At 38.9% G+C, this 72,089-nt stretch overlaps 2 protein-coding genes and 1 long non-coding RNA gene across 10 annotated transcripts in view; 2 read left to right on the top strand and 1 right to left on the bottom strand.

Moving 5' to 3' along the window:
- Positions 1–8,257, top strand: part of LOC725204 (tyrosine aminotransferase) — a 9,288-nt gene extending 1,031 nt beyond the window's left edge. Inside the window, exons 2-11 of the mRNA XM_001121079.5 lie at positions 1–105; positions 246–313; positions 3,705–3,863; positions 5,996–6,187; positions 6,287–6,369; positions 6,701–6,770; positions 7,150–7,278; positions 7,415–7,498; positions 7,821–7,919; positions 7,993–8,257. Of these exons, the coding sequence (XP_001121079.2) occupies positions 1–105; positions 246–313; positions 3,705–3,863; positions 5,996–6,187; positions 6,287–6,369; positions 6,701–6,770; positions 7,150–7,278; positions 7,415–7,498; positions 7,821–7,919; positions 7,993–8,145 (1,142 nt within the window). The 3' untranslated portion in view covers positions 8,146–8,257. The remainder of the gene's footprint in view (positions 106–245; positions 314–3,704; positions 3,864–5,995; positions 6,188–6,286; positions 6,370–6,700; positions 6,771–7,149; positions 7,279–7,414; positions 7,499–7,820; positions 7,920–7,992) is intronic.
- Positions 7,505–10,582, bottom strand: LOC100578001. The gene is made up of 3 exons (XR_001705906.2): positions 10,219–10,582; positions 9,871–10,003; positions 7,505–8,093 (listed from the first exon to the last, which is right to left on the bottom strand). It is a non-coding gene; the product is annotated as an uncharacterized LOC100578001 (long non-coding RNA).
- Positions 10,583–19,307: 8,725 nt separating this feature from the next.
- On the top strand, positions 19,308–68,952 carry LOC102655737 (neural-cadherin). Of its 8 annotated transcripts, none has more exons than XR_003306338.1 (16): positions 19,308–19,757; positions 20,036–20,135; positions 47,128–48,581; positions 48,752–48,799; positions 50,505–50,696; positions 51,017–51,263; positions 51,333–51,552; positions 51,906–52,182; positions 52,597–53,192; positions 53,296–53,442; positions 54,357–54,548; positions 56,293–56,358; positions 57,826–57,837; positions 59,406–59,596; positions 61,231–61,421; positions 68,763–68,952. XR_003306338.1 is itself a non-coding variant. In XM_026445893.1 (15 exons), exons 3-15 carry the CDS (start codon positions 47,240–47,242, stop codon positions 60,660–60,662), a joined length of 3,534 nt encoding a protein of 1,177 aa, XP_026301678.1. In that variant the 5' UTR covers positions 19,308–19,757; positions 20,036–20,135; positions 47,128–47,239; the 3' UTR covers positions 60,663–61,129. The 8 variants fall into 8 exon arrangements, 6 of the variants coding, with proteins under 6 accessions (XP_026301678.1, XP_016772474.2, XP_006563196.2 ...); XR_001705905.2 differs by lacking the exons at positions 61,231–61,421; positions 68,763–68,952 and adding exons at positions 60,328–60,562; positions 60,659–60,759; XM_026445893.1 differs by lacking the exons at positions 61,231–61,421; positions 68,763–68,952 and adding an exon at positions 60,659–61,129.
- The last annotated feature ends 3,137 nt before the right edge of the window (positions 68,953–72,089 follow it).

Raw genomic sequence — 72,089 nt, 5'->3', positions numbered from 1 at the left:
GCGATCCAACTACGTTTGGCAATCTAAAACCGCCGAAAGAGGTAATCGAAGCAGTTCAACAAAGCCTCGTCTCTCAGTTGTACAATGGATATGCACCAAGTACAGGTATTGATTCAATCTTTTTTTTTCCATAAAATTAAATTACTTATTTTTTATTCTAAATCACTAAATTTAACTTTGAATCCTTCCATAAATTACTATCTAAATGATCTTTTTTAAACAAAAAGGTTGTTTTCTAATTTTAGGTTATCAGATTGCAAAGGAAGCTGTAGCAGAGTATAGTTCCAACGAATTTGTAAAGGTCGATGCCAAGGTAAAATTTTAAATAACGTTGTAAAAGATTTTACGGAAATATTATTAAAATAACCTTCCTCTAGATAATTATTATACGTTCAAAATTTGTGAAGAATATAGGAAAGCACTTTTATTTATTTATTTAATCGATTGCGTTATTTACAGCATTTCGATTATCGAATCATTTGAATCATTTACCACTGTTCGAATTATTATATTAACGCGCGATACTAAATATGTGCGAAACAATATACGTATTATCGTTATTAATAATATTTCAAATTTTAATATAGATCCCATAAAACGCGTATTTTTGATTCGTTTTTTTCCACCTGACTGGACGAATCGTCGATATTAAAATTTTGTCCGTCATTGTCTTTCGAACCAATAAACAGCAATTATCCTTATTCACGGCTCGATTAAAACATATCTCTCGTCAGTTTTATTATTAAAATGCAATGAAATATTATTAAAAGTTTAATAATACAGGATCCAAGTTCATTTCTTCTATCGAATTGAAAACAAACTTTTTTTCTTACCAACTTTTGAACGTTTCTTTCTCTCTCCTCCCCCTTTTTTTTAAATAAAACAGTATATTTCTAAGATATTAAAATTAATAAAAATTTGAGGGAAAAAAAGATATTTGGAAAAGTCTGTATACAACATATATAGCCGAAATCGAAAGGAAAAACGAAGGTGAAAGAGTAAAAGGTTAAAGAAGAAAATACGGCAACATCCGGTTATACTATATCGTTATCGATCTGTATAGGAAACTATGCTACTGAAAGCTGCGTTGCAAATACAGATTGTTTCCGGCTACGCCTTGTTTTGCATTCGCAAATAAATCATGTATATTAATTACATTCGAAGTCTGATTAATTGTCCTATTTAATGAATTATTTGGATAACACGTTTGGGAATATGCGCGTAGGTATAAATGCGCCCTTTGATTAACGAATTTAATATTAACTGGTGAATCGGTTGAGCGCATTGAAAAAATATTTCGGAAAAATTTTATTTCGCTTCATCTTCTTCATCTTGTTTAAAGAGGAAAGACGACTAATATTTTTTAAAAAACCATGTATAATTTCAGATACGATTTACACGATATTATTTATATTCAATAAATAATATATTCCATTCCATCGCGCAAAGCTTTATTTCCAAAAAATTCCCGAGGGAATTTCTACTAAATTTCCAATGATTTTCCATCATTTCGCATATAATTTAACAACCGCTCGTGACATATTTATCCATTTAGAATATTCCACAAGATACTATTCGATGATGTAAAAAATATTACTTTAAACGTCGATCATGGAAAGATCGTATAGAAATAATATAATTATCAAATACAATACGATTATCGATACGATTATCAATTTCTGTGTGTCCATCTCTCCATGATAGGGAAATAATCTTTACAAATATCTTGGTGCAAAATGATAATTGAAAAAATGACAGGCAACGAGGTGTGATAATCGAATCATCGATTCAGATTCCCGACTATATTCAATTTTTCACACGGACGATACGTATTTTCAATCTTGGAGAAGATGTTCCGATTCGAATTAGCCCCCTATCTGTATAACCAGAGGCATATAGAAACTTCGTTCATTCGAAGGCGTTATACATCGTATCCATTCCCTTTCGTTGTTCGCATGCACGTGCATATATATATATATATACGATATCTAGTTAAACCGTTGATCGAACTGGCGATCAAGTTTGCAGGGAAAACCGAATTTCTCTGGACGATCGGCCGCAAACTAGAAGCCACGTTTCCTCGAAAAGAGAAAAATATCGTCGATTAACCGAGGACCATTTGGAATCTATAGTTGTATATAGAAAATACAATCACGATAAAATTGAAGAATTCTCTTTTTTTTTTCTATTTTCTGTTTTTCGCTCGAAACATTTGTTTTTTCGATCGATGAATTTTTCTCCTCGTTTGTTTCACGGTTGCGGTGGTTTTTTTCTTATTCGAAATCATTCCGTCCAAGGAATTTTCCCTTCTAATTTTCTAACCGAGCTTTATTATCGAATTGATCCAGCATCCTTGCCCGACACTCGTTGCACATATTTTTCAATATTCGCTATACAACAACGTTTTAGAAAATCTCTTTATACGGCCAGTAGAAAAACATGGCCACGAAAACATCGTAAAATATCCATATAAGATCGAGCGTTAAAATCTTCATAATATTTAAAATGGAAAGATCGGATATAAACGGATATAAAAAATATATCCCCCCCCCCCTTTTCATCTCGTATAATATCTGAAGCGATAAATATTTTTCAATGTGTACAGATTACGCGCAAAAAATAAAAAAAAAAAAAAAATAAAATAAAAACAAAACGTTCTGAGGATTCGTCGGAAAATTAAAAAATTCATCGCGATGATAAAAAATGAAATTCTTGTCCGAAATAATTCACACACATACCACGTTGAAAGGTATCACATAACGAATTCGATACTGGTAATTCGATATTTCGTTTCCATTGAAAATAATAATACGAGAGAAACAAATTAATGATATTTATACTTTGTACAAATATAAATAAATTTACGTACGAGAAGATTAAAAAAAAATACCCCTTTTATAATTCCTTTATAGAAGAAAGACAAAGGGATTACAACGCGTTATTAAATTTAACACCGGATATATATATATGTATGTATTCTATCCTCGTCGTTTGAAAAACACCCACTTAAAAATAATACGTCATCGGCGAATACGATTTTACGATCGTGAAAATATAAAATAAAGTCCTTTAGTTTCCAAGTTCTTTGTACGGAATCGATATCGTTAAAAAAAAAAAGAAAAAATGTTCACAAAGCAAGGAACATTTCTCTTGTCCTGCAAAAATTGTAATGTATGGCTTGCAATGAATCCGCTATTAGCTTTATTCGGCGCACCCGCAGGAAATGAAAGCTGGCAACTATCGGAATCGAGATTTTTCACAGTTCTAAAAATTTCACGTGCATCCAACGTTTAATTAATGCACGCCCCCTTGTTAACCAATATTTCTCCTCTTTTTATCCCTCATACGTAATTCACTCGAACAATATTTACGAATATTTATTTCTAAATTTTATTTTATTAAAAATTGAATTATGAAATTTTTTTTTAAAACATCTTTCAGAAATTCAAATGCTATGATGATCCTTTTTATCAATCGTTACGTTTTTTAACACATTTTTCAAGTTTCATTCAAGTCCATATTTTTTCCAATCTAAATATATTAAAATCGCGTATGTATCGTAAATAAGATTTAAACGTTTCGTAATATTTATTCTTATAAAAAGTTAGTTAATGTTTAATTTTAATAAGAAATTCATGGAAAAGATGATTTCGAAATAACGGAACGATCTTAATTCTCGACTCTTCGAATTCCTTTCTTTTTAGGATGTAATTTTATGCAGCGGATGTTCCTGCGCCCTCGACCTGTGTATAACAGCGTTGGCAAGAAGGGAGCAAAATATCCTGATACCACGACCCGGTTTCTCTATCTATCGAACGCTTGCGGAAGGTCTTGGTATCAACGTAAAATCTTACGACTTACGCGTAAGTATAAGCTCATTCCGAAAATTTTTTACCAATATTTTTCAACCTCAAATCGTCGATATCGGTGATAATATATAAAATTGAATTTTTTTATTTCCATGTTGTTTCTACTTTTCTTTTTAATACATCGCAATATGTATGCCAAAAAAAGAAATTTACATTTACTTTCACAATATTTTTCATCAATTCCGTCAATGAGCGTTTGAAAAAACGTAAATAAGATAAACAATTTGCAAATCGATTTTCTACACCGTAAAAAGAAAAAGAATCGTAAACATGTTTACCATTTAACATATCTGGCTCACGAGTTCCAATATTGCCATATTTTTCCAATCTGGCAAACACGCATTTTCGATTCGAAAAAGGAGGGAAAATATTAAACCTCGTAGTAATAACGAGGCCTCTTCCTTTGTCTCCTTTGCCGCGAGTTTCAATGCCTCCTCCCCTCTCGTCCAGATACCGCCAACTATTTTACCACAGAGAAGTAATTAAAACCGCGCTACCGTAATTCTCGTTGCCCTATCGCGAACAGAGAAAGAGTGCAACAATTGACACGGATTATATCGTGATATAAGATGGGCCTATTGCTCGATGAACGTGAAAAATTTACTCGCCATACGCCATCTCGCTCTCTCGACGAGAATCATTATCGAATGTCAAGGTTCACTTGGTATTAATTTTCGTACCTTTCGTGTTTCGCTTTTTCGTGCGGTCAACTATTAAATATTTTAATTAGAGAAACCTATGTCTCGATTTTCTAACGATCTTTCGATATTTTAATTTTCCTCTATGGTTTTTTTTTTAACGTTATTATTAACGTATTTGTGGTTGAGGGGAATGAGCATGGAAGTGGTCGAATATCGGTGGTCAAATTTTTTAAGTTTTCCAATTTGTTTCTTCTTAAACGAAAACTCGTACTTGCACTCTTTCCTTAAATGTCACGGATAAAACACTTTTTATCGAAATACGATGCAAATTTTTCGAATTCACACGCGACACGCTGAATTAATATCGCAAACGAGATTAAAGTCAACAGATTTATAACGATATATCATGGAACGTGTGCTAATAATTTTTTAATGCAACATGGTCGAAAATCGAGTCGTGAATATCAAATCTTGCTACTTATCGCGTTGCACGATTTCCTACCATTTTTTTTTTTGTGTCTTTATGTGCTCACACGTTATTGATCCAGCCACTGTATACCGGGCGTCTCGAAAGTACTCGCTACTCGCTACTCGGGAGAAAGTAAATAATATTCCGAATTACGTACGAACGATAAAACGACTAAATAACATTTTGTCGCTTTATTGCTGTGCTACGTTGAACCACGTCCTGTTTCCTTGCAATTTTAACGCGTCCAAGATAGCGTAAACGCGCGTAAATATCGTCAAAAATGTATAACCGCGATAAGTTAGGAGCATTTAATAATCGTATACCAGCCATGCTTGTTCAATAAACGATCAACTCGTGAAAAGCGATAAAAATGTGTCGTTGCACGGAGATATCGTAAATCGCGTTTCTCGCTTCAACGTTTAAAACAGATATCAGAAAACTATTTAAGATAATTAAAAGTTTTGCGAGAAGGGGTTAGAAATTGGTCCGAATTAAGAGGAATTACATTTTGGAGGCGGTAGTATCCTCGATATAATGATCAATTTAATATTGTCCGACCTAAATAGAGGGAATTGACTTTTATATTTTTTTCAACGCCAGTTTTCTCTCAGTTTCGATCTGTCTTCTATATTTACAGTAGCTTTTAAACGAACCTTTAAACGTAATTTAAATTTTCATTCAATTTCACGTTCCATGCATTCCGAATAATATCGAGAGTAATTAAATTGTCGATAGATTTCTGACGATGATATTTTTCACTACTACTATATTCCAAGTTTTTTTTTCCATAACTACGTGGATATTGGATGAACGAATTGTAAAATAAAAGAAAGAAAAAGTCAAATATTACTCGCAATATAGTATGGAAAAATATAAAATTATTCCCTCGATCAATTTCTCTAATTTTTCTCCTTCGAATTTATTTAAAAAAAAAATGTTTCCAATTACATTACTTCGAAACCATTCTGACCGGCTATCTATACCTCGTGTTAATGTCAATCAATTTACATTTTCAGCCGGAACTCGGTTGGGAAATCGATCTGGATGATTTGGAATCGCAGATCGACGAATCGACGGCAGCGATCGTTATAAATAATCCTTCGAATCCGTGCGGTTCCGTGTTCAGCAAGGATCACGCACTTGATATTCTCGATGTAGCCGCCCGTTACTACGTACCGATAATAGCCGATGAGATTTACGAGCATATGGTACGCGCTTAATATTTTCTTCTTCTTCGTCGTCCACGCGTATTTCCACAAATTTCTCCCAACAAATTATTATACATTTCTTTCGCCTTTTTTCATCAGGTATTTCCCGGGCAAACTTTTCACTCGTTGGCGTCCTTGTCGAGAGAAGTTCCGATTTTGTCGTGCAGCGGTTTGACGAAAAGGTAATCGGAGAGATCAACTTTGAAATTTTTCACCATCTCGCCTCCATCACGTATACGGAAATTTGTATACGCGATTGCGTGGTGGAATCGATATTAATCCTTGATAGCTCGATGAGATATCGTAAACTGTGCAGATTATAATTTAGCTTGAAAATTTGGCGTAAATTTAATAGAAATCGTGATATTGAAAAAACCATAATAACACGTCACTTGCCATTGTTCAATTTGACTAATGCAATTTAATGTAGGATAATGCACTAACGTAATAACATCGAATAATACGATAATGGACGCATTAACAGGTAAACGGTAATCTTGAACGATATTTCAGATTTTTAGTGCCCGGTTGGCGTATGGGCTGGATAATCATTCACGATCGTCAAAACGTTCTGGAGAAAGAGGTGGGTAATTGCACGATATATACGGTACAGCTTGAAAATAATTGCTTCTCCGTTCCGTATTGTTTCCGTAACAAGAACGAGACCAGATCCGTTTCTGCGTTCTACCTCCGCCCGTGATTGGATTAAATTTCGTTGATTAAATTTTATTCTATCGTTAAACTTCTTCCCTTGGCATCGTTCATTATATTCTTAACTTTAGTCGAGCTTTTTTGTTGAAAAAAAAAGGAAGGAAGAAAGAAAAAAAGAGGGAATCGAAAAAAGTGAACGTGTCGATTAAAATATGAGATTCGAGGATGGGTCCAAGTTAAATTTTTCTTCGAAAAACTTTTTCGAGAACTTACGATTATACTCGATATGTAATATATACTTCCTTTTTTAGATTAGGAAAGCGCTTCATTGCTTAAGTCAAAGAATTATCGGTAGCAATACGCTTGTCCAGGGTGCTTTGCCCGCTATTTTGAAGAACACGCCACAGCAATTTTACGATGACGTTATGAGAACGTTATACGTAAGTTATTTTTACCATTTTTTTAAAAATTTAGAAAATCAACGTATAACGTATAATGAATTAAAATTAAACGATCGAATCAAATTAATAATAAAAGAAATTAATAATTAAAATTTCCATTTTAATCCAATTTCAGAATCATTCGAAATTGGCGTACGATTACACGATTAAGATTCCTGGACTGAAACCAATAATGCCCAACGGTGCAATGTACATGATGGTAAATCTTAAATTTTATTTATTTCGCGATTTTTCGATATACGATTCGTGAAAAATTGTGAAAAACATCCTAATATATATAAAATGCGAAAGTTATACAGAGGTAAAATACTTTTGTAAACGATACGTTTAATCGTAAATTGCTTGCGATTTACCGTTACTAAACTGGATTGCAAGATGGGTTCGATCGAACTTGCATTCGTGTAAATATTTCGCGTAATTAGTCGAAAATCAGGCGTGATTTAAACGTAAAGATAAACAGGAAATGTTAAAGGTGGCCGATCGCAATTTATCGACTATAAATTATTCTATCGATTCCCCAGGTTTACATAGATTTACCTTGTTTTCCGGAATTTAATTCCGACCTCGAATTCGTGCAGCGATTGCTAATGGAGGAGTCCGTGTTTTGTCTTCCTGGCCAGGTACGCCGAATAATTCCACTATTTCCCGTTCGCCAAAAAACACGCACGCTTCTTCTCTTCCTTCTTTTCACAGTGCTTCGATTATCCGTCCTACATGAGGCTGGTCATCACAGTTCCCATGGAAATGTTGGAGGAAGCTTGCCAGAGAATTCAGGAATTTTGCGAGAGGCATCACTACAAAACAGCCAAAGATACGCAAATAAATAATTTAATTGCTACGTATTGAAGTGCAAATATTATTTTTTTTTGTCCTTTTCTTTTTTTTTATTATTTATATTATAAGAAAAAGCGAGTTTGTTAGATAATCTATTTTATAATAAAATTGTTTTTGTAAAACACAAAAGAAATAATTTCTTATCCTGTATAAAATAAAAGCACGTGTGTGATTAACAACAATCAAATCATCGTAGTTAAAAAATCTGAAATTACGTGAATTACATGAAATAATTTTAATTCATAAAATTTTAACGAGTAGCTATCAGTCATAAATTACGTATACCGCAATACAAAGAGTACAATTTAAATAACCGATTTACACAGAGTGTTTATCGTAAAAATTAAAAATTGAAAAAATATCGGATTATGTCTCTTTCGAAAGTAAGCAAATTTAATCCGATATCTCACTCTGTATAAATATCTCTCTATCCTACATGTTCCACTACCTATATTTACGCACAATTTTATGACAGCATCTGTGATTTTTTTAACGTATATTTCATTAACTTGCACGTTATAATTACTAATTCTACACGCGTAATAATAAGGATAAGCTTGTACCAACGTTTATCTATACAAGCCGATGATCTAATTAATTTCCATTTCGCGCTTGTGCACGTTAAACTTTGCCTCGATAGTGTGTTGTTGAACACACGAATTCTGGTTAATTCCACGACAAAATGTTTCCGTTGCAAATACAATTGCCATGTTAAACAATCGTGTCAAGCGTCCTGTCTTATCCATAATAATGAGCAAGTTACATGAATTTGATTATTTCTTCTATCTTTCTCCTGTTTTTTATACGATGATACGTAATTGTAAATTTACTTACCTAAAAAAAAAAGAAAAAAATTGAGATTTTATTTTTATTAATTTTAATTTTTATCGGACAAGCTTTCCACAATTTTTACATAACGAGAAAATAATTGTAAATTTCAATTTCCTGATCGTTTTAACTTGTTGGATTATATAGCATATTGGATTTTTATTAAACTTCTCGTTATATAAATTTATGGAATAAACGTTGAAATTGTTGAATCCCGATTAGAAATTATTCTGCATATCATTCGTGAAAGTAACTTAGAAAATATAGGAATCTTTCGAGAATCATGGTAGTACTAGAAATTATTTTCATTGAAAATTCTATTGCAACATGGAATATCAACGAGCATAGCACAATTGATGTATTAAAAAATTTATCTCAATTTTTAATTAATTAATCCCTGTTCCCGATTTATGAATATAAATGAAACGAGAATAAAAAATGAGGTATAATTTTATTTTCGAAATACAATTTGCTTTGTATACGCTATATGTTCTCTATTCACGATATAGATACTTGAAATTTAAATTTTTTCCTATAAAACACAAACTGTCATCATAGCGTCCATATTGAAAATTTTTTCCCGTTTAAATTAATCTCAAACATTGATTATATTATTTGTGCAAAAAAAAAAAAAAAAAAAATCAAATCTTTAAAATAAATTTACAGAATGTAAAAAATTAAATTGTAATCTTATCAAAATAAAATAATAATCTAAATTAAATTCTATTTTAGAAGTTCGTAATAGGAACTAGCACTAATTTCTATAATATACAAATAAAAAAAAATTATAAATTTTTCTTAAAGAATTATTAATAAATAATCAAACAAATGCATATCAATGAAATAGCATAAAGAGAAAGAATATCTTTTGTCAAATAAATAATAATTAACAATAGATTATTCACATACCTGAAGTGAAGCGTCCGTTACGACAGAATATGTAGCGATTTCGATGTATCGAATTACAAATTGGAGAGGGGATATGGTCAACAATTCGACAAGTCGGAATATGTCGAACGTGACACGAACACGAACACTTTTCCTGGAAAGATTGTATTATAAGAAATGTTTTCGGCTTTGTGTCTTCGAGCGTAAAATCAAAACAAATGTGAGAAATAACAACGCACGAGTTGAATTACGCATTTAGGATATTGTATATATATTAATCGTAATATCTATTTTTATCTTTTCTATCTATCTTTTTTATTTTTATAATAATTACTATTAAAGTTTCTGTTGAAATAAATAAAATCTTACCATATTTGCGTGAAAGTCGTTGGATTATCTTTTAATTATTACGATGTATGTAGAAACGATTACATTTTCAAAGCCACTTCATCTTCAAAGCTCGAATCAAACGATAATTTCGCACAAAAATGTTCAATTCGAATATGATAATGATTAAACTAACACGCATTAATTAAACAAGATTTAATAATAGTATAATAATCATATTAATATGATATTCTATCAAAAATTTTACATAATTACACACTTTTACCGGTGAAATACAACCTGTCACTATGATTCTCAACTGTAGACTGACGCCATGCGCAATACGCTGCGCACTGATTCGTTTTATTGCTGGGCCTTAGCATCTTTCTGATTGGCTGGAATAGTTTTCTATTCATTTCATTCGCGCGAAAATTGAAATATATATTTCAATTGCAGATTTCTATATATCAAAGTTTTAAACATACCGATTAAAAATATAATAAGAATAGATTATTATAATTAATTTAATATAGAAATTGTCTACATTATTAAAGACTAAAACATGAGATTGAATATTTAAAATAATAAAAATTGATCAAACCTAAAAAGAATATAACATAAAACAGAAATTAATGTATATAATAAATTAATTATATATATTTGAATTAAAAATACTGAAAGATAATGAAAGAATTTAAAAGAAATATTAAAAAAAAGAAATTGAAAAATAAATAAAAGAATTTATATAAAAAATTATGTAAAATAGAACGTTTATATGCGACTAAAAATCGTTTTTAAATCATCATATTAAATATTAATTTTGTTATATAATTTAAAGAAGAAAAAAAATGAAATTAAGAGAAAAGAATATATAGTTTAAAGAATTAAAGAAAAGAAATTATAATTAAAATTAAAAAATAATTTAGATTATGAAAATTAATTTATCTATGTAGAGAACGATATATATTTCCGCGTTTATATATTTCTGTGCATTGTTTCCATCATAGATTATTTAGAATTAATTGATTAGGTTATTTAGAAATGATATGTACGTTGGTCTGGAAAATCAATTTGTATGTAATTGCCTATCCAATCTTCTTAATTGAAGAGTCCTCTGTGAGGCAGGAAACATAGATATTTAGAATAGGCTGACATAGTCTTGATGAAGAGATGCACACTATAGAATGTGTCTTTCGGTTTGCTGCACATCAATTCATATTGCGAGCATAAATATGCATTGACTTAAAATTAAAATGGTTCAAGGTTATGATTCCTTTGCGATTCATTCTAGAATTTGTTGAATGATCATTTTGAATTTTGATAGTCAAAGATGAAATTTAGACGAAACGTAGTTCCATTCGAATCACTAGTGAAATAATAGAAAATATCGAACTATTGCGAGATATTTTTGTGAAAAGAATTGAGAGAACAAGAGATCACGCATAGGAATGACGTCGTAAAAATATGCAGGACGTGAATGCATTATCATGCTCCCTCCATGATAACATCGGATGCTTATAGCTATCATTCGGAACATCTGTTGCAGTCAAGTTCATAGCAGGGAGAATGGCTCACTCTTGCATTTTAACGTATAATGATTTTTTTATAGATTGCCTAAGTCTGTCGTAACGTGAAAATTTAAAAAAAAAAAGTATTACAACAAAATAAGAGTCTTTCGTACTCTTTTAAATAAAGATTTTAATATCGCGTTGAAAATTGAATAGATATGAAATTTCCATAAAATTATATATAGGATATAGGAAGATGAATGGAATATCGTTATAATTATTATTTCTTTGATTTATTATTATTTAATAATTGCGTTCGCGTATTCGAATATTTGTTGGATTTTTCATTGCAGCTCGACCTAAAAATACCTATATATCTTCCTTGCGATAATTTATCGAAAATTATTTCAAATATTCTTCCGAATGAAATCAATTTATAAAATATAACGATATATACATGTTACAGAGAATAAATATATAATACACATCCATACTCTTATTTCTGTAGCGCAATTGTTCATCGTTAAAAATCTTCTTATCAATAGGAAATTAATATTAATCGGAAATAATTCAAGAACGCAAAAATGTGCCGAGAAAAAAAGCTAATTCATCGAGCAAATATATCATCTAAAATGTAACTCGGCATACTTTCACCGTGTCGTACAATTTCTCGCAAAAGTAAGTGTCCTTTTAAATTTACGATACGCGATGAAAGCATGGTTGGTAGGAAAATTTGTTGTAAAATCGATTCCTTCGTTTTTTTTCCCCGTGTATCATCCAACCGACTTCAGTGCGTTCTTCACCCGATGATTTCTCTCTTGGATTGTCGCGATTGACAAAGAAGAATTTTTTCCACTTGGAAAAGTGGAAGGCATCGGTGCTCATACGAGCGTTAGTTATTAATTGATGGACGAGCACGAGTGAGATTTAACAGATTCGAAGTAACAGAGTCGGTAGTGCGATACGAGTCGGATGTGAATCGAAATGGAATTCGACAGTGTTCCGTAAGGAAATTCTGAGCGTCGTTTAGAGCGCTACATGGAATCTCACATAATTGCGGCGCGAGGATAATCCGTTTGAGATGAAAACCGATAATTCGATATGTAATGTGAAACTACTTGGACACGAATGCAATTCGTGATTAATAATTTCGAAGGTGGCAGGACCGATGCGATCGTAATTGCATTCCGCGGCACCGCATTCTGACTTTCCCACGATTCATGAAGTTTCTTCGATCAAATCGATCCAGAATATCGAAATGCACATCGGGATAATTTCAGATAAATCGTTCGACTTGAAACGTATTTACTTTTTTTTTAAAGAATTTCGTCTTACTGGTAGGATTCTATCGAATTTTCCAATTTATAAACAATTTTTCCGATGATCAACAGAATCGTTACTGAATATTTTTCGTAATTAGAATTTTAGATTTAAGTACCAATTAAAGAAAAAAAAAATATTATAATCGTTGAGGCGCACTATTTCCGCCTCGAAAAGCTAAGATTCGATAGCTAAAGATTCGAAGATTCTCTGCGAGAATTTCCTCAAGTATGGCAAACGTTACACATGAATATATACCAAGTGGCAACCAACATTCAGTTTGCGATTCGAATCAGAATTGCGGAACTTTGGCACGACACTTACACGTGTGCAACTTATTTGTGAATACGCTTTGTAAATTCGATTCGTAAGAGCGTCGACGATTCTATCGAATTGATTTTCATTGTTTCCATAAATATACGTGATTTTTACGTGAATCCTGGAAGAATAGTATCATTCCTGAGATTCTTAATTTTCACATGTTTCGTAATTAATCAAAGTAAGAAATTGAATTTACTCATTGTTCCATAACATTCTATATCAATGAATTATATTTTGAGTGAAATCGGATAAACGTTGAAAAAAATAAGATTTTATTGAAATTGTTTGATAAACGGTTTTTTAAAAAAGATTTATATTTTGATTTTGATTTTCAATATTTATCGATCGATCGCCCGTGGTATATTTCTCTGGATATATACGTGGATTCGTATGCTTTCAAATTTTGCAATTTCGTCAATTTCTGTAGGAATATTGGATGTTTCACCCTTCGATCGGTATTGCAAAAGCCATTGCGGTCGTCGCCTATTATTCCACGGCTAGTTCATTTGTTGAACCGAAACAACTCCGTTCTCACCGGACAAATATTCACCAAACTTGATATCGACGTGGTACTGATAAAGCATCGCTATCGCAAAAATTCGTCGACCGAATCCAATTTAGATCACGGCCGAATCGTTTTGCAAGGAATCTTCCATGTTCCACTCGTGTAAAATATTGCTCGTTCAACTTTTATCGGAATTCCGAAAACGATTACGCCAATCTTGTATATCATGTTTGTGATTCTATCCAATGTTTAAAGATCCCTTTTTTTTCACAAAATGAAATGAAAAAATATAATATTTATCGAAATTAAATGGACGAATAATTTTTTACGTTAATTTTATTTGCTTTCGTTGTTTGTATGAAAATGATTTTTAAATTACGATTAAAATCAATTCATTCACGGTTAAAATTATCGTATATTCTTAGATCTAAGTTCAAACTTTCGTATCAAAGTTCATTTCCTCAGAAAGGAAGAGGTAGAGACATCTCGAATAATATTTTTTTCTTCCAAGCTGGATTCAACGGACTTCCTCTTTTTTACTCTCGTAATAACCAGTGTTTCCCATGTGCACACGTTAAAACGCTCTTGATCTTCAAAGCCAGGGACAACCCTTTTACACGCAGACGGAGACCGTCAAGTGGATGAGGTTGCAATATTCAGATGCTGTTGGAGTGGATTTTCTCATCCAAGGCGAATGCCTCGACTTAAAGTAGTCAAGATCATCGTAGAATATTTGGTCTATACCGGCGTAGCACTATCAAGGTATAACTGGCTTTGCAATTGTCATTCTTAAGCACCAGGAGATATAATTAGGAGAACAGCACAACTTCTTGGGCTGTTATGATCTCGGGCAAAATTGGGACTTTAATAAAAAACACTGTAGGTTTATTTTTATTCGTTTCTTTCTTGTTCAAATATATTATTTCTTTAAAAAATTGTCAACTATAATGTGAAAATACAGAATAATAATTAATTTTAACGTTTTATATTTAATAATTATTGTATATAAATAATATAAACAATAATTATTTATTATATTATTTATTTTATATTTTATATTTTATAATTGTTTAATTATAAACTTTTATATTTGAAAAAATTAAATTTAAAATAAATAATATTTATAATCAAATTATTTCCACGATTCATATATTTTCAATGTGTATTTATATATGTTAGGTATATTTGTATATATTTTATTTTTCGTCGTGCTCGACATGTTCCAACCTGTCGAATATATCCCCACTTTAATTTCTAATTCGTTTAATTCCAAATCGTGGCGCGGGGTGTCATTGTAACATCAACAGTTGGATCGTTTAGACGTGCCGTTTTTCCTTGAAGTGTGTGACGCAGTTACTTTGTTTGCTAGTGTTTACTTCTTATTTGTTCTCTGTAAATTATTTTTCAATCGATGTACGTGTTGTTCTTTGTAGTTAAAAATTCTTTGGTGATTAAATTATTCTTCTTTCTTCGCGTATTTATTCTTTGGACTGCAGGTTAGAATTACAGGTAATACACATTATACCTTTCTAAGATACAATTTATACATTATTATTTATGTATTATTGTTTAATTTTAATATAGTTTATATATTTATTTGAAAATGTATGTTTTATTTCGTAGATTATTAGTGTATTACTGATGTAATTTCGAAGACAAGAAAAATTCCAATATGGACGCCAAGAAGCGGTAAAATTTGATGTTTTATGATTGTGCGCAATACAGTCGTTAGAGTCAGTGTTTCGTGAAGTAGTTTCTACGTATTAGAAATAATTTTAATTAAGTTTAATTAAAAATGTGAAACGCAAAAATAAAGTCGATATTTATTTGCTGATTAACAATTTAAACGGACATGTTAATAATATTTTACTTTTCTTTTTTTAAATTATTCGTTAGAGTGTGTCTCAAGTTGTGCAAGAACATGGCGATTATCCATCATGCGAAGAGGTAATTAATTCAATTTAAATTTTTATTCTTCTATTAATATAAAATTATTAAAAATTTTTATATTTAAATTTCAATTTCTTATATTAGAGTTTCAATTTTTATTATTATTAATGATAATTATTAATAATAATTTCATATGTATTATTTCAATTTTTTTAAATAATTAAAAATTTAATGTAATTTAATTTGTGATTTTTTTTTTACAGATTTCTTTCCACTTCTCTTATTTGATAGTAGTCTTCTTCTTAATAAAGATCTGCTTGAATAAAGAGATTTTTTGCATCATTAGGTGAGTCGCATGCATTTTGATTCCTCTGGTCATTCAATCATGTTGTAGGATGAAAGATCCGAATCGACACGAGTGACTAGTTGTATACGTAATATTTTGCACGAGCACAGTGACCACGGGTAATTATACCCGTGAGTAGTAACATTTTCTTTTGTGTTTCATTTATTAGATCAGGATAGGATTTTCTTGCACATCGTGTTTTGATGATTTTGATAATTAATTTTATATAAATTTAAATATTTTTTAATATAATTAAATTAAATTTTGATAGAGTATCTATAGTAAAGAAATTGGAATATCCTCTGATTTCGTTGCAAATTTTAACTATTATAGATTAATGATGATAATGTATATTATCATTATTCAACAATTTTTAATTTCACTTTTTATTTCATTGGAATGTAATTGAATACAGTTATTTAATTATTATAATAAATATATAAATTTAATTCTATTTCCTTCGTATAGAAATGTACAAAATTTTATGTGCAAGAAGATATTTCGCGGCAGGTAGATTTCAAAATCAAAGTTAAAAGTTTTAAACGCTGCTTTTGTATTTTCGAAAATATGCTTTGATGAAGAGATCACCTGAGGATTGCTTCCAAAATTTAATATTTCATTTATAATCAAACATTCCTTATTATTAATTGTCACAAAATAAATTTGTTTTTCCTATAATATATATTTTTCTTTAATTAATAATAAATTAATAAATTATTAGTACATAATTCATTGAATTCATAATACATCTATTAAAGTTTGAAGTAAAATGAATATTAAGAAAATTAATCCGTTAGATAAAAACAAATATATTATTTTTTAGCTCAGGATTTTCAGATTTAATCCTTTTCATGTCCAATGTCAGGATCTCGCTCACGTGCCCAGGTGCTACTTGGGTGGGAGAGAGACAATGGGCATGATGAACCTAGTTCATAAGCTAACAATAATTTTTAAGCGATTGACGATGAGTTAGTGTATCGTGCACGACGTATTTTCCACATTATATGTATGTGTGTATGGCATTAGGTTGTGGAATTGCGTCGTTTTAACTATTAATCTATTATTTACAATTTAAAAGATACTTACTTACTTTTTCGATTGATCTGAATATTTACAATTAAAATTAGCACATATATATATGTAAGAAATTTGATTGGCTTTCTCGCAATGATCGCTAGCCTTCGTCAGTCGATTTCAGGAAAATGGTACGTAAAATTAGAGTATGAAAGTAGAGTGTCAAGCTCGGGTGTCGGAGGCGTCCCGGGACGCTTTCCCTAGTGTAGGCATTTTGCGCCCGAGTATTATGCGTGAGAATCGTGGAATGAGTGTGTTGGTGTGCCTATTTTGATATTTTTCAAATATAGGGCTAGGTAGGATAGGTAGTGTACTTCTGATGTGTCTGTTTAATTATAAGTAGGTAGGGCCGGGCAGGTTGTCACAGTCTCCGATCGGGTAGGCGCGTTTTCGCGTGGCAACCTGTTTCAGGAAATCAAATTTGAAAAATCGAAGATTGAGACGAATGAACAGTGCCATTCGTTTCTGGTTTTCCTCGTCGATTTTTCGAATTTCGCGGTCGTGGTCGTGAATTAAATTTCGAAACGAACGTTGCGCTCGAGATTTTGCACATGTACGGACAATGAACGTTGTGCATATGCTTCCGCTTTTAGATTCCACGATTTTTTTTTTTTTTTATTCGGATAGGAAATCTCGAGCCTAGATTTAAGTTTCAGCGGGCATTGCGCTCGAAGAAGGAAGAAGAGGCCCGACAAATTGTCACGAAGAGGGCTGCAACGAATGGCTTCTCATCTTTTGGATCTTCTTTAGATCCAAAGGATGGGAAACCATTGTTACTACTTTGTCACTGTGCTCGTTTTAGTAATATCGTAGTAAATGTTGCATGTCTGGCCGATTTGCATGCTGGCCTATTTAGTTATTATCCAGTCATCATCCAGTCGTCATCCAGTAGTGGGCAAATCGCGATTTTTTATTAGTGTTGCGATGAATAAATTACGGTTTGAGTTACGAGAGAAAGAATTTCAGTTTAAATTAATGTAATTATTTTTAATTTCTACGATTATAAATTAATATGATTTTTTTATAATTTTTTTTTATTCGAACTTGAATTTATTCCATGACGTTTCTATTATTACTTTCAATATCGCGATTCTTTTAATTTCTTTTTCAATTAGTGAATTATAACGCGTTTTTTGAAGTAGCATTACGTTTACCATATTTTGCCCAAAATCACTGTACGAAGATTCTAGTAATCAAGGTAAAGATTATTAATAATTTTGATTATTAACATTGTTTCAATAATTTGATTTTTGTCATATATTAAATTGTATTCTTTCGGATATAAATTATTTTTAAATTATCAATTTAATTTGTTACATATATATGTATATAAATTTCTAGAAAAACTAATTACCTTTTATTACGAATTTTACTAAATATTTTCCATAACCAGCGGAAGAATATTTAAATATATATTATCCTATAATTTTCCTTTCCACGATTATCGAATAAAGTATACGTTCCAACAACATTGGATATTTTTCAACTATTAATCTTAATACTTACAAAGATCGCAACGATCCTAAAGAGCGTAAGACGAAATTTATCCGCCTATAAACCGGAATAGGAATTCTTTAAACGATAGCAGCGGGGTTGGAAGCGTCGCACCATCATCAATCTCCATCCCCTCGGCAATCTTATCACATGGAAGCAATATTTCACGCGATTTATAAGCGCGAATTTTCTTTGCGAATCGGAGGCGAATTGGTCGATCGAGATTCGGATGGATGGATGGCGGACGCGCGTAAATATTTCGATAATTGCGGTGGGTCGACGGGCCAGGGTCAAGCGAGGCGACGCTTCCTTCCTCCTAAACGGACGTTTGCTGTGGTGACGCAGCATCGTCTAATCTCCATCCCCGATCGCACACGTTGGCACGAGTGACGCGGTCGGTCAACGGCGGTGGTAACGGCGGCACACAGGCCAAGTGCATGGGTGGTGGTGATGGTGGTGCGCGGGCGCACCCTGCAGGGTCGAGGGGTGACGGCGTCGCGACGAGGAGATGGTCGGGAAAGCGCAGGTGGGGGCGTTGGTTGGAAGGAAAGAGAGGAAAGAGAAGCGAGAGAGAAGTGGAAGGGACGGACGGTGGCGCGCGTGGTAGGGGCAAAGAGAGAGAGAGTGGGGAGTTCGCACGCCGACCGGAACGGCCCCACCGAGTTTTATCCAACGATCCGGGAGGCTCGTCGAGGTAGTGGTCCGCGCCCCACAGCCGCGACAGCTCGAAACGCGCGTCCCGCGTCCGTGTTTCCTCCGTCTCTTGGTAAACTCGTCTCTCTGTCGAAAGGGAGGGATTAACAGTGGTCGGATCCGAGAGGAAAAGTCGTCCGTGTTTTAAGCCGCGTCCACCACGTAGGTGGACGCGATCCATCCCGATTTCGTCGCGTTCCGCGTCGTCGGGCTGCTGGTGAATTCTCCGTTTTTCCCTAGGTGTGGAGAAGAGCGCGCGATTCGGATCGCGAGACGTTCCTTCTCTATCCGCGAGGTGGTGGGCAATGATAACAGGAGGCGCAAGGGTTTGGAAGGGGGAGACCTCTGCTGACAGTGCGAACGTAGTAGCAGGATTCTGAGTTACCGGAGACAAGATTTCCAAGGATTCCAACCTCGATATCGTAGACCGGTGCGTGTGGGGGTGAGCTGCCTGGTGTCAACGGCTAAACGTTACAGAATTATCGAACCTGCGAAATATATTTTTTCGCGAGGTAGACATTTGTGAACGCCGGTCGTGTCAGTATATATATACTATATATATATATATATATATACTTATATATATATGTATATGTATATATACTTATATACATATACATATATATACGTGTTTCGTTTTCCGTTGGAGTCGTACCGATCGGGGAAGTCGGAGGAGTTTGGCCAGTGATATTCAACAAACGTTTCCAGGTGCCAGGACATTCGGGGGTGGTGCCGGTTACGTACGCGACACGATCACGAGCGTTTCCGGGGCAAGTGACGCCTTCGACATTCGCACCTGGACATTCGCGTACGTATTTCACGATACACCTGGCTCTCTCATAGTGCTACCTAGTGCGGCGGTGCCGTGCTATGGCCTCTCTCCTTAGGTTCTCTCCTACACCCCCAAACAGGTTATTGATTTTGCCGAAGTAAGGAGGTACGGATGTAGCCCGTACGCCCTGCGGCCTGCGACCTGCTCGTTTTTCCACCCCTTCTATCTACTATCTCTCTTCCCCTCCCTTTCTCTTTTTCTCATACACACACACACGCACACACGCACCTACACGTTTACTCTTTCTCGCTTGCTTGTCCTTGGTGTTTGTCACCCTCTGACGGCAGGTGAACTCTTACGCGATCTTGTGACACACTTTGACCCAATGTCTTCTCCTATCCTCTCACGCACGTATATATATATTTTTTTTAAATTTCGAACGAAATAGAATAGTTCCAGAAATTTTTGCTTCGAGAGAAAAAGAAAGAGAGAGAGATGTTAACCTCTGTTGAAACATCGTTCGTGATTTTATCCATTCTCTTTTTTCGTGAATGAACGAATAAATCTTACGATCGAAGAATGATAATAATATATATATAATAAATTGAACGGTGAAACGCGACGACGAGGTAGACGGACGATTCGTTGCGGAAACAGCCGGTGTCGATTCCCTGAAGCCAGTCTAAAGCAGCGTAGTCGGTATAGCGCATCGTGTCACTGAACCGTTGGAGCAGACTGTTGCGGTGCTAGCATGATTATACGCGAGACAACGGGGGATATACGAGGAGACGATTCCGAGTGACAGCGCGGATCGATCGCCGGCGAACTTTTCACTCTACGAGACTTTGCGGTTCTTTGGCAAAAGCAGCGCCTCGTAGTAGTAAATCAATAGAAGCCACGTGAAGTCGGAACGGGAGATCGCGCTCTCCTTCTCTCTCCCTCTCCCTCTCTCCCACTCTCGCTTTCTCTCTTTCCATATTTTTTCCCACTTCTCTTTCCACCGTTCCTTCCCTTTTCCACGCCGCTTTCCACGCCGTTCCGTCCAACGATTCGCGCGTTTACGCGAATTTGGTCGAAGCGGAAGAACCGGATCGATACGAAGAGAACGCGGTTCGCTTGTACCACGAGCTGCTGCTCGTTCGTCTTCCTCGTCTCCAAACGGAATTAAATGATTAGCGGTGATCGTTTCGATGAGTTTGCTCGTTGAATCACGCTGCGTACCGAATCACTCGCAACGTTCCCTTCTTCTCTATCCGTTCCTCTCGCGCTACGATCTCCCCCCTTCAATTATGTAACAAGAAATCCCCGAAATTCGACTTATCGATCCATCGTAACCGGGACGTACTTAATTTTTCACCCATTCTCGTCGCTTCAAATTCGTATTTCAATCCGGTTCGTTGAACGCTCCGGGTATCGAATTCTCGTTTCTATTTCGGTGACATCCACTTGGATCGAAATTTTCCTCCTTCCCGATGATCCCCTCTCGTTTTCATCTCGCCTTCTCTCCACGTTTCTCTCCATTTTCTTATTCGTCGATTTTTTTCCACTCGACTCGTCTCGTTTTCCAAAACGAGAGATCATCGGCGTGTAAAGTGAGTCAATTAGCGAATTAATTAATCGTGGGGGGAAGGGGGACGATTTGAGGAAGGCGAATTTCTCGAACGATCGAAGTATCTTTGATCGAAACAGGGCCAGGTCGTAGGCGTGTCCAACCGAGAAATATAACGTACCGCCGTTCCTTTTTATTACGGACGTGCTATTAGGGAAAATTGTATCGCGCTCGTCTTAACTAATGAAAAGGAGGGATGAAAAACGCGAGATGATATCGAAAGTTCGAGTCGCGAGTGGTCATGAATTATCGAGTTGTCACGTGTCTGTGATTCTATCGGTGTCGAGCTGCGAATTACTTCCTCTTACGTAATCTCGTGTTTATTCCTTCGGAATGAATTCGAACGTTAATTTACGTCAAAAGGGAGGAAATAGGATTTTTCTCGCGTCCTTTCGAGGATAGGAAAGCTTTTCGTCGAATTATCATTGTCCAACGATATTCTTTCATCGATTATTTCCATGAACATGGAATATTGATTTTTAAATCAATTTTCTAATCAATTTTTCCAATCGTCAAATGCAATTTCCATGGAAATTTAAGTTCGCTCTTTAAAAATGCAAAAAGTATCCGCAAGTTTCTCTAGTATCGCTCGAATAAAACGAAACACGCGGCCACGGTTCACGGTAGCAGATGGCAAAATACGGCCAATGACCAAGGCGTGCAACGTGCGGCGATCCATGGAAGCCCGCCAGTCCCGAAATACGACGGAAGTAGTATAACGTCCACGGAAGGTTTTCTAAACGGTTAGTAAGTCGTGGTCGTTTCGGCTTCCATTCCATCCGTTCAAATTTTGACAAACGGATGGAAAACCGTTATATTTTTCCTTTCTCGATCTTTCCAAGAAATAAATTTAAAACGAATTACGTTTTCCAACGAACTCTAAAACTACGAAGATATTTTTATTAACGTCAAAACTGGCATTACTGGCAAATTCTAAATCGAACGGAATCTCGAGGAAATTGAATAAATTTAAAAATTATTAAAATTGCGCGTGACATCTCTCTCTTTCTCAGCCTCGAGACTGTGCCTCGTGGAAATGGATTATTCTCTATTTGACACTGGCGTAGCGCACACTTTTCGACGATGTGTGCGTGTGAATGCGCGCGCACGCGCCAACAGCCGCGTGGAATACTCGCCTACCCCGAATAGCCCCCCTATCTTCTCTCTCTCTCTCTCCTTTTTTTCCTCTCTTCCCTTTCGCTGTTCACCCGCCCTCCGGTTAAACAGTCTTTAACATTTGCGTGCGGTTAGCTTTCTAAGACGCGTCCAAGTTGATCCGTTCGCTCCGTATCGACGGTAAAAAATTGTATCGTGGTCGATTCGAAACAGTTTGAACGATGATGCCCTTCGAGGGGCATCGTTCGATCGACGCTCTCGTTGCCTGCGAACGATAATAGTCGGAGTGGAAGGAAAATCAGTTGATCGTGTCGTGCTTTTTGCCTCGCGTGTGCATCGTTCGAAGAATTCGATCGATTTGTGCAAAATAAAATAAAAGCAAGTTACGTTTGTGATGTGTGAAGCAAATTTGTTCTCTGTATATATCTTCGAACGTTTCTTTCTTTTCTTTTCTTCGCGAAGAAAGTGAGTTTTTAAACGGTACGTGTATTTTTTTTATCACATACGAAAGGAGAAAGGTGAAGATATATCGTACGTTTTTGAAAATGTTTTGTTAAGTCTAATTCAATCCAATCTAATTCCGAGTTTCGAAAGATACGAACGGAAAGGTAACATCATCGATTACTAATTTCCTCCGAGCGAGTGCATCGAACCTGAGAATCCCACTATTGGATTAGCTGGATCCACTTTGCAAAATGCTACGCTATAAAATCCAATTCGATTCTTTTCCTCCATCGAAGTAAAAATATTCGACGTATAAGATCGAAAGGATTCCGGTTACACGGAGAAAGAACAGAATGAAAGGTGGCGGTTTCATTTCGCAGCGATTCCTACGAGAATCCTTCGAAATACGGGGATAAAATTTACTTTCTTACCCCTCTCTCTCTCTCTCTCTTTCTCTCTCTCTCGAAGAAAGTTCAAATTCTTAGGGTAAGGGTGATCCCAAGCATGGCGCAGCTTGTCTGCGCAACCATGGAGTGCCGAACCACGATGGTCGCAGCGCGATGGTTTCATAAAAGATTTATCCTCTCTCTGGCATTCGTCCGCGTGGTCTTCGCCGACTCTTCTTATCTCCCTCGTCCACGTATGCATCGCGCCACGGAATCAGGGACGAAATTTACATTCGACCAGCGTCTCTCCCCTTAACGTATACCGCCCTATCTGTCTTGTCGCCCCGTAAACGAGCCATGGAGGAATCCTTTCAGAGACGTCGCTTCCTCCTGCATCGGGGAATCCGATATCATTGCGACGCGTTGAGAGAATCATCGTCCCACCAACTTCGTCCCACCGTTACCGGGAATGGGCGTTCCTCCATCTTCCCGATCTCGCATCTCCACTTCTCTAATTACGTTCATTGTCGTTATATATATGTATATGGAGAACTTTATATACGAATCGTCGTTCATTCGCTTCCTACTTCGGGCATCGCGTTTCTTCCATTCCTCTCTTCCAGTTTGATGGTTTGTTAGGTAGAAGCAAATGGCTCGTGTCATTTTCGAAAAACGGTGTATGCAACACGGTAGATGGAAAAGGATATCTTACATACAATCACGGGTAGTTTTAAATTGCAGATCTCGCGCATAAGATACTCTATTTCGCCACTTTACGAATAAAAATGATAACGAAGCTGGATGATACATCTACGATAATATAAATCTGTAGTTGAACATTTACAATTCATGCGGGTTATTATATTTGATGCGTAATGTTCCAGTCTGTCGCGTACGGATAAACGCAAAATATTTTTCTTGCTTGATAACATCGATGAATTTTCTCGAGCTACTTTTTACCGAAATAATTTCTCTAAAACACGATCGAAAATATAAATCTCAAGAAAACAAAACTGTGGACGCGTTCTTCGATTATATTTCCAGGAAACGTTATTCCACTTAACGATAAATTCCAAGAACAATTTTTAACTTATCGGACGAGAATCAAGAAAATCGCGAAACACGTACTTTCGTTGGTGAAATTGGCCAGGTTATCACTTGCTTATCACCTAAAACGGTTCCCATTAATGCTATAGATATTTCGTTTATAATTACGATTAAACCGTGCCTTCTCCTCGGGTCTCGTCCGCGCGTGCACGAAGAGATCCACGAAACCTTCTCGTATTCGCACGAGAATTGGCATTATTCGCGGAAAAAAGCATAGATAGTCTGGCGAGTCACGGCACGCGATACAAACGAAATGAAATTTCGCATTGAAAAACTTTTGCCGAGCGCGTTAAACAGGGATTTCCACGCGGTTGAAACCGTGCTTACTCGCGTGAGATACTCTTTCCATTAATGAAACGTTATTTCTCTTCCTCTCTCTCTCGATTCTTCCTCGAACGAAATAAATTTATTAACGCGTTACTTGGAAATTGATAGATTCGACCGATTTCGCTTCCATCTCGCGTTTATCCTTTTTACGCGAAAAAAATACGACGATTGTTCCGTTTAAACGATCGTATAATCGCGAATGGATTGGGATTTTTTTTTATCAAGATTTACAGCGCTACGACTTGTTTAAACGACTCGTTTATATTTATCGAATTTTGAATTTTGATGAAAACAGAGTGACATAATTCTTTTACAATTGTTCTTTCAATTATGAATTATTATTATCTAAATCCTTTATAATATTATATTTCTCGTCCAAATTAATAGATTTATTCCATTAATTCGAAACACTGGAATTCCTCGTCGAATCGTAATCATTTCAAACATAATCATTCTCGATTAATTTAGCAATTAATTCGCATTTTATGATCCCATCGCTAGCAAAATTATGCTCCCCTAGAAATTCCACGATTCGTATCATTCGTTACGGAACATTTCCAAGCGATCTTGATTTGTTTGCGCAATTCTTTACCTTTTGCGACGTAGCGGAAACGTAGCGGAGGAAGAAGAAAAAAAGAAAAAAAAGATTTTCGAGCCACGAAAGCTCGAAAGCTCGGCGAATTATGGCGAGCGTTAGTTGCGTGCAGCCGTGGCTATTGTTCAACCGGCGAAATATTATGAAATACCCTCCTCCCGTTTTGCCCCTCTCGTTGAAATATTTCGTTGTTTATTCCGAAACAACTAGAGCCGAACGGAAACTCGTCCCATTCTAGAAAATAATTAATAATTTAACAGAAGACATTCGATGGAAACGAAGAAATAATCGTTTCGAGCTTCTTCGTTCGTAGCTGGCTTCAAACGAACGAAACACTTTCCTCGATTCGATCTCGCTCTTTCTCTGTGTTACTCGCGCGAAAATATTCGTAGAAAAGACATCTCTTTCGGATCGGAGCCGAGATAATCTAACCTAACTTTTTCAGATCATTCGTTTTGCCGTCCAAATTCTAACAACGATTCCGTTCGATGGGATAAAATTATTTTGAAAATTGAAAAGAATTGTGGAAAAGAAAGTTGGACGATATCTCGAGAGGGAAAGAGTTTTTCCATTCGCCCTTCTTAACCTAATTTTTTCCCCCTTGATCGATACGCGTCACACTAAAGATTTATGAAGAATCGCTTTTTCTTCCGATCTATTATCATTGATATATCGTAGGTGGGAAGGAAAGGTTGTCAACTTATGATCGATGCGTTTTACTGCGTTTTTTTTTTTTTTTTGCGTGCAAACGGATTGCGTCAATCTGAAAGTTTGCGTTTCGAAAGAAAATCATCATTTTCTTTCGTTATCGTAATTTCATCCAATCGAAACTATTCTAATCTATCTTTGCTCAATTTTTTTCCTCGAGCTTGAACGATGACTAAGCCGATCTAATCTAAACGAGCCTGATCGAATAATATCATTTGCCGCGGAATAAAAGGCTGTAAATTGACTTTGTTTACATGCATTAACCCGTTCTTCCTTAATTGCACCGTGTTACGCCTCCGTAAATACAACTCGAATCGTGGAGTTGCAAAACACGGCCTTTGAATGGGAAAAAAAAAAAAAAGGAAAAAGGACAATCTGCTCGTCCATATCGACCTAAATTTTTCATCGACCTCTTTAAACGGATGGATCGATTCGCGCTCTTAAAAAAAAGATAAATAAACAATTGGATTCGAGTTTCGATTCGCATCATCTCACGATTCATTCGTTAAATATATTCTCTCGCGAATCCAATTCTACCGAATTGAACGGGTTATCCGAAAATTGGAAACAAAGCTGGAACAAACTTGGAACTGAGACAAACACGTTCCTGAAAAGAAGCGAGAGAGTTGAGGAGCAGCTTTAACCGCGTTGATTACCGTTAAATTAAGCACACGAGGTTTACTTGCCTCGTACACAATAATCGAATACGTAAAATAGACGTTGCTTGTAAATCGTGGAAGATCGCGAGATTTATCATCGTCCACAAGGAGAGAGAAAGAGAGAGACTATTCGAATCGCTTCACGATTGCAGCTCACGTAACGGCCATTGTTGGTACATCATTACTGGTGGTTCACCGAAAACGAGCGAGGGGGAATAATTCAACGAACAACATCGATCGCGTTCGATTTTTTTTCACCGCCGATTTCACGACAATCCTCTCCCGCGTTCGATTTAAATGGATCGATTCTCGAGGCCAAAGGAATTCCTCTTGGTCAATTTGCGAGAGCGAGATGGAGCGTGTTTGTTCATCGAACGTTTCGTCAAACGAGAGTACCTACGTTTCCAGTTGTTTAACGATGCGTAATCAAGTTGGCAACGTTTTCTTCTTAATAAAGGAAAAAGGAAGCTCGAGTTTAGGACACGGATGTAAAGATGGATCGCGTTTCGTTGATTAAAAATCCGAGTTAGAGCTCGACGATAACAATCCGAACGATTATCGCTGTAAAGTACTCTCGTTTAGCCGAAAACCAATCCCTTTTTCCACAATCGTTGGATAGCTTCCTTCGATGGGTTTTCGCCGAGGAGTATAAAATCTTGCGGCGTATAAAGAAGAAGCCTTTCGGATCGTTAGGTTTTTACTCGATCGGAAATGGACGACCTCCTCGATCGCTCTCCTCGTTCCATTTTCGACAAGTGAATAGCAATATACCCTCGAAATCCTCTAAATAATATCTAAATAAAATAATCGTATCGTGGCCGATGAGAAGAGAGTAGAATTAACGAGTTGCGTAATAATACTGGAAACACAGATCATAAGGAAAAAACGAAACGCTTCCTCTCCTTCAACTTTCGCCACGACCCAAGTTTTTTCCTTCCAAGACTCTTTCCCCTCTCGAATACTCGGAAGCTCGATAAAAAGACTCCGGTGGTTTCCCAACCAGGCCCTCGACCCATAATCTCGTTTCGACTCTCCCGTTTATCCGCCGCTCGGCCAAACGTCATCTCGACGCGTCATCTTCGATGACCTTGAATCGATGGAACGTGGGGAGGAGAGAGGGGCTCGCTCGAGGGAGGAAAGGCATTCCAACTAATTAGGGTACGCGTCCGCACGCGAGCCAATAACTCGTCGAAGGGTGGACGTATCCTCGTGGGGAATATCGTGGGGGAGGGAAGGGGGATTGGCGAAGCGGGTGCGTGCGATTCGCAACAATGGGCAGGGGTGTCGTCACGGAGGGGTGGAGGCAAGTGGACAAAGACGCTGCAATTTTGTAAATAGGGAATAGTTCGGGATTATTGCGCGCGATGATTCAATCCAGTTCCGGCAGCTGTGCGCACCGTCGCGTATCTGCCAATAGTGGAATCCCTTTTCCGGGGGAGGGGGATCGAATCGATGCGGGTTATTATTTTTCTTTTCTGTTGCGATAGAGAGAGATGGTAAACTATCGATTTTACTCGTGTATTTTTCTTTTTCTTCGAAGTAGGAGCGTGTAATTTTATCGGGTGTCAACGCGTCTCCTCCTTGATATTAATCAACACCGTAACGTGGCTTGGATCGCGTCTTCGTACGAATAAGCTGCATCTATTTTACGAGCGTGGAGGTGACCCCCTCCCGTCGTATAAATAAATTTCTCGGCTAAAGTAGACGATGGTGAATAGTCTGAATAAGTCCAAACAGCTCATTCAGCCTCGCTTTTCCCGTTCGGCTGGAATGACCGGTGTGCATTCACGCGGAGTTCACGATGAAAGGAGAAGGACGCTTTCATAATGACGCGTGAACGTTTTATATATTCAACGTTTGGTCTCGATAGGAAACACGAGTGAAGGTGGACTGTCGGGGCGCGATTGTCAATTGCGCGAGCCGGAATCGAACGAGTAGATTTTCTCGTTACGAATGTTGAAATGGTTTCGCAGTGTACGAGAGAGTATTCTTGAACGAACTTGAACGAACGTTATCTCTGCAATGGGATACGCGCGGGCAAACTTCCTTTTCACGATGGCGATGATTTCGGACAAAAGGTGGCGCTAATTCGAGAGCGACTTTGAAGCTCGAATGAAATGCCTACGCAAGGGTTAGTAAGAGCGCGACTACTTTTTAATTTCTCTCGAATTTCGAAAGAGAATCGGCGGTAGGTCGTGGTCGAAATGTTGGGGGAAAAGGCGAGCGAGCCACCCTTCACGCTGCGAACAATTTTACGCGTCTATTATAAAAGTTGGTCACGCCATATGGCGCGGATGGAGCGCGAAGGGTCGAGTCCCGTTGAAAGCTGCCTCGCTTACCCGAGTCCTTCGCCCAAGGTGAAGAGGGCTCGCCGTCACAAGGAGGAGATCCTGCCCTTTTGTCTCGCCCCGTCGTGCGCGCCTACGTGCTCCCGCCACGCGTCCAAACATCGTCCTCTCGTCTCGTGCGGCAATTAACCCTTTTTTTTTTTTTATTTTAACCCTTCCGCCAAGGGTTCGCGGAACTATAAACGGCGGCCTCCTCCTCCTCTCTTTTTCCTGCTCGAAGGATCGATGTTTCCTCTCCTTTATATCCTTTCATCTTAATCCGGTTATTCGTTTCCGTGTTTGCGCGTGATTTTTGGGAAGGGAGATTCTTAGGAAATGTATAAGCGATGAATGGGACGGAGGCGAAAGTTTCGAGGCAACGTTGAAAATAATAAATTCTTGCCAATTGAACGAATTGGGCGAGCGCTCGGTCATTTAATTCATTAGCACGTTAAACAGCGAGCCACGTTCAGGCGTAATAGAGCGTTTAATTAACTCAATAATCAGAGTTTTTTTGCGCGCGAAACTCAATTTCAACGTTAATTTGCATTTTGAACGCGAATACGCGAGGAGCAGCAGCTCGCGCATCGTTAAATACGATCGGGCTCAACTAATATGGGCTCAACTAACGATGACGCGACTGTGCGTTAACCTTTTCCATCCCGAGTGTCGCGAGGGAAAATAAATGGAAAAAAGAAAAAAAAGGAAAAAAAGAGAGTCGAACCAACTCTCTCGTTCTCTCGTTTCCTCGATCAACTATCTATCCACCGTGGAAAATAGTTGGTCAGCCCTCGAAGAGGCTGACCCTTCATCAAAGGGTCGAGAGAAATAACAGGATGTGAACGCGATCAACGACGAATGCGTCAAAAGCAACGAAACCCGCGGACGACTTCACCGATATAGCTTCGTCGTCCCCTTTGATCCCTGCCTTCCAAGCGGAGGCCGAGAACGGAGGACTAATTTCCTTTATAATGGAATGGCGAAAATTGCGATACGCGAGTTCTCGAGGGGGGGAGGAAACACTTTGGGATCGTTCGATTACGAAACGTTAATGCGGCGGAATTTCATTTATGGGGTAAACCGGGCCGGGCGCAAATTTTCCTCCCGCGGATACGCGCGAGGCGAGTTGAGCGCGTTAGCCAGGAATTGGCCCGATCCACTTAGGCGCAAGATTCTTATTCCCGGCCGATGTTCGCGGAGGAGGATGAGGATCGCAAAGTGGATCAGAACAGTTTTATAGCCCCGATGGTGGAGAAATTTCCGCGGGAGTACCGCTCTCCTCCAAATCCCCGGAGTGCATAAATTGCTGCCACGTTCTAAACAAACGACTTGCCGTTTATATACGTATATATATATGTATGTATGTATATATATATGGGATAGCGAGAGGAGAGATTCGGGTCAATTATGGATGCTAATTAATCGATTAGATCCCCAATGGTCGTCGTGGTTTCGATAAGATTCGGCTGGCGCGAGTTCCATCGATGCATCGTTGGAATTAAGACGACGTTGGAACGCTGGTAATGCCCGAATAGTTGCTCGCAACTATTTCCTACGATCGCGCGTAACCAAACTCCGATCGATCTTTAAAGAAACGAAATTTCTCAGAACGACAGAATCTTTCCCCCTCCGCTTCTTTCTCCCTTTTATCCGATCTTATCTCGATTTAAGAATCTTTTTCATACGCGTTGGATCGGGCGGTGAATAAAAAGGGGCGTGAAAAAATCGGGGATCACGGTGACGGCGGGAGTCTTTGATTAATTGCCGATTAAGTTTAATAAAATTGATGGCACTAGGGACGATCAATTGGAAGGAAGGAGAAGCGTAGCTCCGACTCTCGAATCTGGGAGTCGAGGGAAACTGGCGAAAGAGTGGATGAAACGATTCACGTGGAAATCGTTCTCCCCGGGAGCGTGTAAAATCCCATAAATCTATTGCTCGTGACTCAGCGTTCCCCGGCCGGGTTACGCCCAGCCATCTTTTTCGCGTTTTCGGTCGGGAAGGGGGGATGTCATCTTTCTCTCGAGCGCCGTGACGAAACAGCAACGAGCGGAACGCGTTTCAAGTTTTCAACGAAGAAATTTCGAATATTTCGATCCGGTGCGAGTCGAAAAATTTGCGACGATATGAAACGGTACACGGGATGGAAAAAAAAGTCGTATCTCGAATGCGACGAGGATATGTTTCGTAAGCGAAAAAACCGCTTATTTCTCGTGACAAAAAAACGAAGGAAACGTTAATAACGTTGTTTGGAACGTTCCCCGATGAAAATCGTAAAATTTGATCGCTCTTTTTCATCGCACGCGATAACGGACGAGGTTTTTTTCTTCTTATTTTTTTCTTTTTTCTCTCTCTCTTTCTCTCTCGCTCGACACAAAGAAACACCCCGATCCCTATTGCGTTTCGTCGAGGGTCACGTTTCATTCCTCCGGCCGTTCCATCGCGGCCGACGGAAGTTCCATTTATTTTATTACAAGAATCCTGGTTGCACCAGCCATCGGCGAGACGTCGGGTTATTCGTTATAGAGGGACCACTGTGCTCGTTAGAAGGAGCTTTGCTACAAGTGCTAGTTTACCGATTAGGGAGGAGGGGAGGGTGGGGACTCGTATATACAACTACTCGTCTGTTTTCTCTCTTTCTATTTTTTCCGATAAGTGGTATTCTTACGTACTTAGGAAACCGAGGTTGAGGGTCGTTAAGAGTCCCTGAATTTGATTTTATGCCTCGTGGATCGGATGGAAAAACAAACGATACGCGTATTATTGCTCGCACTTACGGGACTAAGAAGGAAGATGATTTCTCTTTAAAGATATTTATATCTCGTTTAGATTCGTTTATACCATATTCGATATTTTTACAAATTTGCGCGAAATTTTGAAAATTAAATCGTTAAGGTTATAAATCGGTAAATTATTAGACGAATCCGATAAATCGAACGTTATTTTCGTAATAATCGGAGCTTAAAATTGGATACCTAATTGGATGTTTACGATTCATCGTCGCAATAACAATTCATCGACGCGAAAATGTTTTAAACAAAAATAACGTAGAATTAATCGTATTTATATTCGCGAACCAATTCACCCACGTTTTCCATTCACTGGTTGTTCCCCTATTGTCCTCGAAATCGATCTGTACAATCTACTCGAGGAGTAGAGCAGAGTCGATTGATTCGATGGATGAGGATAATATTCCCTCGTTAAACTTTAAATATATCGGCGAGAAAATAAACGATCGAAATTTCTGCTCGAGACAGAAATTCGAACGGAATCGTGTCGTTCCAAGAAATCGTTCTACGATGCAGCAATGGTAGATTCTCGATATAGCGCATAGTCTATATATATATATATAGGAAAGTTGGATCGATAATTGTTACGTTGCTCCGTAGAACCGAGTTACGCGTGGACTTTGCTAACGTTGAAATTCCGTGAAATATTCTTTTAATCTCGGACGCGACCGGTTATCCGAGAATACTACAGACGCTGCAATACTATTTTTAATTTGCGACAGTAGAGCGGACGTTGTCGTTTCGCCACGACGCGTATATTCTTGGCTCGCGAGTAGAATTTATCGAATAGTTTGTCGGATTAAAGAAACCGATAAACCGAGGTATCGTTTTACTTCGAATTTTTCTTCGAAAATAAAGAACAAAAAAAACGAATCGGTTTTTCTAACAATCTTTTTTATACGTATTCTTTTCGTATTAACGAAAGAAAACGAAGAACGTTGCAAAGAGAGGAAGAATCTCGAATTAAAATCACGAAGCGAAGGAGAATGTACCTTTTGAGACAAAGAGAGCGTTTTCTTGTAAATCCCTGAATTTAAAGACTTTTAATTTCAATGGGCGAAAAGCGTTACGGTTATCTCGACGCGAGTCCCGAAAATCTCTCGACTCGAGGATTGAAAATAATCGTCGCAGCGTATTCGATAGGATCCGTTCGCTCGAGATCGAAACAGGAAGTTGCCAGCCTTTCTTTTTTTCTCCCACGGGACAAGTTGGCCCCGCGTCTAATTATAGCCGGCGCAATCACGTTACGATCGTTCGCATTCGAGAGCGCCACTTGGCTTGACCCTGTCCATCGTGTGCTCTCGCCCCCCGATCTAAATTCGCAAAGTTTTAAACTACGTGGCATAGAGAGAGATAGAGATAGAGAGAGGAGCAACATCCAGCAACTTTGCGGATTAACCGTTTCTAACAATAACGGCGAGCAGCGACCCCTCTCCTCCCCCGTAGCAGCAGGAACAGCGACGAAGGGTGACTGCTTTAGACGCGTGCAACCGCTATCGATTGACATCCCCGCTTCGTCCTCGCCGCCGACACCGCCATACCAGACGCACCACCGCCGCGCCATTCTCTTCCCTTTTCTCTCGATCAATTCGAGCGTCCCTCTCTTTCGCTCTTTCTCTCCCCCTTTCTTTTCATATTCTCCTAATGCCTTCCTTTGCTTCGCGCTCAAATTTTCCCAAGATTTCCTCTCCTCCCCCCATTCGCCTTCCACCCTCCTCGCATTCGTCCCAGCCGCCGCGCTTTCCGATCCCGTCTCCCTCCTCCCTTGCCCTCCTCTTCCTCCTCGAGAGGCCGCGAGAGAGCCTCTCTTCGTTTCGAACCCTCCTTCCAACCGTCCCCCTTCCCCACTCTCACCGGCCCCGCCGATACCGGTTCCTCTCTTCTTCCTCTGCCCTCTTGCTCTCGCACCCCTCGCAAGCCTCGAGAGTTTGTCGTCCTCGGCGGCGCGCCCGTTGCACTTCTTCTTCCTCCTCCGTTGAACCCTCGTTTCGCGTGTGCCAACTCGTGTTCCCCCTTGCGCGACGTGGGCCACGGGGGGGGGGAGGAGGGAGGAAGGAGAGGAGACGGCCGGGAGACGTTATGGAGCGCGTTACGCGAGAGACACGGGAGGAGAATGGAGGAAAAGGGAGGCGGACAAAGGGAGCGTCCTCCTCCAATCGGAAGCTTCCGAAATATTTTACGAGCTAAACTGCGCCGGCGGCCTTTCCGCTGCCTGCAGGAATCAATGTCCGAAGATCAGCCGGCCAACCGTAGTGACCGACTATCTCGATATCTGCCCTTCGATCTTTCGTTATTTCCCCCATAACTTTCTCCCCTCCTCGTGGATTTTCCTTCGAAATCGAATTCCTCGCGCTTTTACTTTTACTTTTACTTTTTTTCCTTTCTATTTTGCGTGTACAGAGGGAAATTTTGGATTCGCCATGCGAGTGTCAAATCTAGGAAAAATACGTCGCCATCGCGAAGTATTAACATCTCAATGATTCCTTCGATCTTTCATTTCGTTATTTCCTCATAACTTTCTCTTCCTCCAATTCCTCGCGCTTTTACTTTTACTTTTACTTTTTTTCTTTTCTATTTTGCGTGTACAGAGGGAAATTTTGGGCCACGCAAGTGTCAAATCTAGGAAAAATACTTCGCCATCGCAAAGTATTAACATCTCAATCCTTGCCCTTCGATCTTTCATTCGTTATTTCCCCATAACTTTCCCTTCCTCCAATTCCTCGCGGTTACTTTTACTTTTTCTTCTTTCTATTTCGCGTGTACAGAGGGAAATTTTGGATCATACCAAATCTAGGAAAAATATGTCGCCATCGGGACGTATTAACATCTCAACGATCCCTGCCCTTCGATCTTTCATTTTGCTATTTTCCTATAACTTTTTTTCCTCCTCCATTTTCCTCCGAAATCTTTTACGTTTACTTTTTTTCCTTTCGTCTTTCTTCTTTCGCCATCGCGACATATTAACATCTCAATGATTCCTACCCTTCGATCTTTCATTTCGTTATTTTCTTATAACTTTCTTTCTCCTTCATTTTCCTCCGAACTCCAATTCCTCGCGCTTATTTTTACTTTTACTTTTTTTCCTTTCTTCTTTCTTCTTTCGCCATCGTGACATATTAACATCTCAATTATTTTTGCCCTTCGATCTTTCATTTCGTTATTTTCTCATAACTTTTTCCTCTACATTTTCTTCCGAAATCCAATTCCTCGCAGTTACTTTTACTTTTACTTTTCTTTCTATTTTGCATGTACAGAGGGAAATTTTGGACCATACCAGTGTCAAATCCAGGAAAAATACGTCGCCATCGTATTAACATCTCAACGATCCCTGCCTTTCGATCTTTCATTTCGTTATTTTCCTATAACTTTCTTCCTCCTCCATTTTTCTCCGAAATCCAATTCCTCGCGGTTACTTTTACTTTTTTTTCTTTCTATTTCACAGAGGGAAATTTTGGGTCACACCAAACCGAGGAAAAATGCGACGTATTAACATCTCAACGATCCGACGTTGAACCAATAGGAATACCGTGTTCCTTTCCTGCTTTTTAAAATTTATACTCGGACGTTATTCGACGAGAATATATGCCGGCTCACGTACGCGATATTCGTACGAAACTTGCCAAACTCGAATATGGATGAAATATCCTGAACACGCGTGTGAAAATTTCATCTTCTCGTCGTTTCGTTCGAAACGTTTCAAACTTGCATCCATTGTTCCGTAGCTAATTCCCTTGCTCATCTCGATACTCGCACTCGTCGGGAAGATGATGCGAGATTTTTCAACTTTGATCCAATTCTTTTTTTTTTATCACGTATTCCAGAAGAAACAAAATAATAGAAGAAAGTAAGCGAAGTAAGTATCGCAAGCGATCGATCCGTTTCTTTCTGTTCCTTATCTCGTATTTATGAATTACACCCTCATCTTGGATTCTACCACCACTTTCTCCGCGTAGATCTACGCGAAATTAAAAATTTACCGCTTCTCCCACTCGGTTGTCCCAGTTTTTGGAAGGAGAAATTTTTCCATTTTTAGACGCGCGCCATCCTTAAAAAAAAAAAAATGTCGCTTCTTTCTTGCTAAAAATTACTTTTCACGTTTCTATCAACCCACGCCTAAGGACACGAGGCGTGTAATCGAGGCAGATAAAAACTCAAAATTTTCTTCTTCTCCCCGAGGAAGAAACGGGAGAAGAAGAAGTTTTCTCTCTCTCTCCTCCCTACACGAACTTCAACGTTCCGAAAAGGTACTCGCGAAAAGCTTGACCCATAACCGCGTCGCTTGAAAATTTACCTACCATTCTCCTCTCTTCGCCGTCCACGAGAGAAACGATGGAGAGCGGCGCGTTTCTTCGGTTCTACGCGTCGTCCAGCTGTAACGGAATCGTTCGACGATCAAAGGAGAAAGTGCGGCCAATCCCTTGACCGTAAGGCCGTAAGAGAGAAGAGAATTTTCGATTTCCGATTATCCGGAAAGCGCAAGCTCGTTGTTATCGTCGACCCCGTTACGCGTTGCTTCGGTTCGGAAGCGGCGGTGGCGATCGGTGAAAGAGGGTCGTCTAACGAGGCGTGTCTCTCCACAGGGAAACTGGGTTAAGTGGCGAGAAAACGAGGCGGAGCCGGAAAAGTGTAATTTTCGGCAGCTTTTTCCGCGGAGATATTCTTCCCCTCCGCCAGGAATATTGCCGAACGCCGGAAAAACGTAATTCTCTTGCTCGCCTTTCGCCTACATTTTCCTCCGCCGCTAATCCGTTATCCGTTATCATTAACCCTTTCGACTCGCTTCCACGCATCTTCTTTTCTTCTCTCGCCTTTGCATCGATCGTTCCTCGGATCGACGATCGCAAGAGAAACGATTGGGAGAACGGTAGAAGAGAAGAGATGCGTAAAAAACTTAGCGCGAGAAACTTAAATATTGCCGCACACCAGGGATACATTTCGAAACGAAAACCGTACGCGCACGTGTATACGAGATGTTGGGAGAGAGTTTACGAGTTACGAACTCTATGTGTATATGTATGTATGGTAGCGCGAGAAAGAAAGGAAATTTTGATTAATGGAATACGTACACGTATACACGATGTCCCACGGTGTAGAGGAAACATTGCGTCGTTGGTATGTCTCCTGGGATGGTTCTCCGATTTATCCAAATATTTCTCGCGAACTTGTACGTGTACAAGTTTCTCTCCTCTTTTAACGCGATGTTTCGTACGTGAAATTTTCAATTTTAAACTGTAAAAAGCAGAGGCAGGTACGGTACGAAAAGTATGTTGTTAACGATGGAAAATGTAAAGTCGAAATTACTGAACTCGTTCTATATATATATCCCTTCGATTCGTCCGTTCAGTTTTCCAAAGTAATAAAACTTAATTTAGACCCGTGTCGAAGTATTTCGCTCAATTTGAACGGGACAAATCGATAACGACGTTCAATCTTGGAGAACTTTAACTCAGGATGGAAAAGTTACGCTTTGCGCTTTCGCGTGGAACGTGTTTTAACGCGTGGTCGAAAGTATTCGACTTAGCAGGCGAAAAATCAGTTTTCGAGAAAAAAAATCGCAGCTTAAGAAACGATTCCTCGATACAACGTACATTTGGCGAAAATAATCCCGAATTAAAATTAAATAATTTAATTTCGCGAGAAGAGAAACGATCGTGTAGATATTATTGGACGCAATTTTCTCGCGCTTTTACTTTTTATAGCTAAAGTTGCCGCTTTAATTAGACTTTATTTATGCCACCGCTTTGCCCACTTTTCCAAACTTTTTAAACTGTCCTTGGCGGATAATCGAGAACGGAGATAAAATTCTCGTACGGACAAGTTTCGTAAGTTTCGATCGAATCAGCGATCGATACTTTTATATATGACGTTTTATTTCGAACGAAATTTCGAATTCTATTATATTCGTATATCGCGCGAGATGTAAGGAAATAAAGAAATATTAAATATTGCGTATGTTTCGCGATGATGATATATCGTCGTTCGCGATAGTTAAAGGAAAAAGGTTGAAATTTATGGTTAGAATTTTCTCTCCCTCGAACCTCGTATGAAATGTATTTTAGTATCGAAAAGAAAAATAGAAGGAATTATGTCCGCGTTCGGTTAGAGATCCCGCTGGTATATTTCAGCGTTATTCTCTTGGCTGCCATCGATGAAGTTTCTCGAAAAGTTTACAACTTGTCCGATACGTTACAGGCATGAACAGAAACGAGAAAAATTAGGGAGACGTTAAATTGTCCCTCCGATTCCATTTTGAGATCCCATTCGTATCGAGAAAAATTTCTTTATTCCCGAAATAAAATAACCGTTCGATATCAAATTTTCCCGCAACTCGAAATATCGAATATTATGTAAACAATGAAAATTTATGGAGCGATGTTTAACTTTTCCGAGTACGAGAAAAATGTTTGCAACTGTACGTTGCTATCGGTTTTCTGCGCGGGTATTCGTAAATCGAGGTAAAGTCTGAACGTAGATAGACGCGCGTTACGCGTCCAAAATAGAGCGAATAGTTTCAACTGAGATGTAATAAGGAGGAAAGGATGATTCTGGCGAGTCTTGGTCGCTGCCAAAAGTCCCTTTTTGCTCCCTCTCTCTCTCTCTTTTGTCTAATTCGCTCACGTTTTTATTCGAGATCTAGCTTGCATTCGTTAGCCGATATTTTTGTATTATTAATTTTAAATAATAAACAACGTAGCCGAAAAGATACTCGACGATACCATAAAATCGCAGAGAGAGACGAAGAAAATCGTGTTTAAAATATATATATATATATATATATATAATTCTATCGATAAAGGATTTGGAAAGAAAATGTGTGAAAATAGTCCCCTCGAATCTCTCGGATAGAGTTGGAAGAATCGGGCCTCGTGAAAGGGTACAATGACCTAGAATCGGTTTACGTCACGGATCGAGTGCACGCGTACTATCGCGACAGCCACTTACGAGGACGAGTTTTCTCGAGAGCACTCGACAGGTAGATATCGATACTCGATATATAGAAAGAGTATCGAAGGTTGGCGCATCGTCGTTACATTCTTTATGGCCGTTGTCGCGGGTTGTCATGGAGACTTGCTCTCCCTTCCAAGTTCATTAGAGATATAAATTCTAAAGCGTCTTTCCAAAACGTGTCGTACGATCGTTGTTTCGAATACTCTTCCTCTCTCTCTCTAAGAGATTCTCGTTTAATTTCGTAACTTGGCAGCCTGGTTACCTCTACCTCTTCCTCCTTGTTACGGTCTCGGTTAAACGGAATATTGCGTTCTTTCGTGGAAACCGGTAGCGTCTCGAATCTCAGGGATTAAATATTGCCCCTCGAACGATCGATGTAAAAGTTGAATGGAGGATTGTTGGCGAAATATCGTCGCTCGTTCTTTTCCAATCGGAGAAAAGGATACACGCGATCGTGTTCTGCACGTATCCGTGTACACATTGGAAACAATTGGAACGGCACGATTACAGAGGTCGGCGAATGATGAAATTTGCATTGCGACAAACGTTGACTAATAACCTGGGACAACACCGGGATATAGGATATTCGCCGTCGGGCCAACGAACTCGAAACGTCGATATCGCAGGATGCTACACCTATAGGGGTCGGCCGTTGTTATTCGAGGAGAAAGAAATCGATCGTGGGGCTCCTCCTCGATGATCGTTGTCTCTCCCTCGTTCGGCCAGCGTTGCGACTTGTGCGCCTAACCCCTCATTAACCCCTTTCAACCGTTCGAGCACTCGCGATAATAACCCTCCCCCGCTTTATTACCGCTTTTTTGGCTCTCTCTCCCTTCTCCTTTTGGAGGAGGCCACGTCACTTTCTTAGAAAACATCGCGTGGCTCGTTACTACGCGGTATTTGCTCCTCTTAATTGGCTTAATTCCACGTTCGTTGCTTATCCTTAACGCGACGCCGCCGCCCTTTCGTGGTTTCTCGCGCTACGTGACCACGTATCGAAATGCGTACGAAATTTTTTTATAGAATTTTTCGATAGTTAGATCGACATTTCTTTCTTTTTTTTAATTTGAAAATTAATCGAAATACCCACATGATGTATATATATATATTGACGCTGTGTCTCTCGTTAAGAGAGACGGGCAAAGTCTAATAAAGTGGAATTGAAACGTCACGCTAATTTAGGAAAAAGAAGTATACGGGTACACCCACGCGTTGTTGACAAGATCGAAGACCGTAAACGACGGACGTTGCATCGTGGCTGATTAGCTGGACGAAACTCTTAACGGGAACTTGGCCATCGTTGTTCTTCGATCAATTATTCTATCCCTTATTTTCGAAGGAAGGTGCAATTTGTCAAAAGATGTTATTCTTTATTGCGTTATTTGACGAGTTCGTTCGAATCGTCATTTTTTCGTCCTACAGTTTTGCAATCGATGTATGAATAATAATCGGATATAAGAGAATTTTGGAATTTACTGAGGGTTTTCTAGATTGATAGTTAATTATCGCAGCTATCAGAAAATGATATCAAAGAAATAAAGATGCTATTAATATCCAGTATGTATTTTTTTTTTAAACGCAAGAAAAGTGGAGCAATGATCTATTTTAATTTCGTTCTACTTCGAATAAGAGTGGATGTTGTCTTATTCGAGATTTTAAAGAGAAGGTTAGGTAAAGAATAATGTTCGCAATCGACTTAACGTGGAGCATGTGAAAAGCAGGCGGAACAAGCGTCTCGCGGTTGAAAACTCATCGTTTCGGATCCCTCGGTGAAACGTTTAATTGCGAAATAATTAGCTGTCTCTCCACTGTCTCGCGAATTTCTACGCGTTTAAATACGATATCGCGATCGGGGCGGGGAACCGTGTGCGTGCATCGATACGCACACGTCAGTTGCAATAGTTTTTGCAACGTGGCCACCGCTGTATAACTGCCGTTTAATCCGAAAATTGATACTGACGCTAACGAACGACCTGTCGATTCCCGCTGCATCACCCAACCCTCCATCTCCATCCACAATTTGCCGCCAGTGTATATCCTTTCGATTCCTCCGCTCGTCATATTTTTTTCCCCATAAAATTCCTCTTATAATTTTCAAAAATTTTAAATTTTACCCATTCGCAACTTTATTCTTCTCTTTATCTCTTATCCCTAAGGAATATTCTCGATTTTTTTAATATACGAATTGAAAATAATAAAAGCGTCAATAACGATGAAAGTATGAGCTATTGTGTAGCAACTCTTAAGCAACGCGTGTTGTTAGTTTCCATGATAAATCACGTTTCGTAAAATTTTAATTCCAGTCTTGGATATAATAGGGAATATTATCCGTTTGCAGGGCGGAACGTTGACAAAGACACGGATAGTAGCGTAATTCATAGTACTATGAACTTTGAAAAAGTTTTGGACTAAATGAAAATAGAATTACACGAGCCAGGGAACTTTTTCATTTTATAAGATAATTAACTTTCTCTCTCTCTCTCTCTCTCGTAAATGAAGATGGCTCTTTGAACATGCTTTCATTTATTACTCTTCGTGTATTAATATTTTCGTTCAAATTTCTTTCTTTTTTATGCTGCGAAATATTAAAGAATCTATTTCGTTTAACATCGTTGTTCTTTAACGCTTATCAATAACTTTTTCTTTCGACCCTCGAGTCAAGTTTTCGATTCTTAATTGTTTCTGGCCTGGAAATTATATGAACAGCAACATGAAAGTATCGTGGAATATTATCTCGAATATCTTCATGATTCCATCCGTGTTTCTTTCATCCATCGAATGAACGATGAAATTTGAAATTTCCCGAGGAGAAAGGAGATTGGAAAAAGAATTGGACCAATTTACAAATGCAATGATTATTTCAAATGCAGGGAATAATTTATGCGCTTTTAATGCGTTACCATTTTCGGAGAATAATTATTTGTCCAAAACACGTGTACCGTCGATTTGTTTTAATTATTCAAACGGAAGGTATATTTCGTTCTCCTTCTGTTTGTCCTTCGTATTCCATATTACTCGAACATATTCCATCGCTGTTGATTAATCGAATATTCCTACTTTGTTTGCCGAATCAACGGATTCGTTTTTTCGTTATTCGTTAGATGATGCATACCGAATTCCTTCTTCGTCCAATGTATCTAATATTTCGTATATAAAATGTACGCGGAAAAAACACATTTTTTCGAGGGGAAAAAATCGAAACTGAATATTCGAGAAATATTTGAGGAATAAATTGTTTGATAGTTTGATGGTAAAGTTTCGAAAAAAATTGTAAATTTAAATTTCTCGGTATAACGCGTTTCGTTATATTATTGATCGGCGTTATTTCGACCCCCCGGTCTAAAATTTCCCGTGGAAAATCAAATATCGATATTGACAATGTAGCTTAAAATTTCCCTTCGATATTAATAATTCCACTATTATATTGTTTTCCCAAATACGATACACGAGGGTCGTATTCGATAACAATAACAAACGTAATAACGTTAAATCATCGTTTGGAATTAATAATAGGATCGCGAATATTTGAATTATAAATTTTTTGATAAACGTGTTACGACCTCTCGTCGAATCGAACGTTCTCGCACGGACGATGGAGAAGACGGTGAAGGCATTAATCATCGTACGGCAAATATTTTGCCTCTCTCCTGGCAAGAGGCAGACATACGAATCGTGCATCCCGCGATCAGATTTCCTATCGAAAGTTTCGCGATGATGATTTAGTCTCCGCTCGGTTATTAAGTCTTCGAAGCAAATCTCGATTCGAACGGATGTTTCTTATTCTTCCACGAACTGACCGTTTTAAATTATCCAGCGTAGCTTCTTCCTTTATTTTCTTTTTCTCTTGTCTTTTTGCTAACCAGTCTATCGTTCGGATAGAAATATGGAAGATAATTATATTCTGTCTCGAGGCGAAATGATTTATCGTTACAATCTATCATTTGTATCTATTTTACAAACAGGTTCTCGATGGTTAGTTGAAGTTTTAGCTTAGTTTCTGCTCAGATGTTGTCGATTCTATCTTTCGCGAGGGATGGAAAACGTAGGAAAACGTAGAGAAAAAAGGGATGGACGAGTTGTTGTTGGATGGAATCGTTCAGCTTGCGACTACATTGAATAAGATCGTAGGGATGGGGCGTTATGAAATGGCGCGGGCGTAGGTACACAAATTCATCGCGGTACGAGTCCGGGATAAAGGTTGGCCGTTAATAGGCTTACGTCACGATTTAGTACGAGTAGCGCTCGGATTTGGACGATCGAAGAAAAAGACTACGCGCTCGGTTTGGCTAATATGGCTTATAAGCGGATCGTAAAGCACACCGCTTAATTTCTTTCTCGTTCCTCTTCTCTCTCTCTCTCGAGAGAACTTTCTTTTTTTATTAATTTTATCCGCTATCAACTCATCGTTTCCTGTTCGTGTACATCGGTGCTTTTAAAATCGTTTTCGTTTCATCGTGAAAAAGAAGTGAAAAGTTATTTCTATTTCGAATTATATTATTTATATATAATCGGAGATTGAGATAAGAATTTTTGTTGTTTGATTATAGAGTGAATAAAAGAATACATATCATGGATGATATGATATGTGATGATAAAAAAAATCGGAGAGAATTTGAATCTCGTAATTTTACTTCGTCGGGAAAAAAAAGAAGCGATCGAGGAACCGCGTTCGTGAAAAGTTATTTCTATTTCGAATTATATTATTTATATATAATCGGAGATTGAGAAAGAATTTTTGTTGTTTGATTTTAATTATAGAGTGAATAAAAGAATACATATCGTGGGTTTTCGTAACGTGATTGTAACGAGTATTAATCATCGTGCTTCCGGTTCCATCTTCCGGTAATTGCTACTCGAATGAAAATCGTAAATAATCTGAAGCGTAACGCGTTAATTATACGGAGAAATGTTTAATTAACGGAATGACAAGTATAAATAAATTTTTTACGTCGTTATTTCCCTCGTCGAAATATCTTTGGGAAGAAAAATGAACAAAAATGATAAAAAAAACCGGAGAGAATTTGAATCTTGTAATTTTATTTCGGGAAAAATTCGTATTTAACGACGAACGATCGCGAATAATCGCTTTAACAATCTCTTTAATGAGAAAGAGAAATATTTTCCTTGTATACGTAAAATCGCAAACATGCAAAATGTATGGGAAAAAGTTTGATTAAGAAGAAGAAGAAGAAGAATAAGGGAAAGAAGAAAAATATCGCGAGCCTCCCCTTTTCAAGAGATCTAAATCTGAATTCTCTCCGAATACGACGTTATTTACATAAGTACGGCCGCGTTTCATGGATTATCGTTTTTGACGTTTTTTTACGATCGTCGAGGGAAGAGTAAAAAGTTATCGAAAAAGGTTCGCGAAGAAAAAGGGAAATTACGACGAAGGGGGAGAAGGAATCTATCAAAGATTTTCAAATATTTTCGCATAATCGCGTAATAACTTAATCTGTTTCGATCGTTCGGAAAGGTAAAAGCTTCGTTTCCACCTTTGATTCACGCAGCCTCGTGAATGAATAATTATACGGATTACTCTGGAACTTTTGAAAGCGTCGTGTCGCGTGGAATATTTTCACCCGAACTTTTGCCGTGTGAATAGAGAGGGGCGGCTCGTTTCATCGAACTTTCTTTTATCATACACGATAAAATCTGTATAATGGAAATAAAATTAACGAAATTCGTTAATTCCATCTCCATGACTTTGAGATGGGAGTAAGATGTAGAAGAGTAATTTCTAGGAAAAGAAAATCTTGGAAAAATCACTTTTTCTTTCCATCCCGTTCTCCACGACCCTCGAACGATTTACAAAGCGGCATTCTATCGAATCTAAAGAAGCTTCTTTTCCGAGAAGAAGGAGGAAGTCGGACGTTGTTCACAAGTGCATCTCGACACAGAAGATCCCGTCGTGCGTCGTTGGTTTCTTCTTTCTTTCTTTCTTTCTTTTTTTTCCCCTGTTTTAAAGGGCGTAGCAGGGTATAAGGTCGATGTATCGTTTTCCATGGTCCGAACCGAGGGCAGTCACTTAATACGTTTCGTGGAGGGATCGGGTGTCGTGTTTCTTTCGACTTAACCGTATATAATTCTCGGCTCGACCCACGGCATCTGCTCTCGCTTGCGAATTGCGAATTGTCGTTGATTCGCAGGGGCGGATAATGCGACCTTTCCTGCGTCATCGTTTTCCGATTAAAGCCTCGCCTCTTTCGTTCGAACCGATCGAGCTGCTGCATCGATAACGTAGAAAAAGAAACGAAAGAAATGCGCGTCCCGCCAACGATATAATCGCAGTGTTTCACGGAATGTTATAACCGGCTCGAGAGTCGGGAGTGTATCTAATTTCGCGATTCAAACGAATTGATCCGGGCGTAACGTCTAGACACCCAATATCGCAGATGTTCGCAATTATTCGCTTATTTTGTATCTTTATCGATAACTCGTACGATTGTGCGCCGGGGGGACAATTTCAATCGAGCGTGGAGCAATTAGAATCGAATACCGATACTTCAATCGAGATTTTTCCATTATATCATCTATTTTTTTTCCCCTCTCCCTTCAAATATAATATCCACTTTGTAACTTGATCTCCCGTAAAGTGATTTATCTGCGACGATTTTTCGGGGAGAGAAAGAGAGAGAGAGAGAGAAGAACGCACGCGTGAAAAGAAATTGCAATCATCGCGTCATTGTCTTTTTTCTTTTTTTTTTTTCTTTTTTTTTTCGTCGTTGAAAATATCAATGCCGGTTAGTTGGTTAGAGGGCGGCGGAGAGACACCGACTCGATGAACAATGTCCGCAACGTTGCACCGGAAATAAGAACCGGCGCGTACGAGTTGACCATTGTCATTTAGTAAGCCCTCCGTTCCATTTGATTCCATTCACGGGCCGGAGAGGACCGGACGTGAGGTCAGCCGCGGCTCGTTTAAGTTCGAAACGGTTCCCGATGGAAGAAGAAAAAAGAGAAAAAAAGAAGATGCACAAAGACGGCTTTCCTCTTCTTCCGTTCATCCTTTCGATTTCTCAACGCGTATCCAATCCCTTGTACACTTTCTACTCGCTCATAAAATGATTCTTCTATTCTTTCCTTCTCTTTTCTCAACAGTTTTAAGAGATTTTATATTCGCGGATTTTAGCAAGGTCGGTTTCCATGTGGTAGAAAGAGAACGAAAGATGTGTCGTCGATTCGTGTTTATTTTCGAACAGAAGGTGATAGAGAGAGAGAGAAAAACTGTATTGGAAATCGGTATCATTTGCGGTAGAACACGTAGTAGATTCTCTTGCGGTGTGAATGGCGCAACGACAAACCGTTGAATAAGTCGATTTTATTTTTTTTATTCGAGAAAAATTTCCATTATCGAGATATCGCGATTAAGATTGGAAATAATTAAACGATATTTTATAAGAAATACAAATTTCTTGAACATTGTCTCAATTCCATTATTTGATGTTCAACGTGGAATTTCGAATGGGATATACGAGCCAAGCATCGAAACGTCGATCCTTAACACGAATTCTGTTATTCTGTATATTAATTCGTGGCTCCATTCGATTCTCATCTTTCAATTCGAACCGATTTTACGAAACGTAAAATCGAATACGAGATATTCTCGAATCGAGTTATAATATCGTTATTTTCTTCCGTTTATTCCGCAAATAATGAAATATTTCGCGAAATTTTAGCCCGCGGATAATTATTACGTTCACGAATGACGGTTCACGCGATTAACCGCATTTGCGCGCAACTTGGACAGGCATATGGAAAATGGGTGTTGTTCGATACGAGTGTCGCCGGACGGTTTTATTTTTGTCTCGCGGAGGGGATGAGGCGGTTAAAGGGAGACATAAATCCGAATCAGCCGGCGGCGGATCATGCTCGTCGAGATAATTCATCTTTGGGGTCTTCGTTTTCGCGAGATAATTTCAACCTCAAACGTCGAAATCGAGGATCGATATCGAAAGCGTGAAGAAGGAAATGGAAAAATGGTCGGTTGAATGGCGTTGGTGTTGGTTTCAGATGCGGTCGGCACTCATGCTGTGGTGAAAGATCGGACCTACCGAGAGAGAGAGAGAGAGAGAGAGAGGCGCGGACGACGAGAAGAGAGAGAGAAAGAGAGAGGGGCAGCAGGATGTGGCGTGCACTACTCGTGGTGATCGCGGCCCTCCTAGCGGCCACGGAGAAGGTGGACGGGGACAAAGTGGTGGTCCTCCCTCACGACGTTTATCCGGGCTACGAGGTGACGCTGTTCAACACGAAACGGCCCTCCAACTTCCGCCTGATGGAGAACAATTTCTCCAAGTTCTTCACGGTGCTCGGGAACGGGCTCGTGATGACCACGTCCGACCTGTCCCCGTTGGTCGACCGCCCCGTGAACCTGATAGTGGTGGAGGAGCTGGCCAACGCCACCGAGACCCATTTCCTCCACCTCTACGTGATAAACCGAAGAAACATGATCACCTTCTCCCACGATCGCCTGGGGGAGGGCGAGGTGGGGGAGAACCGAGGCGCGGGCACTTTGGTGGAGGGTTTCCCGGTGCTGAGGGCGCGGGGAAGCTTCCCGGTCCATTACACGATCCTAGCCGACGAGGCGACGGGGGACAGGCCGTTCGCCCTCAGGGAGGAGGACTCGAGTCGGACGGGGTTCAACTTGACGCTGGCCAGCGAGAAGGAGGGGGTCAGGGTGGTGACGGCGAGACCGTTGGACAGGGAGGCGAGCAGCGCGTACACGGTGGTGATCCACGCGTCGGACGGTTACCTGTTGACGAGCACACGGATCGACGGCGTGGTGAGGGTGTTGGACGAGAACGACAACAGCCCGGTGTTCGAGAGGGAGGAGTACGCGTTCGAGGCGAGGCCGAGCAGGCGAGGGATCGGGGAGGAGTCGGGGAGGAACTCGGTGGAACTCGTGGAACCCGGTTGGAAGCGATTCTCCACCGTTGGCAAGGTGGTGGCCAAGGACGCGGACGGGGACAAAGTCGCGTACAAGTTGGTGACGCCTAGCAGGTTGTTGGTCGTGGTGCCGCAGACGGGGGAGTTGATGCTGGTCGGGGAGCCGGAGGTCGGGATGGACGAGGACGGCGAGTGCGTGGCGATGGTGGAGGCGCACGACGTGCGAAACCCTAGCAGGTCGAGCGTGAAGCCTGCCAAGGTGGTCGTTAGGTTCTTGACGTCCGACCCGATAGTCGAGGAGGAGGCGGCGGTCGAGGTGCACAGGATACAGAAGAGGAGGGTGACCAGGGCCGTCAGACCGACGAAGAAGGTCGACTTCACGGAAGCGGATGGCGACATCGAGGGAAAGATCGTGTTCTATCTGGAGAAGGAGAACGAGAAGGAGACGTACAAGATCAGGGACGAGAACAAGTGGGTCACGGTAGATTCGAACGGGTCGGTTATAGTGAAGCAGAAATGGGATTACGAGGAGCTGGGCTCGGAAAAGACCATTGATTTTTGGGTGACTATTACCAACACAGGTAAAAACAAATTTCGAGTATCTCGTATCTCGTGTTCGTGTTCTCTCTTTTTTTTTTTTTTTATTATTTTCCTTCGAATTAACTTCCCGAGACGAGAACAGAAAATTACCCCTTTTCTTTCGTCTCGTTCATCCTTGGATTAATCTTTTTATTTTGTTGTGTCGTGGCAGAAGAACGGTGTGCACGATACTCGTCGTATCTCCAGTGTCCACATCACGGTACAATTACGATTTTTTATATTATCGCAATTTTTCTCCTTCGAGAGCAGCACCCTATCGCCCAGTCTATCACTTTTTCGCCTCTTCTTCTCGTCTCGTTTTTCCTTCTGCAAATTTAAAAAAGGAAAAAATGAAAATAACGGGGTGAAAAAGATGTACGCTTGTTAGTGGAAAATCGCGAAAGTAGTGCGTTGTTCCGCGATATATAATAATATATCCGCTGTATAACAATCGAACGAACGTGACCACGGCAAGAGAGAGAGACAGGTCGAAAGCGTTCGGCTCGCACGTGGATACAATTTCCTTTCGGAACTGGTAATTGTTCGAACGTGTGGTTTAGCAGAGCGAGGGTCGAGCGCTAATTACAGTTACAGCGGGAAAAATGAGCGGGGACGCGTGTTACGCATGAAGGGGCCGGAAGGAATTAAATTATGTCGTATTTCGGCGTTATGTTATTTGACGAAACGGGTTGCTCGCCAAATTGTTAACCTCGTCGCAATTTTCGATACGATCCGATTAGTAATTTTTTCTTCTCCTCGATCGAACTCTCGATCTCTTGCCGTGTAATCGTTAATCCTTAATTAACGCTTTGGTTCTTATTAACGACGAATCTTTTCTTTCCCGCATTCTTGGCTTTCACAGGATTTCAATGTAAGTAGCGGCAATGCGCGCAAATCTTTTTACTTTTTCCTCTTCTCTTTCTCTATTTGTATGCATATTTCATATAGAAAACGTAGAACGATAGATGGATGAAAGCAGCTTCGATGATAATTCTCGCGTAGAATCTTTTTTTTTTAGTCTGTCGTTGCATCGAACGCTTATATTCGGAATTATGAAGCTTGTCGAGCGGAGTGGGCTGTTTCGTTGGGTCGACAGTGTTTATGGGCGATGACGGTGGAAGATGGGGAGTTAATAAACCGAATTTCTTTCTCGATCGAGCTTCGCCGACGTTCAATGTTTCCACGCTGTAGCGACTCGACCTGGATAAGATTTTAACGCCGTTCCCGACCAATTTCCTAAAAATCTCTCTCAAGTCGAACTTGCGCTTAATTTCTTTACCGATCTAAATATCTTCCATCTTTCCATCTATAATGCGATATAACAGTCTCGATATTTATGCGACGAGAGAAAAAACACAGTGTCTACGTGGATCGATACGTTACGAAAAATAAATTGAAAAAGAATTACGAATTTCCTTTCGAATGTGTGGTTTATTACGTAAACGAGGATATCGAATGCATTTTTTTCTCTCGAAAATGAAACAAACGCACGAGGTAAATACGAGGGAAAAATAATAAAAGCGTTTTTTTTTTTTTTCTTTAAAGTAGCAGCGATATTTATCGTTTTGGTATTCGAAAAGAGAAATGGATTCTCTGGGAAACGAAAATTGATACAATCTCAAGGGTGAAATTTGTTCAATCCGGTGAATCCGGTCGGAATGATTCGAAAAAATGGGTATGAAAAATTGACGGCACGGATGATACACGGTATAAGGTAGTAGTAGGGATTGGATATATAGCGGCGGAATTTCATTTAAAGCGGTCGCGTTAGATTTAACAGGCCAAAGGTCAAAGCGTGAGACAAGATAATGTCAAACGGTATCCGGTCACCGCCTTTGAACACTGTCCACCGTTTTCTGCCGATGGGAAGGGAGGAGGGGATCGCTTATGCGTGGTTTAATCGATAAATCGATGGACGATTACAGACACGGACAATCAGCGTGTCATTATCAACGTGAAGGACGTTAATGACGAGCCACCGTACTTCATAAATCGGCCTCTGCCAATGCAAACGGTCGTACAGCTGAATGCACCGCCGAATACTCACGTGTTTACCCTTCAAGCGAGGGATCCTGACACCGACAGCAATATTCACTACTTCATCGTGCGAGATCGGAGTACGTATGAATTCAATATTACATGTATTAATGCCGATATCTATTCCCGTTATCTGTAAAATTATTCCCCGTGCAAATGCTCCATTGTTTCGATCGAAGCGTGATCAATTCGTCGTTACGATTCTCGTCGAGATATAATACTTTTCTTTATCTCTTTAAAAATCGAGTTTCGAATAAAATCTTGAAAAATAAAAGACAAAGAGGAATAATTCGATATTCTAACGATCGAAAGAAAATGTTGAAATATTCCGCAACGAAACGTACGGAATACGTCGTAGAATTAGAATCGAAAGGAAGGATAATTCATTTTTGGTTTGCAGCCGGTGGCCGTTTCGAGGTGGACGAGCGATCAGGTGTCGTGCGTACCCGAGGAACCGATCTCTTCCAGTTGGACATGGAATACGTTCTGTACGTGAAAGCGGAGGACCAGAACGGGCGTATAGACGAGAGGCGTTATCAGTCGACTCCCGAGGAACGGCTATCGATCGTAGGTGGGAAACGGGCGCCTCAATTCTACATGACCGCGTACGAAGCCGAGATACCGGAAAACCAGAAGAAGGATTCCGAGTGAGTTGTCGCGTCTCCTCTCCTCTCCGACCGTGCCGATTAACCGGCCACGAATTTTCCATTTTCCAGCATCATATCGGTGAAGGCAAAGTCGTTCGCCGACCGTGAGATTCGTTACACGCTGAAGGCGCAAGGGCAAGGCGCGGCTGGGACGTTCAACATAGGGCCAACCACCGGCATTGTAAAATTGGCCAAGGAATTGGATTTCGAGGATCTTCGCCAACCGCACATCTACTCCCTTATCGTTACCGCCACCGAGGATTCGGGTGGTTTCTCCACGTCCGTTGAGGTACATTCGATACATCCGTTTCTCCTACATCGATGCTGAAAACTCCTCTTCTCTCTTTTTTTTTCTCTTTAAAGATATTACGCGTAATTACGAACGCGATATGAATATTGCAAGTTTTTACACAAATAAATTATTGCGCGTACGTTTGTTGTTTAAATAATAACGCGATGCAAGTTTAATGTACAAATTATCGTCAAGCATAGAAATAAACAAAAGTATCCTTTTTAATTAATAAATTAATCGATAAACGGAAATTGTGAACTTATTTCGTCAAAGAAAAATTACAAAAATATTTGTTGAAATGATAGGATGAAATTAGAAAGATTGAAATTTTCTCGTTCGACTCTTTCCAGTTGACGATACGAGTTTCCGACGTGAATGACAATGCGCCGAAATTCGAGTTGCCCGACTACCAAGCCCATAACGTGGACGAGGATATATCGTTGGGGACGAGTATACTGAAAGTGAAAGCGACCGACGCGGATTCCGGCGCGAACGCGGAAATAGAGTATCTGGTGTCGGACGACCACTTCAGCGTGGACTCGAGCGGGATCATAGTCAACAATAAGCAGCTCGACGCGGACAACAACAATGCTTACTACGAATTCGTTGTCACCGCCAGGGACAAAGGTGAAACAAAACGCCTTCCCTTCCATCCTTCCACTCTTATTTACGCGCCTTTATCCAACGCCGTTTGCCGTTTAACCACTTCGCTACGCCGCCTATCGGCCACGAAACGTCGCTAATGATCGCTTTTCTCAACTGTGCCCATTGAGTTGCTATAAATGTAAAGAGAACTAAATATAATAACTCCTATTTTACACGTGTGAAAACGCCACAGAATTAATTTGTTGGGCGAAACTATGCGAACACTCCGCAACTGCAGAGATAAGATAAAATTTCTAACTGTCGATTATAATCGACGCTCGGCTGTGTGAGGCCATTTGTGGCCGTCGACTATAGTCGACGCTCGTCGACCGAAGTGGTTAAATGTTGGTCGTTCGATTGGGAGGTTTCGTGCGATCAGCGAGATTAATTTTGCAGGGGAGCCGCCGAAAACGGGGACGGCTACGGTGCGCATATACACGAAGAACAAGAACGACGAGGAGCCAAAGTTCTCGCAGCAGGTGTACACGCCGAACGTGGACGAGAACGCGGGGCCGAACACGCTCGTCACGACGGTGGTCGCCTCCGACAAGGACGGGGACAACGTTCGCTTCCGATTCGTGGGCGGCAACACGACGTCGGGCCAGTTCGTGATCGAGGAGATCACCGGTGTGATTCGCCTTCACGGGAAGGCGATCTCTTTGGACAGGGACAAGTACGAGTTGAACGTGACTGCACTCGACGACGGTGCCTGTTGCCCCAACGGGGAGACCACCACCCACACCAGCACCGCGGTCGTCGTCGTGTTCATCACCGACGTGAACGATAACAAGCCGGTGTTCAAGGATTGCAGCATGTACAATCCCAAGGTGGAGGAGGGCGCGCCCAACGGCAGCACTGTGATCAAAGTGCAGGCTACGGACGAGGATAAGGGCGTGAACGGGCAAGTGAAATATTCGATCGTTCAACAACCTAATCAGAAGGGAACCAAGTTCACCGTAGACGAGGAGACTGGCCAAGTTTTGACGAATAAGGTATTTCCTTCCTTCGAGGAAGCAACAACTTTTTCTTTCTAACCGAGATATTTTTCGTGCTAATTTCGTAGACGAGAGATGGTAAAATCGTATCGATTTTCAGGTATTTGATCGCGAAGGAGACGATGGTAAATTTGTATCCGTTACCGTGAAAGCAACGGATCAAGGTGAACCTTCGTTGGAAGGTGTTTGCTCGTTCACCGTTGAAATCACCGATGTCAATGACAACCCGCCGTTGTTCGATCGTCAGGTGAGTAGAGATTCGTTTCTATCCTATTTAAAGTATATTCGAGCGTGACCTATTTTCTCTCTCCCCCTAAAAATGCGTACGTCGATAGTAAAAAACTGTCAACCTACTGCACGTGGCGAGCGTTCAAGCTAGATTAGTAAGCCACGAACGAGGGTTACGAAGGAGAAGTATATTTTAAAGAGGAGTTATTTATAGAAAGTTATCTCTATATGGAAAGTTTGATCGATGCTTTTCGATAATTATCAACGAAATTTATATTTCGGAAAATATCTTTTATCGAATTTTAATCGCGAGCCTCCTCTCGAGTCGGTCAATTTTTATTTGGTTAAAAAGGCGGGCACAAAGCGAGAGGCTGGTAAATATGCACGCCAAGTTTCATAGCATGGCACTCGATAATATGTGTACGTTTGACCTTTCGTTTCATTTGCATTCGTATCGCGTCTCATTTCGACAATTTCCTGATATTCATCGTCGAGGCGAAAATAGCGAACAAAGGGGCGGCGATGGGTGGGGAATTTCGCAACGGTTGTATCGCGCCATTTGATGCCCTTTGAAATTCAACCGGTGAATATGGGAATACATGAAAGGGGGATACGTTTGAAAGAAATGCAAAAGATGCTTGACCGAGTCATTTTCAACTTTGTGCGCGAACATTGTACGGAATAAATTAACAATGTTGTTTCGTTGGAAACAAACGAGGAGAGAGAGAGAGAGAGAGAGGATCTTTCTTTGTGATCATTCGTTCCACCATATGTCAGCTTTTTCTTCCTTTCTCGAATCGTCTCGTTCTCGCGAAACACCAGTCGTTCGTCTCCTTTCTTTAATCATTTTTCATTCGTATATATATATACATACATATATATATATAGATATATAGAAAGAGAATCCATAAATAAATTCCCGTCTATTTTCAGCGATACGTAGAGAATGTAAAACAAGATGCCAGTATTGGAACGAACATTCTCAGAGTATCGGCATCGGACGAGGATGCCGATAATAACGGTGCCATAACATACTCGTTGAGCTCTCCGAACAATGACCAAGGATTGGAGTACTTTGAGATCCAACCAGAATCTGGTTGGATCGTCTTAAAGAAGCCTCTAGACGTGAGTATCATCCTATCGATGATAATTTACATATACGACTCTCTTTAGCAGTAACGACAAAACGATAGTTCTCCAGGAGGATCGCAACCTGTGTGTTCTCGGCCGAGAAACATATCCGGTTCTGTCTGAATCTACTCGAACCCAATCTTCGCCATCTTATCTAAATGTTTTTACGACTTCGATTACGTAATCGTAACGAGTTGGTTGATATAAAAAGAAAAGAAAAAAAGAAAAAAAAACGCGAAGAAATCATCAACGAAGAACTGATTAACTGAGCCGAGAATGCACGTTGCGTTCTCCAATGGATATTCTTATGCCCAAATTTACATAAGTATATACCCTCGCGTGTATACGTACTTGTTACTTAGCACTTATACGCGCGTGTGTATATTAAAAAAAAAAATATATATATATATATGCGTGTGTGTAACGTACATACACACACATATATATATATACACACATATATTTATATAAATTGTTATACGAATACAAAAGTTGAGTGTACACCTTCTGCCGATATATACATATATATATCTCTATATTGTACGTTTTTTACGTTGACTTACGTTATTTAACACGAATCCGTTTTGTTGCTGATCGGATAACTTGTATAATATTAATATACGTTTTGGTCGGCAATTATTTCTCTATAATTATCACTAATATGCAACGAAATGAGTTTCCTTTTTACGGCACATGTATAGAACTTTTTAATTCCCATTGATATGCACAATGTGTTCACTATGGTAAATACTTAGCTATGCCTGATTTCCTTCAAACGCTTCATGTACCTGAATCGATCGACCGTTCGGGCTATTTTTGCAACAGAACACTCTCTCTCTGTCTCTCTCATTCTTTCTATCGAGAACATGCTCGCGGCGCGAGTACCTTTTTTTAAACAAGTTCCAATCGAAGCTATCGAACACACCTCTTGTCTCCAACGTTTTTTTTTCTTTTTTTTTTTTTTTTTTTTTTTTTCTTTATATCATCCATATCATCGCCGCGTGTCCGTTCGTCGACGACAACGTTCATACATATATATATGTATATTTTTTTCTCTTTTTTTTCCTTGTTTTTTGTATAACGTACACATTTTGTTCTCTTCTCGAATCTATTCCGTTCGATCTGTTTCTTTTTTTCTGTTGTTCCTTCAACGCGTTTTTGCTTCGGGCAAAACTTTCGATTTTTCTAAAAGGTCTTGAGAAGAATTTTTTCTCATTTTTTTTTTTTCAAATTCACCTTTCGTTCCCGATGTTATATATGTTGTCGTTGGAATATTAAAAAAAAAAAACTAAATAAAAAATAAAATACACAATAAAAACAAGACAAATCAAGATCGCGAGATTCGCGTATCGGGTGATAAACGATCCGCGATAAACGAGCGCGTGCACATTTTTATTTTCCAACCTTAGCCTTAAGGAGAAAGATTGTTTCTGCGTGTTTCTTTCTTTTTTTTTTTTTTTTTGTTTTCCTTTCTTTCTTTACATCTCTCATACTACTACTCTACTTTCTTTTTTTCGTTTTGTGTTCTCTCTCTTTTTTTGTATAACGCGCTGATACAGAGAGCCGCGGAAGAAAACGACACCGACGGGAAGGAAACGAACGAACAAACAGAGCAAAAGGAAGGGAAACGAACGAGACCCAACTCTTTTTAATAATTACCTCTTAATTAATTCTCCTTAACTTAAAATACTAATGTGAATGTTTTTCAAAAGGGAAGTGATGTTTTTTGAACTTCCAGGAGCAGGTGGGAACGACATTTTTTGAGCCCCACGTACGGTGTACTTCAACCTCTACGCATTTTGTGGTGCATCAGACATAAACAATTTTTGAAAAATGCTTGCAATATTTTATATGAATGTGTTTTTGATTCCTTTACAGGAACGGATCTCGCTCTCGCTCCTAAACCCTTCCTCTCTGATAATCTCTCTCTCTCTCTTTCTCTCTCTCTCTCTCTCTCTATACATATATATATATATATTTCTCTCTCTCTCTCTCTCTCTCTCCTTCCCAATTCTCTCTCTCTATTTCTTTCTTTTCGTTTCTCGTATGATTTCTCTTATTTTATTTCTTTTATTTATTTTTTTTTGTTTTTCTACCATCCATCTTTCCATCTAAATTTTCTCTTATTTCCATTTGTTTTTCTTGCATTTTGCTTTCTGTATAAGATTCGCGAAAATACATATATATACACACATATTTTTCTCTTTGTTTTTTGACTTTTAGCGAATATTTGTAACGAACGAAATATTTTTTAACGTTTGCATTTTGTTGTTTGTCGAGAGGAAAAAAAAAAAAAAAGAAAAGAAAAGAAACGAACGCTTTTTGTACTTTTGCGTTCTCCGGTAACGGAGCAATTCTTTTGCTTTTCTTTCTCGTGTTCTTTTTTGCATTTTGTATTTTTTCCGTCAAATTTTTCTCTTTAGCCCCTCCCTTTACTCGTTTCCCTACTTTCATCCTCTGTGTTTCCCGCAAACCACGACGTGACTGACAATGAGCCGAAAAAAAAAAAAACCGGAAAAAAGAAACGAGAGACATTTTTTGCCGAGAGCGCAATAACGAATAATACCGTAAGAAATTCATCCGTGGTGTGACATTTTTTCTTCTGTGATTGGGGCGGCATACCACTGTCGTAACAAAAAACAAAAAAAAAAAAAATTATGCAGATCTAAAAAAAAAACACACACGATGCAACGTAGCGAAAAAAACAAAACGAAACGAAACGAAACAAAACGAAAAAAAAAAACTAATATATAACATAATAAAAATACGAAACGGTAAAAACGTCCATCGGTTTTTGAGTGTCGTTAAAACGAAAGAATCAGACGAGGGGTCGTCATAATTTTTTTTTTCCTTCTCTCTGTAACTCCGGTAAACCCTCCAAATCTATCCTCCCCGACCCACGAGTTCTTCTCTTCTAGTTCAATTATTTCTTACTTTCTTGCTCTCTTTTTTTTTTATTCACTTCTTCTCTCAGTCTCTCTCTCTTCTCTCTCTCTCTCTTTTTTTTCTCTCAATCTCTCTCTCTCTCTCTCTCTCTATCTCTCGATCAGATTCTTTTTTTTTGTTCTTTCTTTTTTTTCTTTTTTTCTTTTATTTTTTTTACTCACGTCACCCTGTTCCTCCTGATGCCTCTTTAAACGCATTCTTGCTTGCATGCAAATGCCTGCATTGGTTGATTTCGTAAAGGAACTAATTTGAATTTCTTATTGTTTATGTTTGTGTTCATTGCACCATTTACTTTCTTCGGATTTGATGATGACAAAAAAAAAAGGGCTGTTTTCCAGTAAGTAGGAACTACATTCTTGTGTTTCACACTTTGCATCGAGAACACCGTGAAAAATGGGTGGTATAACGTGAGATAGAGATCACTGTTATACCGGCGCAAGAAAAAGAGCAGAAATAAAAAAAAAATACGAAACACGAAAAAGTAAAAAAAGACAAAAGAGAGTGAAAATAATAATAATTATTAAGTACGAAATAATTCGTTGTAACGTATCGTTGCAACGTATTTACGTTTCATATTATTCAAATGTTATTCGATCGATCATTTTTTTTCGATTATTATTTCGTTCACCTGTGTTATTCTTATTCTATGATTATTAATTGTCACTCGGAGACGTCACTCTGTTTCTTTTTTTTTTTGTATCGCTCTCTCTTTATCTCTCTTTCCGTCTCTCTTTCTATCTCTCTCTCTCTCTCTCTCTCTCTCTCTCTCTTTCTCTCTTCTCTATCTCCGTCTTCGATCGATTTCTTTTTTTTCTTTCTTTTTTTTTTTAGTCATTTGTTTATTTTCATATTGTAACTTCATCAAGCGCGATTACGTACGTTTTTTTCTATCTTCATTTTCGTTTTGATTTTGGTTCTGGATCTGATTGTTACTTTTCCGCGCTTTTGTTCGTTTTTTTCTTGTTATCCTAGTCTCGAGTGTATCCGTAGGGGAAGGACCTTTTTTTCGAATCAAATCTCATTGCCGATAACGGGTTTGAAAATAATTTTCTTTCAGTTCTATTTTTTCTTTTTTTTTTTTTTTCCTCTAAATATCAAAAATTTCATATATATACATATACACGTATTTCACTACAAATTTTTTAAGCTATTCATGGATATTTTTCGTAAAACGTTTAAATTATCATATTCGAAGATGTGCGAAAATGTGTGTAAACAAAAGTAATCGTTATCGGCACGAGGAGATTGTTTAAATTTTCCGAGGTTATTTGTTTATTTTTCTTCGTTATATGAAAAAAAAAATACTAATACTAGGTAAGTATGAAATTTCTTCTAGAGAATTAATTACGCGAAAATCCGAAAACGTAACGGAACAAGGTAAACGATCGATGTTACGTTAAAACTTATCCGATAATGACAAAAAAGTTTTCAGGTTAATCACAGATTGGCTGACGCGTGGGAAGATTACCTCTCTAAAACGGGTAAAGAAAGACGGCGTAAAGAAACGATTCACGAATGAAAAAGAAACGGATCCTCTCGAGACTACACTCGGTCCTTCGCTCTTTTCTATCTCTTTCGTTTCGTTTTTACGAATTAAGCGATACCCTTCGGGTCGTCCCTGGCGACCCACTCCGCGCTCGCCACCGAGTGACTTATCTCTCTCTCGTAAACGTCAACCAAAAACGATAGAAAAAAAAAAAAAAAAATTACGTACGTACGTACGTATGTAGAAAAAAAAAAAAAAGTAAAGGGAAAAAAGAATCGAAAACAGCTGAGAGAAAAATTCAAGGAAAAAAAAAAAAAAGAAACAGAAAAAAAAAACGAAATAAAAAATACAAAAAATCCGCCAACAACAATCTCGAAAAAAATGTCCTATGAGTTGACGGCCCAATGTTTTGCCACTAGCGTGACAGCTATCGCCTGCGAGTACGGGCCTCCGACAGAGGGATGCAAGTGTTGCACGCAGACGTGGACGTTGAGTTAGACGTCGTAGACAGAAACAATAAACCACCTGTGTGGGATGCGAATGTATACGGCCCCATTCACATCAAAGAAAATGTCACAGTGGGTACTGTAGTGACGTCGGTGAAAGCCAGGTTTGTATGCCACGACATGACCGAGACAAGACACGTGACATGCCGTGCCGTGCCATGCAGTGCTAACTCCCATTTTTTTAAATCTTTCTCTCTCTTTCTCTCTCTCCTTTTCTCTTTCTCTTCGGTTTCTCCGTTTTCTTTTTCTCTCGTTTTATTTTTCCATTTTTCTTTCACACCACGTTTCGCGTCTCATATCGATTTCTTTCATCATCCATGCTCACCTTTATCATCAACTTCACTCCTCTTTACGCGTGTCTCCACGAATCGGTTACGTATCGTTGCCTCTATGTACATTTTGATTTCCACTCTGTGTAATCCTTGGTTCGTTATTTGTCACGCTATTTCCCATTTATTTCTATTACGTATACTTACATGATGTATTTTACGGGAGAGGAAGCATGTATGGTTAAGCGCGGCGCGGTAGATCGCTGATTGGTCGGACACTCCTACTACTACTACTACTATTATTACTACTATTACTACTACTACTACTACTACTACTACTATTACTACTACTACTACTACTACTATTACTACTACTACTACTACTATTACTATTACTACTACTACTATTATTACTACTACTAATACTATTACTAACTACTACTACTACTTACCTACTTACTTACTACTGTTACTTACAATTACTACTACCATTACTATACTATTACCACTACTATCTATCCCTTACTTACGTTAATTGTTATCACTCGTCGAAGCCGAATTTCTAGATATCAGCCTCCTGGATCCGAGACTAGTAGATCGATACTGAGAAACGCGATCGTCAGTTGGACGACGTTGAGAGAGGATCGGACGAGAATTCGCAAAGAAGTGTGGGGGAGGAGAAGGAGAGTCGAGAGGCTCGGCTTCGACGAGCTTTAGCGGAAAACATCCCTAGATGTGTGTACGAGTTCGGAAAACCGGATGCCGGATTGTCCTTAGCGCGATGATCCGTAATAATATAGGGTAGGCTGAGGATGATGATGATGATGATGATGCGTACCGAGGTCCCTCCTCGTTAAACAAAATTTCCCCTTTTTTTCTCTTGTTCACGAGGTGCAGTTGACGAACAGACAGACGCAGGCAGGTGCGGAGGCAGGGATCAGCGATCACCTGTACAGCTGTGTTCGCGCCACGTGTTCAGCTTCCTGCTGTGCCGCCTAGCCCCGCTTTGCTTAGAATGTAATCGCGCTAATGTAAAAAAAAAAAAAAAAAAAAGAAAAAAAAAGAGAAAAAAGAAAAGGTAGAGCGGTGTACTAGCGGCTACTGTATCCGGAGATACACCGGACGCTCCATGTCACTTTGCGTCCGGGAATAATTGGTCCACAGGTGGACGAGGAGACGCGATGAGAGCAGGCCAGCTACACCAGGGTGTGAGCGCTAATTAAATATGGCAGAATGCGGGAAGAGATGCGAAATACGGGAGAGAGAGAAACACGGTTTGGAGATGGAGAGAGAGCGAGACGACACGATCAGAGACACGTCCTCCTCCGTGTACTCCTCCCGGAAACAAAAATAAAAAAAAAAAAAAAATAAAAAAAAAAAAATACTCACTGCCACGAGTCATTACGACTGACTTACTAACACCATTTGTTTTTTGTTCCCGTTTGTTATGTACACGCGGTCTGGTGTAGCGTGAGATGTACAAGCTGGAGGCGATGGCCCAAGACAAGGGCTTCCCGCCCTTGTCGCGAACGGTGGAAGTACAGATTGACGTTGTGGACCGTGCGAATAATCCACCCGTGTGGGACCATATAGTGTATGGGCCGATCTACTGTAAAGAGAACATGGCCGTTGGGGCTAAAGTTGTGTCTGTTAAAGCCAGGTCTGTCACACTGTTAATGCTCCGTGCGGCTCTGCACGAACCCGCCCTGCACGCAATCTCGTGGCAGTATTGTTCTTGTGCACGTTAATTGATATTGTGTACGATTCCATACACACGCATCTACACACATTCACATGTACACGTACATAAATACACATACACGTACGTCGGTCGTGTATGGTTAACGATGGGCTGCTGATGGATCGGTGTACACGCGCTTTCTATTATATATCGTGAGAACCGTGACTCGAACTAAAAATTTTTATTCGCGATACGAATATTAACGTTCACTCGCGAAACTTAAGTGCAACGAGCGTAAAATTTATCTCTCGTAAACGCTTTTCCCTCCCCGGTTCAAGGCCAAATAGTTGATTTTCCAACGATTGGTTGCCGACGATTGGTCAGAATCTTGAATGGATTACAGTCGTCTGGACAAAATTGTCTTGAAACCGTTGAAAACTTCCTAGTAGTGGTAGAAGCTGCATCAAAACTGCTGAAACCGAGTATATATATATATATATATATACCGAATATACAAATGACAAATGTTGGTATAGATCGTTGGTACATAGAAAGCTACAGGAATATTAATTACAGTATTTTTGATTATATTTATTACCGCTGCATGCATTACGTTCGATTCAAGGCATTTCCAACGTTTCCAACCATTTAAGATTCTCTCTCTCTCGCTCCAGAATGGAACCGTTATCGAAACGGTATCCATCGGAACAATGGGACGCCCATCGTTACACGTGACGACCCGACGAACACGAGCACAGATGCATTACACGTCAGGTGGTGAGCACGAGTATTCGTTTGAACGGAAAAAAAAAAAAAAAAAAAAAAAAAAAATGAAAGAAAGAAGAAAATATGGGGGAATAAAGCGAGCAATTCGTTTGCCAAAGCTCGTTCGCGTTGCTGTAATTCGCACGAGCCGCGCGTATTGTGCGCTGAACCGAAGCGTTCCGTTCGCTCCGATCTCGAATGTATATATATGAATATATATATGTGTACGAATTTGATAAACGGCAATTTCTACGAGTATTAGAAAATACGGGCTCGTTCTCTCGAATAAAATTACTTTCCACGCGAATCGATCACGTTTCGTCGCATTGCATTACTAGGAATGTATCTTGCACGTTTTCGATCGATAAAATATATCTCGTCGTTGTTGGAACAGCAACGTCGCTGGTTTACGCTCACTCGGGTCGGAAATTATACTCGCAGCGAGCGTACGATAATTGCTTATCCGTTTGAACTTTATAATTTAGATTTACGGTAGGATGTTTCATTAGAAGTTGGGATTAAAATTACGAGACCAAGTTGAAATAATCTTCGATCGAATTAATTAGCTGTAAGAATTAGCTGAAACGAAATAATTGAAGCGAGCCATGAGCGAGAAGCGAAAACTTGGAGATTGAATAGTATAATTGGAGAAAGGTGCGTATATACGATAATACGAAGATTACGATTTCAATTGCGCGTAAAAATCGAATACGAACGCTTCCTTCCTTTTTTTTCGCGGACACAATTTTGTACGGAAGTGTATTGATAATGAAAATTGGGTTGATTGTTCGGTTTCGAAGCGGAACGTCCCCGAAACATATGGACTTCCGGCACGAACGGATAGGTTAATTGCGTATGCGTTTGGACCAGATGCCGTGACCACGTGCTGGTGCCGCCGGTGCAGTAAAAGAGGCGATATGAAACGCGCGAGCACTCGCGTGTAACGTCACGCGATCGCTCGAATGTCAAACGCGTGCCAATTTCTTCTCCGATACGTTTGCGGTACGGGCAACAGATGGATGCACGATGCCCTGTTACGTATATACGTTTATACACCAATTTTCTCTATCTATATTCGATCGTGCGACCACACTCGTTATTTTCATCATTTTACGAACGATCAACATCATTGCCTGACGAGTTTCTTTTTTTTTTCTCTTTCTTGCTATCGTCTTTTTTTTTTCGAAAATTAATTTACGAAACAAGGAATATTTTCTTTAGTTACTTGGCAAAGTATCGATCGGTGAGAGATAAGTTTATTCGCTCCGAGCCGACATCTCGCGGAAACGTGACAAATCTATTTACGTGGAACGTAATAAACGCGAAACGTTTGAACTTGACTTAAACGAATGAATTTTGCTGCGCGGCATCATCGAGAGTTTTGCGTCGCGCCGTTGGAAAGATGGTTGAAAGATCGGAGAAACGAAGGAAAGTAAACGTGGAGGGGATGTTAATGGTCGATAGAAGGGGAGATGTATTAATCAACGGAAGGATCGAAAGCGACGGATTAACGCAATCGGGTAGGCGCACACGGCGCGCTCGAAGGGGTAAGCGAATATTCGCGGGAGTCACATTCGTTCTAGCGATTATCGAGCGGTAATCGCGGAATTATCGGGATTATAGCAGACTCATACAATTAGTGTGTGTGTGCCGTAAATATTTTTTGGGCATGCGTTTTACAAATAGATGCTTCCCTCAGACGTTGGTAAATACATTTTTTTTTTCTTTTTTTTTTTTCTTCTTATTTTTCGATTGATTTTCATTCATTCCGGTTGAAAACGTGGCTCTTCCCCATATTTTCCGTTCTCTTCTCCACCGTTATTACTCCTCTGTTCTCGTTTTCTTTGCGTTCTTTCTCTCTCTCTCTCTCTCTATCTCTCTTCTCTCTCTTTGGTAACTGTTTTTTATGCACCGGATTGGCTTTTTTCAAAATTTTTTCAACCTCACATTGTTTTCGTCTACTACGTTTTTCGAATTCACCGTCGTGCCGAATCTTCAACGAGGTGACGTCGAGACGACGACGACGACACGTCGTTAACGATTAATCTCGATATATCGACAATAGAGATGAAGAAGAAGAAAAAAAAAAAAAAGAAAGAAAGATAATTTTGATAAATTTCAAATAAATCGCGTCGTCTGAGCATATCATTTTTGCGTTCTCTCCGACCTTTTTCCTTTTTTTTTTTTTTTACAATTTGTTGCGAGATTTGCATCAAGTATAGATCGTCGATATATATACATATATATATATATATATATTTTATACATACGTATTGTACATTACGTGAATGCCGTATTAATTTTTGGGCATGTTTCGTCAGTTGCTTATCTGCGGTAGGTTATACCGTGTATAGTTTTGGAAAATGATCCGTTACTCTTGTTTTTTTTTTCTTTCTCTCTCTCTCTATCCCTCACGTTCCCTCCCCTTTTCGCCTCGGTTTATATCATTTGGTCATCCATGTTTTACGTTCGAGCGATCTCTTTTTTCTTTTTTTCTTTTTTCTTTTTTTTTTTTTTCTCAATTTTTCATTTTCTTTCGAGAGCGTAGTGTGTTCTCTCGTAGTGAGTTTTTGCCGGTCAGATATTTTTGCGCCAGTCGTAAACGGCAAAGCTGAATAACGATTAGACTTTGAGACATCCTTAGTTAGAGCATCTCTCGGAAATTGTTGTAACGTTGTGATGACGTACGTGGATCGAAAGTGACGGAGTTCGATTCGAATGGCTCCGGAAGAATATTTAGCTTCCGGATAAGAAAGAAAAAGAAAGAAAAAAAAGAAGTAAAGAGAAAAGGAAAAAGAAAAGAAAAGAAACGAAAAGGAAAAGGAAAAAGAAAGGGGTGTAAGAGGAAGAGAAAGAGGTCAATCCTAAGAGATCTCCACGCGAGAGATTGCGCTCGAGGGGTCGAAATTGGAAATTGTCGTGAGTGAAGAACAAATTTGCTGGGACAAAGGCGAAAATGATGAATGAGATTTCTCTTTCGCTTCTCGATCAAATACGCTGCTATTAACGATGATCACGCACTGATTACACGACTGCCAAAGAAATGAAAAAAGCGAAAACGGAATAACAAACACCGCGCACCATGGTTGGGGAACTATGAAAGAAAAAAAATTTTTTTTTCTTTTTTTTATTAACAGGTTCACGCTGTGTCTTTGTCGTTGATATTTGTATTTATTCGCTTTATCTGTAAGAGGATTTTACACACGATACAACAGTGCACACACATAGAAACGAGGTGAGGGGTCACGCTTGAAAACCATTAACGTTGTCACGTTCAAATATTCAATTTTTTTTTTCTCTCTTTCTTTCTTTCTCTTGTGCATCCGTTAGATCTTTAAGGTTCGATCCTTTGGGCTCTCGCGAGAAGTTTCACGAGACGAGAAAGGAGGAAATGAAGTTTTTTTTTTCCACCCCTCCCCTCCCCTTTTAACCGAGAATGTAATATAAGCTCGAGTAATTAAATATCTCCCCCCCTCTCAATTTTTTTCATCTACAACTTTTTTTTTTTATTCGTCGAATTGTAACGGAATGTTCCACTCGAGATGTTAATCTCGTTTCGTTTTATCGGTCGGCACATTATTAAAAATTCACTCGTAGTATTTTTAATCCCATCGATTCACGGATGGAAACTAATCCTTGCTCGGTGAAAAGGATTAAACGAGAAGCTTAAATTCGAGGTTAATCTCCCAAGAGAAATTAAAGATTTTTATTTCGAAGAGAGAAAGATTGGTAAATTTAAATTATTAACTTTAATGTAACATTGAAAATAATTAGGAAAATAATTATCTCCATTCCTAAAGTTGCTTTCCAAATTAACACCTTTTTTTCTTTTTTTTCTTTTTTTTTCACGCGATGTAACAACCGCAATATTCAATTGTCGGATTATCGGAAAGCGTTTCAATTTTTCGACGGTTTTTTATCCGGTTTTGTATCTGTTTGTAATTCACCACGAATCATTTTGTATTCACAATTTTCGTTCTCCAATAGAATCAACGATCTAGCGGACCCTGGTAAAAAAAATTTTATCGAGACCACATACGCGATTCTTTCCCTCTCTTTCTCTCTCTCTCTCATTTTTATTTTACCCGGAAAATCCAATAGCGATAGTTGTTCAAAGCTTGTGAATAAATTTCAATCGTATTTTGTAAATGGAAATGAAATTATGCCACGAAACTGTACAATCTTGTTTCATGCGAATGTGGCGGCAATCAATCTATGATTTATGATTCTACGTTTCGCGTAAATAAGCACCATTATCGACCCTATATTTTCGCTTTATGATCGTTTAACGCGAAATCGTTCCATTTACTATTGTTGAATCGAAAATGCCTTTCACGAGTTTGTCGAAAGTGTCGAAACGCGTTCGAAAATCGCGGTGAAAAAAAACGTATATAGAAATATATAGGCCAAAAACCTAGTGAGAATATTCGAGGCGAAAGAAGGTGGTAGAAAAACCGAAGAGCAATTACCCGTTCAATTTCCTCTTCATTCGACAATTCGTTTCCAATTTCTCTCGATAGAAAGAAAATTTCACGTCTCTTTGGAAAGAAGTTTCGAAACGTTTATCCCGTCTTCGATAAAACAGGGAGGGGGAGGGAGAAGAAGAAAAACGGAGCATCATCTTGCCTTCATTTCCTCCAAAACGTATAAAATTCATTCTCGAATTCAGCGAAATTATACATTTGTCATTAAATTCAAATCTGAATTTCTTTCCTCGAGTTTCGCGAATATTCTATTCGGTTTACAGTCGTTTAACGCAGATCTAGTTGCGAAGATCGAGTCGAACAACGTCGTAACAGACGCCTTAGTCTCGTCTAATCGCTCGAAAGTCGTGTAATAACGGCGCGTGGCTCGTTTCCATCGAACCGTGTCGATTCCGCGTTTGTCAAGACAGAAGTGTTTCCTACTTCCTTCGTCGACGTCGACTGATCGAACGCGTTCCAATTGACGAACGTCGCTGTTAATTTCGGAGCCTTTGAGCGATCGAGTCGTCTAACGGATGACGTTGAACGCAATCGTACGGGGAACGATAATGATGGCGCGGATGCTGGCCAATTTATTAGAGGAGCAGCTTTTCCGTGAATCGGCAGGATTCGATTTAATCCGAGATAATATCCGTTCTGTAGACAACTCTCCCCTTTTTGTTTCGTTTTATTTCTACAACGAAAAAGAAAAAAGAAAATGATAAAACTTGATCGGTAAAAAGTTGAATACGAACGAAACGAAATAACCGCGTGTTAATAACGATATAAAGCGATGTATAAAGCAAAAGGGAGGCTTTTATACGAAGGGGACTTTTATGTTTTAAAAAAGTTTCGGTAACGTTTTGCGGGGATACGTGTTAAAAGCACGTGTACGGGCATATATATATTTTTTCATAAGTGAAAGAGCCTTGTTAAACGTGACACGCATAATCGAGTATTTCACGAAGCCCCCCTCCCCCTATCGATCTCGCACTTTGAACTCGAAAGAGCACTCTCGCGCGCTTTACGCCCGCGCCTCGATAAAATAAACCGTAATCTATGGAATTACACTTTTAATCCGAAAAGTCGTTGGGATATTTTTACATAATGCGCGTAAATCGATGGTTTGAAAATTGTTATCGGGGATATGATTCACTCTAATAACTTGGTCGGTTTCGAATAATACTCGATTGTAATACTTGCTGCTTTTATATATAATTGTTCGATCAAATAAGTTCGAATTTTAAAAAAAATTTCAAAAACAAGATCGATTCATGGCGAGAGCAAAAGCATTCCTCGCTTACGTAAAATTATTCAGCAATTGGTATTCTCGAAACTTGGTATTCTCGACACGTGACAACGCAGCGTGACACCCTCTAACCGAGCCACTTCGTAGGAAAGCTAAAGGGTAGTAGAATAAGGGATGGTGTAGCTGTACAACTAACGACACGAGACTTCACAACGCTTTCCGCATCCGTGATGTAGCAGAGGGGGTATGGACAACCTAACACACCTTCTAGTATCTAAAACGCGCCAGAAACGGAAAAGACAGGCGACGACGGGAAGTGCATATGCGCGTTAAAGATAAAATCAATTAGCTAAAATCTAGTTCGTATCGCAGCTACGCCGACGTATCCTATTATTACTTGATCCTATTATGATGTTCCATTTGGTAAAAAAAAAAGAGAATAGAATGATAGAAATAAAAGAAAAAGAGAAAAGAAAAAAAAGAAAGGAAGGAAGAAAGGAAAAAATAAAGAAAGAAGTAAGAGAAGAAGCAAGGAAGGAATAATTGGGATGATGTACGAATCGATACGAATCGCATGACGACGTCTCGTCAGTCGACGAGACCGAGTAACAGGCTAGCCTCTCTTCCAATAGTCGGTAAAAAAAAAATATATATACATATATCCATATAACTTAGCTTTGTACTTTTTCGATATACATATGTCTACCCTAGGTGATTTCCGTTCTCGTTTCTGTTTCCGTTTCCCGTTTTCCGTTCGTTAAGTATCGAACTCCGAAAATGCGGAGGTGATTGGCGAGCCGGCCACGATTTTGTAACATGTGCGTATGGTGTGTGTGTCGACAGCTCGGGAATCGAGAATAATCCGACGGTGTTTTACCGGCTAATGCCTGGATCCACCGCGCAGACCAACAAGTTTCACACGTTTTACCTTCAGCAACGTGCCGAGAAGTCCGTCACCTGGGCCGACATCAAGGTTAACCATCAGCTGGATTACGAGAGCATAAAGGAGTACAATCTGACCATACGAGTCGAGGTACGTACGTGCTAATAAAATTTTCTTCCGCGTATTTCCTCTTTCCCCGCAAACTTTCCATTTATTTTCCACTCTACTTTCGCGCGTACGGTTTAATTGAACCGACGAATCCCGCAATCTCTGCGCTTTGCTATGCACCCGAGCGAGACAATCTTGGCGAAACAGCGTGGTCGCTGGTGTTTTTAGTTAGCGTGGTAGACGCGAGAAAACCGATCCTATGTTTCTAACTTTCGCCCCAAATTTATTTAACCGTTCTTGCCGTTCCCAAGTTTCGCTTGCGTCCAAAGTTTGGAGAGATGTCGAAATATTTTGTGGGAAATAACGTATGGCGTAATGTTACGTTCGAAGGGAGAAAAAGGTTCCCTTCTCGATTTCTTCTCTTTTCGTTCTGAATGGGGATACAGCAGGAATGAAGGATCTAATGATCCATTGCGTGGTTCTTTTTTCTTTTCTCTCTATTACGAAATACATTCTGTCGATATTGATTTAATCGACTCGAGACGAGTCAATTAAATTGAGTTAGAAAAATATTTTAAATGTGGAAACAATAGGTACAGATAATAAGATAAGTAAAAAAAAGAAAATGGAAACTTTTTTAATTTTAAATAATTGTACTTCGAACTTTGTAATTAAAATGATTTTTGTATTTTAATGAAATTTCCATTCAAAATTTCAGATTTGTTTTAAATGAATATTCAAGATATCGGTAAAAATGAATATTTCAATCAAATTTCGAAACACGTACAATTCATATGTCGATTAATTAGTCGAAATTTAAATTTATATCAAATTTCAAAATGTAAAATCGCAGTTATATTTCGTCTCGATTATTAACAATTATAAAATAATCTTTCGTAAATGTAATTCGTAGAAATTTCTTTAATTTTCTCTCTATTCCAAATTTTTTATTCCTTAAATCTACGGATAATACGACGTAAAATGAATTGAAAGGTATAATAATCGAAGATATTATTACGTAATAATTTTTTTTTTTGGAATAACCATAAAACATGGAGTTCGAGTGATATTGAATACGGCTAATAAATTTCACAGCGGGTGTATTCCCTTTCGAAATTGTCGATTAGCCATAAAATATAATCTCCTCAATGACCGATGTTCTTTAATCCATTTAGAAACTGACAACGAAGCAATTTGAAAATCCGCTTACGCGCAGTCCCATTATTTTTATTTTTCGTAATTCTGCGGTGATATCTCTCCGCGCGATTATAAAATATATACCCTTCGTCATTTCTATGTTAATTATTCGGTCACCGAGATGACTTTTCTGTCGCGTTCCACTTGCTTCGCCGTGCCAAGATTCGTTTCGAGTTTGCCGAATTAATCAGGATGATGAATTCGCAAATGAAATTCGAAAAATAATTATTATCATCCATGTACGTAATATAAAGTGATTTATTTTAAAAATTATCTACGTACATTCGAGATTGGATCGTTTAAATCCGTTCTATAAAACATAAAGAATATTCTTTATTACTCGCATTTGCATTCTTTTTATTTTCTCGGAGTAAGAATATTTTTACAAAAGTTTAACTATTCTTTAGCAATTTTTTTTTTCTTTTACCAAAATAATTTCCAAAATACTTTTCACTTTGAAATATACCGAAATACTCCTTCGTTAGAATTGAAAAAAAAAAAAAGAAGAAAAAGAATAAAGGAATCAAATAGAAAATGGAAGGTACACGTAAGATAAAGTTAATCCTCTTTCGTAGAACAATGGTGCCCAGCAACTCGCTTCTGAAGCGACCGTCTATATCGTTCTGGAGGATGTTAACGACGAAATACCTTTGTTCACCGAACGTGAACAAGAAACTGTACTCGAGGGCGAACCGGTCGGTAGTAAAGTTACTCAAGTCAACGCGATCGATAAGGATGGCACTTTTCCGAACAATCAGGTGAGTTAACAATCGTTTGCTTCATTGTTATTCTATATTCGTACGTATATAATAATTCAATTTTTTTAAAACGTTAACGCAGCGTAATTTTAAAACAAATTTAACGAGCAAAAGTTTTACATTCCATTTTTTTTATTCAAAAAAACTTGTACTCAATTAGGTATTATATTTTATAATGCGTAAACATCTTTTGAAAAAAAAAAAATATTAATATTTCAAATTCCAAATAGCAGTAAAAATTTTCACGCGATTTAAATTAGAATTTTATTTTCGTTCTTTCTTTCTTTTTTTCTTTTTAAATCTTTTGTTTCCAATTTTATTTTTTTTCTTCCATATATTCGACAGAATAGCAAGGATTGGTCGTAATATTTTACATTCATCAAATTCAGCAAATTTCGGTCACCAAATCGATTATATTCAATTATTAGCAAAGTTCGATGGCCAGTTTCCGGATTATGTTTAATTACACGCTTTGTCTGTTGCTGCATGCTTTGTGTTGCGCGGCGAATCTGTATACAATATTCATTCGTTAATGCATTAATTACTCGGATACACGATTACTTTAAAATTATTAATTCCTTCACGATTATTTGGAAGAAGATAATTTATTGGATTTTTACATTGTCGCGTCGTGTATTAATATTTATGCGATTCATCTTTCATCAACATTCGTACCAATACGCAGATTAAAAATTAACGTGAAATTGAAAGAATATCACGTCGATTGAAATAACACGAATAAACTTTTTTACCTTTGCAAAAATTGCGCGATCGAAATCCATTCGAGAGATGAATCGAATGTGGAGGAAATCGTGCCATTGAAATTATTTTTTTGTTTTATATCGATATCTCGATCGGTTGCGCCGGGATTACGAAACGGACTCGAAGCAGATTTAAGGCGTTGCACGTTCTATGAATGAAATTCAATGAATGACCTACTTTTTTCACGTACTACGCTGTTCCAGGAATCGCGTCTGCAATTTGTCTGGGAGACTTTCTGGGAGTAGTCAATGAAACGAGATGCAAGTGAAATATTCGAGAAATAACCGATAAAGATAGAAACGATTAAAAATTATCCCCCCTTTTTTTTTTTTTCGTTTCACGCGACGATATTTCAGGAATTTTATATCGAGAGAGTTAAAAAAGCGTTTTAAAGGGAAAGGTTCGTCCGTCACGCATCGGAATTTAAACAAAATTTTCATTAAAAATCCGCGCGATTGGTCA

Source organism: Apis mellifera, linkage group LG16 (assembly GCF_003254395.2).
Source record: "Apis mellifera strain DH4 linkage group LG16, Amel_HAv3.1, whole genome shotgun sequence".
NCBI classification, from domain to species: Eukaryota; Metazoa; Arthropoda; class Insecta; order Hymenoptera; family Apidae; genus Apis; species Apis mellifera.
This window is presented reverse-complemented; position numbering and strand designations above follow the sequence as displayed.

What these genes read in the sequence shown, in the direction of transcription:
- LOC102655737 (XM_016916985.2), top strand. Translation starts at nt 47,240, where the DNA reads ATGTGGCGTGCACTACTCGTGGTGATCGCGGCCCTCCTAGCGGCCACG. An exon ending in GGTGACTATTACCAACACAG is followed by an intron (nt 48,582 to 48,751) that starts GTAAAAACAAAT and finishes GTGTCGTGGCAG; the next exon opens with AAGAACGGTGTGCACGATAC. An exon ending in GTTTCTCCACGTCCGTTGAG is followed by an intron (nt 51,553 to 51,905) that starts GTACATTCGATA and finishes GACTCTTTCCAG; the next exon opens with TTGACGATACGAGTTTCCGA.